This window comes from Poromitra crassiceps (assembly GCF_964638095.1).
Source record: "Poromitra crassiceps genome assembly, contig: HAP1_SCAFFOLD_872, whole genome shotgun sequence".
Classification (NCBI taxonomy): Eukaryota; Metazoa; Chordata; class Actinopteri; order Beryciformes; family Melamphaidae; genus Poromitra; species Poromitra crassiceps.
The window spans coordinates 1-52,500 of NW_028151537.1; the positions used below are offsets into that span (position 1 = coordinate 1).

The 52,500-nt window shown below is 43.7% G+C and overlaps 2 protein-coding genes across 2 annotated transcripts; both read right to left on the reverse strand.

Moving 5' to 3' along the window:
- Nucleotides 1-4,490: 4,490 nt before the first annotated feature.
- On the reverse strand, nt 4,491-18,448 carry LOC310771612 (uncharacterized protein; the record flags this gene model as incomplete). Its single annotated transcript, XM_083664188.1, has 6 exons — nt 4,491-4,566; nt 4,787-4,900; nt 8,554-8,667; nt 15,159-15,279; nt 15,411-15,526; nt 18,339-18,448. Coding segments are annotated over 6 exons (651 nt in total), but the record flags the coding sequence as incomplete, so codon positions are not given.
- A 10,565-nt stretch (nt 18,449-29,013) lies between these two features.
- Nucleotides 29,014-46,926, reverse strand: LOC310771611 (synapse-associated protein 1-like; the record flags this gene model as incomplete). Its single annotated transcript, XM_083664187.1, has 9 exons — nt 29,014-29,144; nt 33,004-33,157; nt 33,248-33,297; nt 33,492-33,643; nt 44,161-44,300; nt 44,791-44,864; nt 45,411-45,477; nt 46,114-46,232; nt 46,725-46,926. 9 exons carry the CDS (start codon nt 46,924-46,926, stop codon nt 29,014-29,016), a joined length of 1,089 nt encoding a protein of 362 aa, XP_083520313.1.
- Nucleotides 46,927-52,500: the final 5,574 nt, after the last annotated feature.

Sequence of the window (52,500 nt, forward strand, 5' to 3'; positions counted from 1 at the left end):
TGCCTCATCTGGACTCAACCTTCTCAGCTCCATCTTCACAAAGGTGATGATGTTCTCCTCAAGCAGCTGGAACAGAATAATATACATATTAAACCTTCATACTAAAATCTGCAGACAAAATTAAATCCATCTTCAGAGACTGAAAGCCTGCACTGATCTAAAGAGTGCAGCATGGAGATTCAACATGATCTCACAAATAATTATGGAATAGAAATGTTGACCCACAGCACAAAGCCTTCTAGTTTCACAACAATGGCTCTAAAATAGTTGAATGTGAATGTCAGTTTTTGCCTCAGTCCACAGCTACTTCCTGGTTACTGAGCCGGCTGTGACCACCGAGTTGCCCCAGTAGAGAGTTGTGGGAGCCTCATCCTCGCCTCATCCTCGCCTTCGCCCTCTAGTGGTCAAACAAACTTTATTTTTGAACAATTGTAAATGTGTTTTGGTGAAAGAAGAACGTCTGGGCTGTGGACCCACGTTACTATGTCACAAGTCTTTGTGAGACTGAGTTGGGAAATTATAATGACCAGAATAGTTTATATGCTACGCCCTGCAGAAAATTACAATCATGACACTCGTCAGATAACTTTCTTAATTTTTAGAAATCAATCTTTCTTTCTTTCTTTCTTAGTACTTATTAGGATTTTGCTTATATTATGGTAGTACTGGAGGTGTACCGTTAGGGGGGGCTGTAGGGAAAGTACTGGACTGACATATTTGGGTCAAAGGTTTCTCTTGTCCATGAAATTACATCATCCTAAGATGAAGGAAGAGCAGCTGATGTTGATGATACTGATTGAGGACGCCGACAGATGAACCACATGGATCAAAAGCAGTCTGGTAGCTGAAGTGAAGCTACTGTTTCTTGAGGACAGTTGGTCATGTGTGGACACACAGACCTGTGAAGCTACTGTTTCTTGAGGACAGTTGGTCATGTGTGGACACACAGACCTGTGAAGCTATGTTTCTTGAGGACAGCTGGTCATGTGTGGACACACAGACCTGTGAAGCTATGTTTCTTGAGGACAGTTGGTCGTGTGTGGACGCACAGACCTGTGAAGCTATGTTTCTTGAGGACAGCTGGTCGTGTGTGGACGCACAGACCTGTGAAGCTATGTTTCTTGAGGACAGCTGGTCGTGTGTGGACGCACAGACCTGTGAAGCTATGTTTCTTGAGGACAGTTGGTCGTGTGTGGACGCACAGACCTGTGAAGCTATGTTTCTTGAGGACAGCTGGTCGTGTGTGGACGCACAGACCTGTGAAGCTATGTTTCTTGAGGACAGCTGGTCGTGTGTGGACGCACAGACCTGTGAAGCTATGTTTCTTGAGGACAGTTGGTCATGTGTGGACGCACAGACCTGTGAATCTATGTTTCTTGAGGACAGCTGGTCGTGTGTGGACGCACAGACCTGTGAAGCTATGTTTCTTGAGGACAGCTGGTCGTGTGTGTACACACAGACCTGTGAAGCTATGTTTCTTGAGGACAGTTGGTCATGTGTGGACGCACAGACCTGTGAAGCTATGTTTCTTGAGGACAGCTGGTCGTGTGTGGACACACAGACCTGTGAAGCTATGTTTCTTGAGGACAGCTGGTCGTGTGTGGACACACAGACCTGTGAAGCTATGTTTCTTGAGGACAGCTGGTCGTGTGTGGACGCACAGACCTGTGAAGCTATGTTTCTTGAGGACAGCTGGTCGTGTGTGGACGCACAGACCTGTGAAGCTATGTTTCTTGAGGACAGCTGGTCGTGTGTGGACACACAGACCTGTGAAGCTACTGTTTCTTGAGGACAGTTGGTCGTCTGTGGATGCACAGACCTGTAGAACTGATGATTAGGACTGTTTGGTAACTAACGTAGCAGAAGCTACGGGATTAGCAAGCAACTCCACGTGACATAATAGAGTTGCACCTTCTCAAACTAATAGGATATTTGATCATCTAGATGCAACACTTATCACATTTGGGGATTGTGGATTTCCTAAGCATCCAGCCTTTGAATGAAGACCAGAACAAGCAACATCCCAAGTGGTCCAACTGAAACCGATGCCATGGAGCTGGGTATCACCAAGCCAATCATGCCCCAGTTCAGAGCGACGCCATGACGGATAGCGCAGAAGATCAAGAAGACCAGTGAATTAATGAACTGTAATCTTTACCCTGCTGCCTAAACAGAGATAACTTGCAAACACATAAGTGAGTAAGTTTCACTCTTACATCAGTACTCTAGAGATAGAGATTTCATCTTACATTAGGGCTAAAGGCTAATGGTAAGGGAGGACATAAGCCTTAGTGATTGGGTTAGGCCAGCAGTTCTCAAAGTTTAGACCGTGCCTCCACTGGGGGGCGCAAGACAACTTGAGAGGAGGCGCGGGCGTGAGTGAGAAAAATCTAAGAAGAAAATGCGCAACCAGAGATGGTAGGATATCAAATCTCTGGCACTACTTGGCCATGCTGCACAATGGCTACGCAGCCTCCACCGCACGAATCGGCCGGGGGCGGAGCTCCTGCAGTCTGGCTGCCTGAGGCGAGTGAGGAGCTGTCAGAGGAGAAGCTCCAGGGAGAAGGAAATCATGATTTCTTTAAATGTGTGTTTCACAAATCCAATCATGGCAGTTCTTTGTATGTTCATCAAGCGCATGTGCCCATGTTTTTGTATCTGTTGGGGAGCTATTTCTGACGACTCTTATGACATTTATGGGGCTGGGAAACTGTCCGCGCTGGCCAGCCTGCAGCACACGATACAGGTTTAATGTGCAGAGAAGCAACATTTACAGGTACACAGATACACTGCACGTAGTCTCTTAAGACCAGGGGTGGGCAATTATTTTTCATGGGGGGCCACATGAGAAACCCAGATTGTTGCCGGGGGCCGAACAAATATTGTCATGCCGTAACCCATGGATGGGTAACTTTGATGATAGAGAGGGCCACAAAATATGTCCTCGCTACCAGGTTTTGCTGAGGGCCAAACGGCACCAGCGCGAAAAATTTGGTGCATTTGAAGCCAGGTTTAGAGGAATAACTCATTTTAAATTAACAGTTGTGATGTCATTATTCAGTCTTAACCACCAATATTTGATCCTTTTCTCACTCACTCCTATGTCACCACCTGCTCTCAGGGCTTGAAATTAACTTTTTTGACCACCTGCCAATGTGGCTGCTAGATTTTAAAGTTACCAGCCAATTCGAATTTCCACTAGCCGAAATGTTTTTCTTGAAATAAACCAGAATATGAGTGGGTTAATTTAAGCATAAGTATCAGTAAGTGTCCCGGGATGATCAAAGCCTGTGTTGAGGGTCACACGAACAAAAATGCAGTCTTGAAGCTAAATAAATCCAAAACCACTGAGTTATTTGAGTTATTTAAATTTCTACTTCAATGTAGCCTTTTAGTCATAAAGATTATTGAAAGATATTCCATATTCCAGACTGAAATGCTATAACAGAAGTGGAATATTGGCGAGAATATTATATGACATGAACATTTGGACACTTATTCAGTGGGTATCTTGCATGTTGCGTTCAGGTGCACTGTGTGTGTGTAAAAAAAAAAAAAAAAATTCCATCGCGGGCCGGATTTTGCCCATGTATACTTAAGACGGTTTGCTCTCGCAATTTTCAAATGCTTCTGACTAAACGTCTGTATTTGGAACTGGGAAAACCTGGTCAAAACGGAAAGGGAAACTCAGGGAAAGTAATGAGCGATGATAGGCTGATATCCTGGATGTTTCGTCTAAAGGCAGGTGATTGGAGAAATCAGAGCGGATGTCCCGCCTCCTCTGCTTGTATTTCTTTAATCACCTGCATCGGTTCAAACTTCCTCCGGTCTGAAGCGTTTTTTCCCCACAACTTCCTTTGACCATGTTCAGTGGGCGTGAATTACAGACTGTCTAAGGTGCATTCACATAATGTAGAAGAGACAGTCTGGCTTGAGAGACTACACTTTAGTTATAATAAAGATGTGTTAAAAAAAAAAAAAATCCTTCAGGGGCAGAGGCAGTTCAAACCTTGCGCAAATTGAACACCTAATAGTCCTTGAGGCAAATTTGTAGAGCACATTCAGGTGAACATGTGGAAAAAAGTTGCCTGAAAATTGGAAAAACAGCATAGGAGTTACAAACGGGTGTGAAGTTACGGCATATTTTGTGTTAGGCCACACACACTTTTTACATTTGCGGCGCCCCCTTTTGGTCAAATTGCGAAATAGCATGTCAGAAATGCCATTCCAAATGACAAATGAGGCTATTACATGCTTACACTATAGACCCCGCCCACTTTCACCAATGATGACAAAACTCCTGAATTTGACTAGGACATCCTCCTTGATATATCTGCCAAGGCATAACTTAGTAACTCCTAACCATAATAACTAGCTGTGATGATACAGTAACATCTGACCTTTTTGTAACAGGTTGATTTCACTTGATGGTGAAGTACAGGGTGTTTTTGTGTGTAGCTGAAGTAAAATGTGTTATTTTATTTTCACACCATAAATATGGAGTCCAGGTCTGTTTGATGCTCCTGGGCAGACTGACCACTGGAAACCTCTGACCTCTCCTCGACTCTGTTGAGAGGACATGATGTATGAGGTCATACATACACACACACACACACACACACACACACACACACACACACACACACACGCGCGCGCGCGCACACACACACACACACACACACACACACACACACACAATGAACTCAACTGGATGTGATGAAGGATCGGACCAATTCTATATCTGATAACTGTGTATCTGTTGTGATCATCAGTTTTAAATAAATACCTCTGATCAGTAGAGTGCTGTCCATCTTTGAAGTTATAAGGGTGAGACATAGACCGGTCACTCTTCATGGACACACAGCTGGGCTCAGGGGAGTCTGCTCTCTGCTGCTGCATCCTGAGAGAAACACATTATGAACATTGTGAAGGTATCTGTGTCTTTATGAAGAAGACAATCAGGATGGGCTCTTCACAGGTTAGTCGGTTCAGGAGAGGCAGGCACACAGACTGCTGGTGGTTCAGCTGGTAGCTAGGCTGCTGCTGGGGCTTGGCCTGGTAACTAGGCTGCTGCTGGGGCTTGGCCTGGTAGCTAGGCTGCTGCTGGGGCTTGGCCTGGTAGCTAGGCTGCTGCTGGGGCTTGGCCTGGTAGCTAGGCTGCTGCTGGGGCTTGGCCTGGTAGCTAGGCTGAAAATCTATGATGCTGAGGAAGCTCTCATCATCTCAGGTAAAGAGCTCCTCAGCCAAGGCTTAACGAACACTTGCCTGCAAGCTGCCTGTCTGGACTCATGACTAGAAGCCCTTCCCTAACCACACCTTTTTTACTTGCCACACCTTTTCAGGAAGAAGCAATTGCGGCGACCAATCAAATGAGTTCGGGGCGGGGTTTTCCCAGCCCATACTAGGAGGAAATGTTGGTCCAGGAACAACCAGTTCGTGCTGCAACAAGTACGTATGATTTGCACCTGTGTGAGACCTGATTAATGAAACAAAGCAGTGTTTGCCTACTATTTCTCTCACTTAATATAACTCCTTCTAATGGAGAATATGTCAGATGAAAAGTTACAAATGGAACTGGTGTTGTCAGACCTCACTATATATATATATATATATATATATATATATATATATATATATATATATATATATATATATATATATAAAAGACCAGACAAGACCTGACAACACAACTATATATATATATATATATATATATATATATATATATATATATATATATAGTTGTGTTGTCAAGTCTTGTCTGGTCTTTTATATATATATAGTTGTGTTGTCAGGTCTTGTCTGGTCTTTTATATATATATATATATATATATATATATATATATATATATATATATATATATATATATATATATATATATATATATATATATAGTTGTGTTGTCAGGTCTTGTCTGGTCTTTTATATATATATATATATATATATATATATATATATATATATATATATATATAGTTGTGTTGTCAGGTCTTGTCTGGTCTTTTATATATATATATATATATATATATATATATATATATATATATATATATATATATATAGTTGTGTTGTCAGGTCTTGTCTGGTCTTTTATATATATATATATATATATATATATATATATATATATATATATAGTTGTGTTGTCAGGTCTTGTCTGGTCTTTTATATATATATATATATATATATATATATATATATATATATATATATATATATATATATATATATAGTTGTGTTGTCAGGTCTTGTCTGGTCTTTTATATATATATATATATATATATATATATATATATATATATATATATATATATATATATATATATATATATATAGTTGTGTTGTCAGGTCTTGTCTGGTCTTTTATATATATATATATATATATATATATATATATATATATATATATATATATATATATATATATATATATATATATATATATAGTTGTGTTGTCAGGTCTTGTCTGGTCTTTTATATATATATATATATATATATATATATATATATATATATAGTTGTGTTGTCAGGTCTTGTCTGGTCTTTTGCTTGTGGAAGAAGAAAGGAAGAGGCGGAGGTGAATAATAAGGAGAAACCACACTAAATGAGTATCCTGCAGCGAGAGGTGATAGACTTTACCAAAGACACGTCATGAAAATATCAGTGTATTGGAATGATCAGATGAGATGAAGTTGGAAAATGAGCAGAGCGTTTAGTGTGTTTCTCTACCCCTGACCAGCCAATCAGAGTGATTTCTCTACCCCTGACCAGCCAATCAGAGTGATTTATCTACCCCTGACCAGCCAATCAGAGTGATTTCTCTACCCCTGACCAGCCAATCAGAGTGATTTCTCTACCCCTGACCAGCCAATCAGAGTGATTTCTCTACCCCTGACCAGCCAATCAGAGTGATTTCTCTACCCCTGACCAGCCAATCAGAGTGATTTCTCTACCCCTGACCAGCCAATCAGAGTGATTTCTCTACCCCTGACCAGCCAATCAGAGTGATTTCTCTACCCCTGACCAGCCAATCAGAGTGATTTCTCTACCCCTGACCAGCCAATCAGAGTGATTTCTCTACCCCTGACCAGCCAATCAGAGTGATTTCTCTACCCCTGACCAGCCAATCAGAGTGATTTCTCTACCCCTGACCAGCCAATCAGAGTGATTTCTCTACCCCTGACCAGCCAATCAGAGTGATTTCTCTACCCCTGACCAGCCAATCAGAGTGATTTCTCTACCCCTGACCAGCCAATCAGAGTGATGTCTCTACCCCTGACCAGCCAATCAGAGTGATTTCTCTACTCCTGACCAGCCAATCAGAGTGATGTATCTACCCCTGACCAGCCAATCAGAGTGATGTCTCTACCCCTGACCAGCCAATCAGAGTGATGTCTCTACCCCTGACCAGCCGATCAGAGTGATTTCTCTACCCTGGCCCTGACCAGCCAATCAGAGTGATGTCTCTACCCCTGACCAGCCAATCAGAGTGATGTCTCTACCCCTGACCAGCCGATCAGAGTGATTTCTCTACCCTGGCCCTGACCAGCCAATCAGAGTGATGTCTCTACCCCTGACCAGCCAATCAGAGTGATGTCTCTACCCCTGACCAGCCAATCAGAGTGAATTCTCTCACCAACGACCACACGCCGATTCAAAATGTTGAATCAGCCAGAAAAGCAGCTGACAAAGCCTACTAGAGCGAATGGTGTGGGACACACCGCAAATACTAGAGCGACAGATGCCCAGACATGGCCGACAACCGACTGTCGGCTTGGTGTGTCTGGGGCGATATTGAATTTCACAATATCGAATACATATACAGTATATGTATGTATATACTGTACACATTAGGGCTGTCAACGTTAACGCGTTAATCGCGTTGCGATTAAGGGCCGTCCATACCGCGTTATTTTCTTTTTTATCGCGTTGATCGCATGCCGCTATTTTGTCCCTTCATCGAACCCGTACTTGTAGTCAAGCCGGTCGCAGCGGTTTCCTGTCTCCTGCCTGTGCAGGCATGGAAGAGAGCGACAGCAATACGCTTCTAAATGGCTCGTTTTACTTAAAAAAAACTCCCAAATGGCACAGTGGACAAGTCAACAGTAGTTTGCACCTTGTGTAAAACGGAATTAAAATATCACCGAAGTACATCGATTTTGAGCTATCACCTAAAAGCTAAGCATACCGGAGCAGCTAGCGGCCAGCTAGCAGCCAGCTAGCTAGCGTGAGACTCATCACTCATTCTTCCTTCAGAGTCTCGGATGCGCGGGTCCTTCTCTTGTTTTCCTGCACCTATATGCCCTGTTATTTTGCACTATGTTGTAACGGAGTTTACAGCACAAGAATTTCACACGTGATACTTGTACTATGGAGTGACAATAAAAATCTTGAATCTTGAATCTTGAACACACACACACACACACACACACACCCACACACAATTAACTCAACTGTGTAAATGCTGCTCTGATTGGATGTGATGAAGGATCAGACCAATTCTACATCTGATAACTGTGTATCTGTTGTGATCGTCAGTTTCAAATAAATACCTCAGATCAGTAGAGTGCTGTCCATCTTTGAAGTTAAAAGGGTGAGACATAGACCGGTCACTCTTCATGGACACACAGCTGGGCTCAGGGGAGTCTGCTCTCTCCTGCTGCATCCTGAGAGAAACACATTATGAACATTGTGAAGGTATCTGTGTCTTTATGAAGAAGACAATCAGGATGGGCTCTTCACAGGTTAGTCGGTTCAGGAGAGGCAGGCACACAGACTGCTGGTGGTTCAGCTGGTAGCTAGGCTGCTGCTGGGGCTTGGCCTGGTAGCTAGGCTGCTGCTGGTGCTTGGCCTGGTAGCTAGGCTGCTGCTGGTGCTTGGCCTGGTAGCTAGGCTGCTGCTGGGGCTTGGCCTGGTAACTAGGCTGCTGCTGGGGCTTGGCCTGGTAGCTAGGCTGCTGCTGGGGCTTGGCCTGGTAGCTAGGCTGAAAATCTATGATGCTGAGGAAGCTCTCATCATCTCAGGTAAAGAGCTCCTCAGCCAAGGCTCAGCGAACACTTGCCTGCAAGCTGCCTGTCTGGACTCATGACTAGAAGCCCTTCCCTAACCACACACATTTTTATAAAACATTAGGTTTAAGCAAGTACAACAATGTGGTTAGGGTTAGGGTTTGGTTATGGTCATGGTTAGATGAGAAACCCTAATCTTAACCACATCTTTTTTACTTGTCACACGTTTTCAGGAAGAAGCAATTGCGGCGACCAATCAAATGAGTTTGGGGCGGGGTTTTCCCGGCCCATACAAGGAGGAAATGTTGGTCCAGGAACAACCAGTTCGTGCTGCAACAAGTACGTACGATTTGCACCTGTGTGAGACCTGATTAATGAAACAAAGCAGTGTTTGCCTACTATTTCTCTCACTTAATATAGCTACTTCTAATGGAGAATATGTCAGATGAAAAGTTACAAATGGAACTGGTGTTGTCAGGTCTTGTCTGGTCTTATATATATATATATATATATATATATATATACATATACATGTATATAGTTGTGTTGTCAGGTCTTGTCTGGTCTTTTACTTGTGGAAGAAGAAAGGAAGAGGCGGAGGTGAATAATAAGGAGAAACCACACTAAATGAGTATCATGCAGTGAGAGTTGATAGACTTTACCAAAGTCACGTCGTGAAAATATCCGCGTATTGGAATGATCAGATGAGATGAAGTTGGAAAATGAGCAGAGCATTTTGTGTGTTTCTCTACCCCTGACCAGCCAATCAGAGTGATTTCTCTACCCCTGACCAGCCAATCAGAGTGATTTCTCTACCCCTGACCAGCCAATCAGAGTGATTTCTCTACCCCTGATCAGCCAACCAGAGTGATTTCTCTACCCCTGACCAGCCAATCAGAGTGATTTCTCTACCCCTGATCAGCCAACCAGAGTGATATCTCTACCCCTGACCAGCCAATCAGAGTGATTTCTCTACCTCTGACCAGCCAATCAGAGTGATTTCTCTACCCCTGATCAGCCAACCAGAGTGATTTCTCTACCCCTGACCAGCCAATCAGAGTGATTTATCTACCCCTGACCAGCCAATCAGAGTGATTTCTCTACCTCTGACCAGCCAATCAGAGTGATTTCTCTACCCCTGACCAGCCAATCAGAGTGATTTCTCTACCCCTGACCAGCCAATCAGAGTGATTTCTCTACCTCTGACCAGCCAATCAGAGTGATTTCTCTACCCCTGATCAGCCAACCAGAGTGATTTCTCTACCCCTGACCAGCCAATCAGAGTGATTTCTCTACCCCTGACCAGCCAATCAGAGTGATTTCTCTACCTCTGACCAGCCAATCAGAGTGATTTCTCTACCCCTGACCAGCCAATCAGAGTGATGTCTCTACCCCTGACCAGAATTGAGGTAAAGCGCAGGTAGGTAAAAGGTAAAACTCCTTATATGAAAAACACACCGGGTGCCTGGATAATAGATAACAATGAAAGAGGAGAGCCGGCACTCACGGTAGGCTAATTTGAAAAAAAAGCCTTTTATTGGGCAGAGAAAAATCGGACGTTTCGGCGTAAAGCCTTTGTCAACCTTGTCCTCTACCCCTGACCAGCCATCTGGATTACCAGGTGCCACTCTTCAACTCGGCCAAGCATAACGTTATAATCCACCGAGCAAATCTAGAAGTGAGTCGCATTATTAACGTTAAACCCAGTCTTCTTCTGTTGAAACACACGACGACGGTGTAAAAATTGTGCTGCTTATTTACATATATATTAGGGCTGTCAGCGTTAACGCGTTAATCGTGCGTTAACGCGCGCCGATCATAACGCGTTTTTTTTTTTTAATCGCGTTAATCGCATGCGGACAAAAGAGGGCTATTTTGTCCCTTCGTCGCCCCGTACTTGTAGTCAAGCCGTTCGGTTTCCTGTCTCCTGTTTGTGCAGGCAGGCATGGAAGAGAACCACAGCAATACGCTTTTAAATGGATCGTTTTACTTCCCAAATGGCACAGTGGATAAGTCAAGAGCCGTAGTTTGCACCTTGTGTAAAACAGAATTAAAATATCACCGAAGTACATTGAGTTTGAGGCGAGCGATCACCTGAAAGTAGCTAGCAGCCAGCTAGCTAGCGCGAGACTCATCACTCATTCTTCCTTCAGAGTCTCGGATGCGCGGGTTCTCTAACCACTGGGAGGTCGGCTCCAATGGCTTCACGCGATATACACGTTATCAATACACAGTTTCCAATACCGAGCCATTATTCACATGGAAGTGCCAAAGTTTTTAGCTCAGCTCAGATACAGCCTTCTTCGGCTGTGTCATTTTGGGTTTCGACTGCTCCACAGCGCCGCCGCCGGAAGTATCGGGGCTGGAGTGTTTACAATTATTGTGCATGTATTTTCTATTCAAGATGCATTTTGTGACCTCCTGTCTACATTGCACTTCTATTGAATTGAAAATAAATCTAAAATTCAAGATCACAAAGTACATTTATTTGCATTAATTTGATTCCCAATCACGACACACTGGTAATAATTATTAATATCTAATTAAAAATGCTTTACAATGCAAAATAATAGCATTTTAAACATGCGATACAAAGACGCGATTAATCGCGATTAATTATAATTAATCGCGCGATTAATCGCGATTAAGAAAATTAATCGTTTGACAGCCCTAATATATATATATATATATACCGTAAATTCCGGACTATAAGCCGCGGCTTTTTTCCCGTTTTTTGGCCCCTGCGGCTTATATAACGGTGCGGCTTATCTATGGATTTTTTCAGAAAAGAAAAAAAAATACAAATAAAATCTCTCTTTTTTAGCACTCTTTCTAACTATAAATCCACTTCTGTTTTAATTTCCTCTCTTGCCCTCTTTTCACCACACCGCGGACACTGTGTGCACTGTAAAAATAAACAACGGTGGTGTTGTGTTATGTTGTTTTGTTGAAATGTTACGGTAATACGGTAAATGGGAGCTTCCTCAAACAGCCATCTCTTTCCCGACAATCCCCTCTGTGCGTGACCACTTACATATGGTAATTACGGTAAGCAAACGGCCACTCGGCCATCAACTCCCTCCCCCGACTACCAGGAGAAAATCACAAACTTCTGCGAATTCACACAAAGGAAGATCAAGGAATATTCACAACAAGACGAGCAGTAGAAGCAACACTCTCACTTACCATGGGGAAGGTACGCAGAAATTCACACGACGCAGCTTTCAAGTTGAAAGCAGTCAATCTCGCATTAAAAGAGGGAAACAGAGCAGCCGCGCGTAACCTGGGCATCGATGAGTCAATGGTGAGGCGTTGGACGGTGCAGCAGGAGGAACTGTCTCAGTGCAAGAAGACCAAAAAGTCCTTCAGAGGTCATAAAAGCATCCACAATCACCAACGGGTTCCAAAACGCTGGACTGCTGCGGGATGAAGAGGATGACGCCGCCACAGCTGGCGCTGAGGGCCGTCAGAGGCTTCAGAGGCTGTTCGATGCCGACAGTGACGAAGAGGAGTTCGTTGGTTTTGAGTGACAATGAAGGAGAGAGGAGAGTGGTTGACGAAGCCACCCTGAACCTGTTCGTTTCCGACACTGAAGATGAGGACTTTGGTGGTTTCAGTACGCAGGAAGAAGAGGAAGACGAGGATTAGTGACTTGACTTCTCTGGTTACAGGTTTGCTGCACATATAGCCTATTGTTGTGTGATTTTGTCTGGGGATTAGTGACCTGACTTTTGTTTTGTTTTGTTGAAATGTTAATAAATGGGAGCTTCCCCAAACAGCCATCTCTTTCCCGACATTCCTCTCTGTGCACGAACCCTTTCATATGGTAATTAAACATCAAAACACCCGCGGCTTATAGACCGGTGCGGCTTATATAAGAAAAAAATAGTCAATTTTGGTCCCGCGGCTTATATACCGGTGCGCCTTATAGTCCGGAATTTACGGTATATATATATATATATACACACACCGGTATATATACACATATAGCCTATATATATACTCTCTCTCTATATATATAGTGGGTAAACTACTCACCTTGGATAGTTTACATGTATGTATTTACCCTACACTGTTTTAGACAGAAACTATGGAGGCATTTTTGCAGCAAAACACCTGAGAACTTGCATGATGTAATTTATACTCAAAGGGCCCTATTCTCCCACAAGCCTTCGGCACTAAAACGGGCCTTAAACGCAAAAAAACATGCCTTGCGCCTGTTTTGGGACGATATCAATATGGCTTTACGCTGCCAAATGCGCTTTAGGCCGAATGGGCGTGGCGCAGTCCCAGAATGGGCCAAAGTGGGCGTGTCGGCCTTAAATCTCGGCGTAATGATATCTTCGCACCTGCCGTAAATTTAGCGCTTTGCGCCTTTGAAAACCAGGCCTATTCAGTGCGCCAGTGCACTTCTGCCTCTCCCCTGTCACCCTTCTCTGTCTCTCTCTGAAACCAGGCCTATTCAGTGCGCCAGTGCTCTTCTGCCTCTTCTCTGTCACCCTTCTCTCTCTCTCTCTGACTCCCTCGCTTAGACAGGCACAACACACTTCCCATATAGGAAAAATAAGTTGTAAATTGTCTGGCCTGTCCCAGCATGCATTGTGCTTCTCCATTTCGCTACTAAATAGCAACCAAATGAGGCGAAATAGATATAAAAGGTTGATCTAAATTAATGTGTAATGGTAACACAACCTGCAATTGTACACATTTCAATATTGGACCAAATGAAACATCGAAATGAATACACCACCCTATGTGAAACATATATGTCCTCCTGGGCCTATATATATCTCTTGTCGTTTTAACGTGATTTAGATAAGTGACAGCGGAACGCGCTGCGGAACGCTTTCTACTGTCATGTGCTATACTGTGATGTCCGCTCCAATAACTTGGCCCTACTTCACATTTAGTTTTACAATAAAAACACATTTATGCAATGACTTTACATAATGTAGGGTATATTTATGTGCATCATTCTACCTGCAGCAGGGGAGAGAAAACGATATCGTTCTGGACAAACTTTCACCAATATAAAATGAATCTCATCATATAGGGATAGGCTATATTTTTCTATCCGATGCATTTAGAACATTCTTTTCACTTTGATCTTGCTATAGTGTAGCGTATTTAAACTGCAGTTATTGGTTTGAGAAGCATAATAATATGGAATAATAGCCTATAATGGAGACAGACAGACTGGATTAAGGGAGGGGGGGGGGGCAGAGCGTTTGGCTTTCATCTGGTTTTGCGGGACCACTGGAATTGGAGCTAAAAAGGCAAGCGTGCGATTCGTTTATTGCAGTTATCCAATGAGCATGATGGTGCATAATTTTACGCTTAAAAGGCGTGGTTGTAATGCTTTAGGCTGCGTGTAGCGCCAGCACGACGATATCAAGTGCGCTGGTCCACGCCCACTGATTTGCGCTGCGCCAGGCGCTCGGCCTAGAAACAGCGCCGATGCAACGATAGGGGCCAAAGAGTATTCACACATCTGTGTCCTAAAGTTTAATTCACTAAAGATTTATTGATCTGCAAGTGACAATCTGAATATGTATGTGGTTTGCGTGGGTGGAGGAGAGGGAGGGGCTACTCCAGAGGGAGGGGCTACTCCGGGCTTTACCTAAACTTGGGGTCGCATGGAATTCAATTGGAGTCCCCTAAAATTTCTAGTAATTGATCGATACAAATAATTATTGTTATAATAATATAAACACCACACACACAATTTAAAACAACTGAAGCTACCCTACGTTTTCACAAAAGTGTCAGCTAAAATAAATGACAGAATGTAAATATACATACCGTTAATTGTGATGATAGAGAAATAACGTGTGACCCCCGTATGAATAGAAAATACTTTCTTCAGTAGGGAGGTGGCCTTTTGAGCGATAGATACATAGATGTATTGCTTATATACATCATATAAATTCTCCACATCAATATGCTGCAGCAACTGAGCTGTAGGCCTGTTAGTGGGCTCGATGTTCACAAGATATAGCCCATATCTGTAGCCTACTTAGCTCTTTTTCAATTTTCATTATTCATTGTTTAATTTGAGTCATTGTTTGTTCAGCATTAATTTGAGCTCACCTCAATACTGTAGGATATCAAATCACATTTCCTCATTGCAGTATAACCAGTCCTCTTACCTTGTGTCTGAAGGTCCAGGTTCATTACTGAAAGCTGGAGGTCTATGTTTAGACCTGTCAGTCTTCATCGACAGACAGCTGGGTACTGGAGACTCTGCTCTCTGGCGGGTGGGGGGGGATGCTGTTGAAAAATGTAAAAGTAGATTTGAAATGTTCGTGGAGGTACTGCAGGGGGTCCGCCAATTTTCATCAAAATAAATGTGGAAATTTTAGAAATGCATTTTAGACAAAAATAATAATATTGAGACTCACAGTCTAGGTTTCCAGGTTCATTACTGAAGTCTGTAAAATCATCTTTAGACCGGTCAGTCTTCATAGACAGACAGCTGGGAACTGGAGACTCTGCTCTCTGCCTGTGGTGCTGACCTCTGCAAACACAAATGTTTGATACATATCATCATTAGCTCTAGTAATTATAATAATTAATTGATTGGATTTATATAGCGCCTTTCTACACACTCAAAGCGCTTCACATATCAGGGGAGGGAGGGGGAGGGAACTCAGCTCATCCACCACCGATGTGTAGCACCCACCTGGGTGATGCACAGCAGCCAGTTTGCGCCAGAACGCTCACCACACATCAGCCTATCACAGTGGAGAGTTGAGGACTGAATGTGCCAATTAAGTAAGGAGGGATGATTAGGTGGCCATGATTGAAGAAAGGCCTGTTTGGGAATTTGGCCAGGGCACCGGGGTTCCACCCCTCAGGGCACCGGGCACCGGGGTTCCACCCCCCAGGGCACCGGGGTTCCACCCCTCAGGGCACCGGGCACCGGGGTTCCACCCCCCAGGGCACCGGGGTTCCACCCCTCAGGGCACCGGGGTTCCACCCCTACTCATGTGAAGAGTGCCGATGGGATCTTTATTGACCACAGAGAGTCAGGACCTCGGTTTAACGTCTCACCCGAAGGACGGTGCTCACTCACAGGACAGAGTCCCTGGTCCCTATCATTGCATCGGCGCTGTTTCTAGGCCGAGCGCCTGGCGCAGCTCAAATCAGTGGGCGTGGACCAGCGCACTTGATATCTTGGTCTTGGCGCTAGACGCAGCCTCAACCATTACAACCACGCCTTTTAAGCGTAAAATTATGCACCGTCAGTTCATTGGATAAGTGCAATAAACGAATCGCATGCTTGCCTTTTAAGCTCCATTCCAGTGGTCCAGCAAAACCAGACGAAACCCAAGCCTCTGATCCCCCCCCCCCCCCCCCACCTCCCTTCATCCCGTCTGTCTCCATATATCGGCTATTATTCCATATTATGATGCTTCTCAAACCAATATAACTGCAGTTGAAATACTGCAAGCATGTAAAAACGCTACACTATAGCAAGATCAAAGTGAAAATAATGTTCTAAACGCATCAGCTAGAAAAATATAGCCTATTAGATTGGTGAAAGTTTGTCCAGAAAGATATCATTTTCTCTCGCCTGCTGCAGGAAGGATGATGCACATAAATAGAGCCTACATTATGTAAAGTCATTGCATAAATGTGTTTTTATTGTAAAACTAAATGTGGAGTAGGGCCAAGTTATTGGAGCGGACATCACAGTATAGCAGATGACAGTAGAAGCTTCCGAAGCGCGTTCCGCTGTTACTTATCTAAATCACGTTAAATCGACAAGGGATATTTATAGCCCCAGTAGGACATATATGTTTCAAATAGGGTGGTGTTTTCATTTCGATGTTTTATTTGGTCCAATATTGAAATGTTCTACAATTGGAGGTTGTCTTACCATTACACATTATTTAGATCCTCCCTTAATATAGGTTTTTGGCTCATTTGGTTGCTATTTAGTAGCGAAATGGAGAAACACAATGCATCTTGGGACATTCACATTGCAGTGAAGTTACAGCTTATTTTTTCTATGGGACTCTGAGCGAGGGAGTCAGAGACAGTCGGTATTGTGCCTGTCAGACTGAGGAGAGAGGGAGAGAGGTGACACAGAGAAGGGTGAAAGAGGAGAGAGCCAGAGGGGAGGGAGAGAGCCAGAGGGGAGCGCTCCGCGCAACTGGCCCACTGAATAGGCCTGCTTTTCAAAGGCGCAAGGCGCTAAATTAACGCCAGGTCGGAAGATAGCAGTACGCCGGTATTTAGCGCCGACACGCCCACTTTGGCCCATTCTGGGACTGCGCCACGCCCATTCGGCCTAAAGCGCATTTGGCAGCCTAAAGCCATATTGATATCGTCCCAAAACAGGCGCAAGGCACGTTTTTTTGCGTTTAAGGCCCGTTTTAGCGCCGAAGGCTTGTGGGAGAATAGGGCCCCCTGTCTCTGCCCTGGGGCATTGGGGAGATTATTCATCAGATCAGAGTATTCATCAGACCATTGGGACCAGAGGGGAAGAGCACCTCCTACTGGTCCTCCAACACCACTTCCAGCACCAGTCTCCCATCCAAGGAGTATCCTAGGCCAGACCTGCTTAGCTTACCAAGGAAGCCAGTAATGTAATGCAGGAGCCACTGGTGCTGAATGTGTGTAAAGACACACAACTTCTTGCAACGTTGCACATTGTCAGTTTTTCTGACATCTGGAGTTTTTGATAACATGGTCTGTTGATAAGTGTCCAGGATGCCAGGTTTTGCATCAGTGGTAACCACGGCAACAAATGAGGAAAGATGGCCCCTCCCATTCAGGTCTCTGCAAACTCTACAAACTCATGTAGTCCCACTGAGCGCGCTCAGTCAACGTCGGGGCCGGGTACGCTTTAGAGCTGAATGCCCTTCTGGGATAAATAAAGTCATCTGAATCTGAAACAAGCTGCTCTCACCCTGTTAGGTAGAAGGACCTAACACCATTTCTACATCACAGGTTAAACTCAATGGTGTTTCATTGTAGTAGACAGAATTTTGCTTTTTTGATTCAATTCGTTTTTTTTATTGAATGATTTTTCTAAGTCCTGCAACAGCATTTCAAAATAGTTTACGCTATCCACTTCTTCTTGATAAAATCTGTGTTTATGGAATGTGATTTTGTAAAATCAGATTGGAATTCGTATGAGATTATGTTTTTCAAAACCTTTAATCTGTTCCAAAATCATTAATTCAAAGTACTTTGGATACAAATAGGAACACATCTATAGTTTGGCTTATTATTATGTTCTACTTTGAGCACATGCATAATTTAGCATGTTCTCATGTTCTCAGGCTATTGTGAAGTTTAGAGTGTAACAGTCATCTTACTTTGTGTCTGAGGGTCCATGTTGATGACTGAAGAGTAGAACCAACTCCTGCACAGACAGAGAGCGGTCAGGAGGCTCTGCTCCAACTTCTTCCTCCACACGACCACTCATCTTCTGAGAGGAGAAAAACGCGCGCGCACGCACGCACACACACACACACACACACACACACACACACACACACACACACACACACACACACACACACACACACACACACACACACACACACACACACACACACACACACACACACACACACACACAGCTCATGAGTAGGGCTGAACAATTTTGTGAAAACATCTAATTGTGATTTTTACCACGTGCACAGAGCATGGTCAAGAGACGGCTCTTTAGGGTGAGTCAGTCAGTCAGTCAGTCAGTCAGTCAGTTAGTCAGTCAGTCAGTCAGTCAGTCAGTCAGTCAGTCAGTTAGTCAGTCAGTCAGTCAGTCAGTCATAATGTTCACAGAAAGAACGTTTATTTCGGGGTCACTTAATGGTGAGATTCCCTCTCGTTTCCCAATGAGGTGGTGTGTTTCAATCGACACTGTGTGAATTACAACGAGCGCACCTAGACACACGCACGCACGCACACACACACACACACACACACACACACACACACTCACACACTCACACACTCACACACTCACACACTCACACACTCACACACTCACACACTCACACACTCACACACTCACACACTCACACACTCACACACTCACACACTCACACACACACACACACACACACTCTCACTCACACAGTACTACCCTGGTAAGTTAGTGTCACCTTATTTTCTTCACACAACATGTCTAATTAAAAACAGTGTATTAACTCTTTGCTCACCAGAGTATTTTTTAAGTTGCCACTGAGTCGCCAGAATTTGTGATCATATTCACTCATCTTTCAAGACCCACAGAATATTTTGTACTATGAATATGCTTCTGTTTTCACACACACAGACACACACACACACACACACACACACACACACACACACACACACACACACACACACACACACACACACACACACACACACACACACACACACACACTAGTGCTGCACGATTAATTGAATCGCAATCGCAATCGCATCACCATATGATTCCCGAGCGCGGCACTGCTGCCGCTCACTGCTCCCCCAGGGGATGGGTGGAATGCGGAGAACAAATTTCACACATTGTGTGGGACTTTACCTTTACACACACAGACTTTTTTATTTTATTTTATATATAATCGCACCCTTTTGCGGTTATGTAATCGCACGTGCTGACATCGCGATTGCGATTGCAATTCAATTAATCGTGCAGCACTAGTGTGTGTGTGTGTGTGTGTGTGTGTGTGTGTGTGTGTGTGAAAACAGAAGCATATTCATAGTACAAAATATTCTGTGGGTCTTGAAAGATGAGTGAATATGATCACAAATTCTGGCGACTCAGTGGCAACTTAAAAAAATACTCTGGCGAGCAAAGAGTTAATACACTGTTTTTAATGAGACATGTTGTTTGAAGAAAATAGGGTGACTAACTTACCAGGGTAGTACTGTGTGTGTGTGTGTGTGTGTGTGTGTGTGTGTGTGTGAGTGTGAGTGTGAGTGTGAGTGTGTGTGTGTGTGTGTGTGTGTGTGTGTGTGTGTGTGTGTGTGTGTGTTTGTGTGAGTGTGAGTGTGAGTGTGTGTGTGTGTGTGTGTGTGTGTGTGTGTGTGTGTGTGTGTGTGTGCGTGCGTGCGTGCGTGTGTGTGTGTGTTTGTGTCTAGGTGCGCTCGTTGTAATTCACACAGTGTCGATTGAAACACACCACCCCATTGGGAAACGAGAGGGAATCTCACCATTAAGTGACCCCGAAATAAACGTTCTTTCCGTGAAATCTTGCAGTCACATCTGTACCGATGGCGCAGCTGCAATGATGGGGAAAATCAAAGGACTGCTTGGGCGTGTGATGACGGTAAACCCCGAAATAAAATGGATGCACTGCGTTATCCACCGGGAAGCTCTAGCAAGCAAGAGGATGAGCCCCGAGTTAAGTGCTGTTATGGATGATGCAGTGAAGGTGATTCATTTCATTCAGTCCAGGCCAATGAACCACAGGCTGTTTCAAACTCTCTGTCAAGACAGCGGGGCAGACCACGACCAGCTCCTGCTTCACACAGACGTCCGCTGGCTGTCTCGTGGAAAGACGCTACTGAGGCTCTATGAGCTCCGAGCGGAGGTGTCTGTTTTCCTCACAGAGCACCTGCATCCCCTTGTGGCGTTATTTGAGGATGACGAGTGGGTTGCCCGTCTGGCATATCTTGCTGATGTGTTCACCAAGCTGAATGACCTCAACCTATCACTTCAATGCAAGGACTCACATATCCTTAACATGTATGACAAAGTGAATGGATTCATAAATAAGGTGAAATTATGGGAGAGGAAATGTGAGGGTGGAGATGTCAGCCGTTTCCCACTGCTTGATGCCCATCTTACCACCACTGATGTTCAGAAGCGTCCTGTGGTGAAAATGGTGACAGCACATCTGTCCAAACTCAACACTGATTTCAACCAGTACTTTGATGACATTGAAGCAAAGTCAGAAAAACTGGACTGGGTGAGGAACCCTCTCACTGTGAGTGAAAGCAGCAGCAGCCTCCCTGCAAGATTGCAGGAAGATCTGGTGGACATGTCCTCTGATCGTGGGCTGAAGATGGCACATGCTGAAAAGTCATTGACAGAGTTTTGGTGTGATGTTGAAAGGGAATATCCTGAGCGGGGGAAATGTGCACTGAATGAACTTTTTGCCTTTTGGATCTACTTATATGTGTGAGGTGACCTTCTCAGCTCTGACCCACATCAAAAACAAGCAGAGGAACAGACTGAATGTGGAGAACAGTCTGGTAACAACAGCTGTTGCCACACTGCCCCCAGAACTATCAAAGCTTATGAAAGACAAACAAGCTCAGGTGTCTCATTAAAGCTGCCAAATGACTGAATCATAAGAGTTTTGTCATTCAAATTATTTGAGTTTAATATTCAGTTGTCTTCATTCTTGGCAGTGTTTTGCTGTGAGGTTGAAAGGGAATATCCTGAACTGGGAAATGTGCACTGGACTTTTGCCTTTTGGATCTAATATGTGTGCTATTTCTGTGTGCTATTTTGGTGTGATGTGCACTGATTTGAACTTTTGCTTTTTGGATCTACTTATCTTATGTGTGATATTTTGCCTGGTAACAGCTGCCCCCAGAACTGTCAAAGCTTATGAAAGACAAACTAGCTCAGGTGTCTTTTTAAAGGTGCCAAATGACTAAATAAAAATAGTTGAAACTGTTACTGTGTGAGTCTGAATATATCTATCTCTATATAGGCTATATATAATATTTTGTTCATTCTCAATAAGTGTATAGCTATTTGTATTAAAGGGGAGTCATTCAAAATGATTTTAATTTAATATTGTTTTAATTTAATAATCAGTTGTGTTGGATAGTAAAAGTTGAATGAGATTAATGGAACAAATTTGGGAGAATCATCAACACGCTGTCAGGGGGTACACTTGGCATGGCAAAACAGCTCAAGGGGTACATGGCACAAAAAAGGTTGGGAACCACTGATCTAACCCCCCAATTCCAACCCTTTGATTGCTGAGTGCCAAGCAGGGAGGCAAATGGGTCCCATTTTTATAGTCTTTGGTATGACTCGGCCGGGGATCGAACTCACAACCCCCCAGTCTCAGGGCAGACACTCAGACCACAAGGCCACTGAGATGGTGTGTGTGTGCGCCTCGTCTAACTAACGTTACACGCGACGCAGCAAATAAACAAACAAACTCTGCCATCACAGTCACACTGGACATCAACACTAGCGGGAGACTTCTCCCACCTCCAAATATACAGCAACTTTATAAGGTTAAACATAAACACCTTACCGAGGGAGAGACAGCACCCACAGCTAACAGCTAATTAAGCTAAGCGAGTAGCCGATCAGAAAATGGAATGGATGGAAACAGCCGTGTGATTAGTGAGAAAGTCAGTAAAAGAAGGAGAGAGCTGCAGGGGATTATGCAGAACTAGTGCACGTTTAAGTGTACAGCAGGTAATGACCCACTGCCATGAAGAATATAGTGACATTAAAGGACGGCTTTCCCGTGGGGAATATTAATTAAATCTCACGCCCCTAAGGTTTTCGAATCCGTTGAAATTTTTGAAATTGGTTCTTCACAGCCAGAGATATCAACCGAAATCCACTCTGTGTGTGTGTGTGTGGGGGGGGGGGGGGGTGGAGGGGAGGGGCGGGTGCAGGGACCCGAAATCCTACATTTCCCACAATGCACTGGGCTCGCGTGGCCTTCGTTTCCACGCCCACCCCTCAGGCATTTGGCTAATATCAAACTCCAGTAGGTGGCGGTAATAAAACATTTAGTAGAACAAGAAAAAATTAAAAAAAGAAATTGCCTCCAAATTGCACCAGATTTGAACGGTAGTATATATGTCGGGAGATGTCTTCATAAAAAAAAATTCATGCATTTTAAGGCATTTTCCGAGGAGTTACGCGCATCTGATGTTGTAACTATTTCATGTAAAAATGTGTAAAAACGGGTACATTGCTTAGCGTTGATTTCGTTACTTCAACGCACCTACTACTAGATGTAAAATTTGACGAGCTTTCCAATGCCGCCAGTCCCGTGTCTGTACGTGCTTCCGTTCCCGAGATATGGTCTCTTTGCAAGGAGCTATGGAAAGCTAACAGCTACCATAGGCTAGGCGGTGGAAAAAGATGGCTGCCTTTTGTTTTTCTTCAAGACCTCTGAAGGGGCGTGGAGGACCTCTAGAGGCGGGACCATGTCGGCACAGGCCCACAAGTAGTGTAGTTCATAGGTGCTCGACTTCCGCAAGGCGGACTTGGGCCAGATGACGCAAAACGCGTCGGTTGGCCCAAAAAATATGTGAGAGATGGTTGATATCTCTGGCAGTGAACAACCAATTTCAAAAATTTCAACGGATTCGAAAACCTTAGGGGCGTGAGATTTAATATATATTCATATTCCCCACGGGAAAGCTGTCCTTTAACCGAGAGCAGAGAAAACACTCGCATTTGCAGAAGCAACCTTCAGGGTCTGCATGAAAAGTCTGCACGTCACTCACCTCTCGCAGCTGCAGAAGCACCCTTCAGGGTCTGCATGTAAATTCTGTGCATAACTCTCTCTCTAAAAAAAGAAAAGTCACGAATGTGGCGTTGACTGTAATCTGTCGCTACAAAAGAAATAAACTGCATGTGTACAGTATTACTCGTATTACTGGGAAGACATGTAACTAACTTTGCAGTCTGAGCCATCTTACACAGCCTATGTGCTGTAACACAGTGCAAATGTCTCAAACAGACTGATATCACATCACAGGATGTTGGGAAGAGTACATTTCTATATACTGTAATTTGTAAAGAATTTATTATAAAAAATATTATGCTGTATTCTCTTATTTTTTTAAAGATAATTTTATTTCAAATTGTTTTATTTTTTTATATATTTTAACACGTTGACTGCCAATGACGAGATATCTCGGCTTACAGAATCCAACCGTTGAGTGCCAAAGACGAGATATCTCGGCTTAAAATTTTTTTTTTTTTTTTTGACGGTGGGACATCGATCAACCCCTTTTACGTCTCCTATACCAATATTGGAGGAAGAGAATGTGTATAATCTATTTTACCGACCAGCTAAGTGGCGACAGTGCTCTCCAGACAGAGAGAAAGCCGAGCAAAAACAGCCGCGGGAGGAAGCCATTCTCAAGGAAATGGCTGGGCGAAAACGCTTTCGATTTCACACACACACACACACACACACACACACACACACACACACACACACGCGCGCGCGCACACACACACACTCGAGTACCTTTGAGCATAAATAAGACCAGAATCGCAAAAGCTTCATCAAAGCTCTCAGCCGACACCCCAAGAAACGAACGAGCCCGTTTTACAGTAATCCAGACTCGCCCGAGAGCGGCCGCGGAGCCAGCAGCAGCAGCACAGACGGAGGGAGGAGTTTGGAGACACACACACACACACACACACACACACACACACACACAAACACAATACAGTATACAGACTTGCCCAAGGGCACCCATAATCACAGGCACGTGAGGTGGTTCTAAAAATCCATTTATCTCAAAACTCTCTGAAAATCTCTGAAACCATGCTGTACTCAACGGCTAATATCTACATAACTACTAACTCTACAAACTAACTCTTTTAGACAGAGAAAGCACACATTCTATTAGTACTTTTGTGAACTTTGTGTTCACAAAGTCCAAGCAGAAAAGAATCCTCGGCTCTTGTAAAATGAGCCAGAATCCTCAAAAAAACCCTCTGGCAGAGGCTAACTACAGTATTGAAAAACGGCTGGCAGTGAATGTGTTAAATTGTAATATATTTCTTGTAGCAATTTTAGTCTGTGATACTGTGAAACCGTGGTATTTTTGTTCAAGGTTATACCGTCAAAAACTCATATCAGCACATCCCTAGATACTGTAACGAATCAGGTATTCATCCAAGGAACCGGAGACATGAAGTTGGTACAGGGCTTTTATTCTTTGGCTTCATACACAGCTCCTAGCGGTAGCTTCGCTGCTAGCTCCACACACGACCACTCTAGCTCTTCACCTAGCTTGACTGACCATGCCTCTCACAGGATGGCAACCTACACACCGTTCCCCCCAGGAACACACCCACACATATCAGTTCCTAGCTAAACACGGAAACACCACATTACACGCCAAAACCCCGGGTCGCTACAATACCATTTGTTTATATCACAATCGCAAATCGCAATATTGTCCACAGTAATCGCAAATCGCACCTTTTCCCCAAATCGTGCAGCACTAACACACACACACACACACACACACACACACACACACACACACACACACACACACACACACACACACACACAAGCTTCATTCGTTATTTCTTTTTTATCAACACTTGATTTCAGTGAAACACTGCTGGCTTATGAGAAATCAGCCCGGTGAACCCGCCCTCAGAGACGAGAGGCGGATGACTCAAACGCAACACAGCAGTCTGCTCTGTAGGCAAGTCGACGCATGTCATCTTAGTTAGTAGCGCCCTCTGTAGGCCTAATATGAAGCAGATTAGTTTCCCACCCATTGAGCTATATTAAATATATATATGTCGATGTTCCCACCCCGCTCTGAAGTCCTGATCTGTCTGCAGAAAGTCAACAAGCCGTTTCTCTCTTTATGAGGAGTCATGTGACTGAAAGACGCTCATCTCGCAGAGTCTCAGACACACAGATTGAATAAAACTGGGTTAATTTAACGGTTTAATAAACTGCGTCATGTCGGTCTTCTGTGAAGTACAGGGCCACCGCCCACATCAACTTCCCTGTTTGTTTTACTGACGCCATTATCTCACTGTTACATCTTTTCTATGAGCGTTACTTTGAGAGAGAGGAAAAGAGGCAGGTGAACGCAGTAAAACACCTGCGATCAGTAACAAACTGACTCAGACACTTTTACAATCAACAGATGTGAACTCAGACAGTGGAAAAAGGTGACAGATATCAGCCAGGGCAGAGACACTAAACCACTCAGAAACCATTCACTTACTTAGCAGCACAAGTGCGAGAAGGTGACTGTCACCTCACCTAAAGGCACGACGGTGACTGTCACCTAAAGGTGACTAGTTTCATCCCTGAATAAAATAATAATAGGAATAATAATGTAGTATTAACACTCACCCTGCGTCTTCTCTCTGCTCTCTCAAAATGGTGTCGGTGTGACTCTGAGTCTGAGTTGAACTGCGACACACTTGACTTCCACTGTCAACAGTTACTTTGCTCCGCCTCAGCCTGTATAGAGAAGTGTCGTGGCAGCAGGGCTGGATGATGATGAGCAAAACGTCGCTCCGAGTGTTTCCGGCTCTGGGCGGAAGACCGTGCTGTGCTCCAGGAACAATTCCGCTCAATTCTTGCGTTCTGTTTAGAAAACATGGGCGACGCGAGTAACGAGAGTTAGCTCAAAACAAACACTTCGTTTGGTATGTCCATGTTTCTTATTTTTTCTCTAACTCGTAGCGACTGACTGCCTGCTGTTGCATTTCTGTGGGGGAACGAAAACACTGGGCGGGTCTTCTTCTGTCTTCCTGCCTCAGTAACTGCCAGGCTCTCTCTCTCTCCCCCTATGCTCTCCCCTCTGAGAGAGCCTGGTGACGCATCAGGGCTGGGAAAGTAACTGATTACATTGTAGATTGTATTTATTGTGGATTTATTCATCCAATTCGCTGTGCACTGTAAATATTGACTCTTTTATTGTTTACTTTATGTTTGATATCTTAAGGTGCAAAATAAATAACACCTAAAAACACTTGGCTCTTAGAAATGACCAGTGAGTGCAGCCAAGAAATAAACAATGTTGGGGGTAACTCACTACAAAAGTAGCATAGCCTATTACATGTAATATATTAGGCTACTTTTAGAAGTAACTCAGTAATATAACTTATTACTTATAGGATTTCAGTAATATTATACCAGTTACATTGTCAAGTAACTCAAGTTACAAATTGAGTTAGTTTTTTTTAAAATCAAAGCACATATTTAAATAAAGATACAATCATTTCCTAATCAAACTGCGTTTTTATGGGGAAAAACCCCCCACTATAGATGACAATAACAAAGGAAAAGAATAAAATTTCCAATTTTGGATTGTTTACACTGACTTGAAGACGGTTTAAATTCTTTTTCTGGGTGGTTCCGGGGCGGCGATGTCATTCTGCTGCTGCTGTTATTTTGGTAAAAGTAATGCAAAAGCACTGTAATAAGTAACGAGTTACTCTACACAGAAAATAATATTGTAAAGTAACTTATTACTTTCAAACCAAAGTAACTAGTAATATGTAGTATATTATATTTTGAAAGTAACTTGCCCAACACTGGAAATAAATGACTGGGTTTCTAAGAAAAAGATTCTCTGTAATCCAAAGATGCAAACATGATTATTATATTATTATATATTATATTATTATTGAGAAACAGATGAGACAAGATTAGCAAAGCTGTTCTTTGTTGTTGTTGTTGTTGGGTTTTTATTTGGGGGGGGGGGGGGGGGGGGGGCTCCAGTCAAATGCAGGAGGAAATTTGTTCAAAACTAATCAAAAAGTAAAATAATCAGTTACATTACTTTTTTGGATTACTGATTAAAACTTTTGACAGGTAACTATTAATTGCATCCGATTACATTTTTAAAATAAACTTCCCAACCCTGGTTACCAATCACAAGTTCCAGAGGCAGCTGCAGGCGGGATTTAGGTGATGACAGCTAGAAGCAAGCAATGATAGACAGATGGTTCATCCAATCACCTGCCAGGGATTCTTTAAACACACACACCCTTTTCCATACAGTTTCCAAAGACGAGCTCCCCATCCCATGGTTCTCTGAACAAACCTTCTGGCATATATACTGTGTATATATATATATATATATATATATACCGTATATGTATATATATATATATATATATATATATACACATACACACATGTCCTATAACTTAATTTCCATCCATACTCCCTGAACTCATTATTTCCACCATGTATGTATCAAGTTGAGCCACAGTCTACTGGTTGCTTTTGTAACAGATTTGAATCTTTATTGAAGGAAAAGATCAAATAGAGAACACATGTACAATACTTCAGCTACAGAGAAACAAGCCGTGTAGCTGAACAAAGACATGCGCACATTTCCAACTTTGTCCAAATGAAATAGAAACATGTGAAAGGAGAATGAAAGGGAAATAGTGTCTGAAGTGCTGCTGTGCAAAGTGCCACAAATCAATCCTCTTTATTGACATAGATTTGACTCTACTGTACTGTAACTATACTACAGACTTTACTGTACAAACCACCTGCAAGCAGCAGCTGAAAGATACTTAACTCAGACGTGGATCTAGGATTTCAAACAGCCCCCCATCAGAAGAAAGTGCCTGGCACTTTGTACTGGAGCGCCCTCTAGCGGCTTTCCGCCTCAGTACATGGCTCTCATGAACGGCAAAGCAAGAAGATATAATCATATCTCAAACTTGTATCAGGTCCCAGGGTCCTTACACATTTTCAATCAAAGAAAATCACATACTTTTTCCTCTGAAGATGTAGGCTGGTGTTCAATATGATTAACGCAGACCTAGATCTAGATCTGGTCTGATGAAGAAATATCAGAATATGTGAGATGATCGGCAGGGTTCCTACATGCTTTCTTTCACATATGGCCGATGTTCTTGACTAGATGTGATGTTGGTGCAGCTATTTGATATAATGCATGCTGACAGTGGCTGACTCATAAGAGCATCCCTCTATCTGAACATTATTCTTCACATCAACACAAGCTGTGTATTCAAAGTGGGTCTAGACCAAGATCAAAACTAGAATTGTGTGTGTATCGGACCTGAACTACAACATTTTCCATACTTTTCCCAGACTTTTGTTTTCAAATCACCAAACTATTCACTTTCCAGACCTGCGTAGGAACCCTGAGTTACAGAAGCATGTATACAAGTGGACAGATGGTAATCATATACATATAGAGGGGCATCATATTTAGTCCCTTTGTGCAGCATGGGTTGCTAGTCGTCCATTGGGGGGGCAGCAAATCAGTGACTGTGCAGAGGAGAGGCAGCGCCCCCTAGCTGCTGTCAGCCTGGAGCATCTTCTCGATCTCTTGGTCCCACTGCTCGTCTCTGTCTGTGGCCTCGCTCACCACCTCGTACTCCTGGAGCTCCTGCTGCAGCTCCTTCTCCCAGTCTGCCGGCTCCTCTGGAGGAGGGAGGAGGGAGGAGGAGGGAGGAGGGAGGAGGGAGGAGGGAGGAGGGAGGAGGGAGGAGGGAGGAGGGGACACACCACAGATGGTTTAGTTAGTCAAATTAGCATGTCAAATGACATCATGACTGACACAACACTGATATATTGACTATGATAAAAAATCTGATATCAAATCAGGCTTGTATATCTTTGATATGATGGATATCATAATAGCCATTGAAAAAACTATGAGGCTATGCAGTAACAAGCTGCTCCAGTGTTTAGCCCACACCAAGACGCAGCCAACTAGCTGCTTATTCTTTATAGACTATATTTATATTTCTGATACCAAGGCACACGCGAATAAAAGACAGGGAAGACTCAATTGCATTACAAAATCAACAAGAGATCTAAATCTAAAAGAGATTTGCTCACAGGTTCAGCAGCATCAAGTCAGCCAGAATAAAACAGAAACGTCCGGTTATAACCGTCAAAATAATGACATTTAAATCAAAGTACTGTCGCTATGTTTTTTGTGTGATCCGAAATCCCCCAAGTACCAAAGAGGACATAAAGAAAACATTTGCAGAGAAACCTGTTGTAAATAAACATACAATGTTGTGCCTCCGAAAAGCCAATTTTAACCCATAGTGAGTTGACTGGTCTGTACACCCAGCAGCATTATGTAGCCTATTGGTTTTAATAAATTAGCGCTTTTATTTTGAAGGTAATATCGCCTCGCTTCCGGTATCGAAGCTCTTGTTTTCAACTTGCGTTCATTGACCAAAAGGGGGCGTGGCAATCACAAAAAGGAGCCTAACTTCTAAACGGATTCACGTAACACGACACTTATGGCTCATTTCCACCACATTTTACAGCCCTGCACAGCTCGTCACCACTCGGCTCTATTGTTTCGACCCGATGGATGTTTTGTTTCCACCGCTGCTGATCTGCCCCCGCCCACAACTGGTCGTCATAGCGACCGCATATCTGTCCTCCGCCTATAGCCGAAGTAGGCTATAACATAACGTTAAAATTAAATCCATACACAGAACCTTTAAACTGTTTATGAAATTCTGGTGCCTCTAAATGACCTACAGTGTACATGGGCAAATGTGACAATCGGCCAGGAGAATGGATATCACTTTGTTGTTAGTCAAACTCAACTCACATGCATGTGCTGAGCGAGGGACGGGGGTTGCGCTACAGAGTGAAGCCTCTATCCCGGCGGCCTCTCACCAGGCAAGACCGCGGCTTCACCAAAGCCACGCCTGCGGCCTAGCGGAGCCGACGCTGCACTCAACTACAAGGGCTTCCTGAGCAGCTGACTTTTTCGCTCTCAAAACAATTGAAACTAGGGGTGCACCGATCGATCGGCACGCAATCTGTATCGGCCGATTTTGACCTCAAATATGTGATCTGCTGCTGCAGATATTTCTTTATTGTCGCCGATCGCATAGCCGATCATGCTGCACGTGAGAAACATGAGGCAGCCCATTTTCATGTCTTCAATGTCCATCGTTTAACTTTAATATTGTGCTCTAACGTTTATATCATTGTGTTGCAAAGCACACGCTTTGCTTTCGTCAGCCGTACTTTCCGTACTATAAGGCGCAGCAGCTAAATTGAATGATTTTTACAAGCCGCACTGGACTAAGCCGCAGGTGTTTTAATGTTTAAAACTGGTCAGGAGGAGGCGTAGCGCCTGCCTGCAACAGAGATCTCCGTGTCTTATCAGCGGAGACCGTTTTGAGTCCGATGAACAAATCAATCAAAAACACTTCACTACGTCCAAGGCTACAAGATTCGTTTCATTCCATTGAATTTGGCAGCGCGGACGAAACATGGGTGGAACGAAACATCCAAATTACATGTTTTGCATCCTCATCGTCGTAACACAGCCAGTTCTCCATCTTTTGAAGCATGATGTTAGATTACAACGAGCTAGTTGTGTGGCTTAGCCTTCCAAAATGTTGCCGTTAAGTTTTTAGAATGTAATACATAGAATTGGGAACGTTACATTCAATTTCATTCAGACTGTGTTTCTGGCTCAATCGCAGACTTTTTTGCCCCGGAGCGAGGGAGGGTGAGAGGAGGGAGGGTGTTTTACAGTAGTGGCTGATAGAGCGTAGTGGCACAGTGCTCCAATCAGGTCGCGAGGCACATTTTTTGCAACATCATCCAATCAGGGTCTCGCTCTCGTAATGTCTGTCTTACTCTCGTTCTGTCTCTCGTACCAAAATCCATAGATTTAGGAGGTCCCCTAGTGGCCGATAGCTGTAAAAATCCATAGATAAGCCACACCGTTATATAAGCCGCATTTTATATGTAAAATGGAAACTGTTCTATAATAGACTGCTATAAACAAAATAAATAAATAAATAAATATATATATATATTTAAGCAATATCACACGAGAGGGAGTGCATTGTTGGCTAATATTGGCACTGCTGTGATTCGGTCGCAGGCACGAGGCCGCAGGCCGAGTGCCGTAGATAATCACAGCAGTGCCAATATTAGACAACAATGCACGACCTCGAGTGTGATATTGCTTTTATACAACAGTTCTATTAAACAAAGCTGATTAAAAAAATGACAAAAAGCTGAGAAAATAGATGATTTCTGTATTTATTCCTCCGCCAACAAAAATAGTCCCCCCAGCTTTCCCTTTGCAGAAAATGTAGCCTAATCAGCCTAATTAACTGCAGGCTGTCTACTCTACTACTGTCTACTCTACAGCTGTGAAGCATTTTGTTGATTAGGGCAGCTGTGAAGCGGAGTGATCTACACACAGTGAAGCGCCAGTGCATTATCATGAAATATAGGCACTCGTAGGATCCCTCTTGTCCAATCAAATTGCTCGGCCGGAACTACCTGTTGTATAAATATATATATATATATATATATCGGTGATCGGTAATCGGTGATCGGTCGATGATCGGTTGGGCAGATATTTCTCATAGGTGATCGGCAATCGGTGATCGGTGGCAAAAAACGTGATCGGTGCACCCCTAATTGAAACCCACCGCCATGTTAAAGCTGAGTAAGGAGATCGATTTTATTTCACCAGAGGCGAAGGCAGCAACACAAAAGACTGATGGAAATAACATAACAGAAGAGAAGGTAAGCCCCACTAAACTGGCATGCAGCATTGCATTGACAGTCATTAGATAGAGTAAACACGATTCTGCCTGACCAATCAGTCGTCTACAATGTTTTCACGTCACCGTATGAACCCGGGTTCACAGCGCTAGAACCTCAACAGAGCAGGGACCAAAAGCAGCACGACTCAACCCCGACTCAACCCGGGCTGTCCACGTTTTTGATCGGTGGAATGAGACAAAAAAGCGAGACGAGCTGCGCGGGGCCGCGTTGATACCAGCGGTGGAAATGGGCCATTAGAAAGGCTGGCGGAGGTATGATGCACTCTACCGAGTGCCGTAGTAGTAGTAGTAGTAGAAGTAGTAGAGTTGTTGTTGTTATTATTATTAATATACATTTAATTATATTTTTGGCCTCAATGCTCTTTCTCAGGCTTTTCCACCCTACCAAATAAAAAAATTGGTGGGAAACAAGAGTGCTTCTGATTTTTGGATTTTTTTGGAATGAAAAATCTGCAACATCGGCACAAAATATCGTCTTTATCAGCAGCTTGAACGCCGATAGATTGACAGTGTTCTTTTAAAGCCGTCTTCTGTTGAGGGAGTGGTTTCCTGGTTCATAGCTTACTTCTTCAGCTTACATGTTGTAACATGAAAAGAAAATCATCAGAAATACCAACACAACAAAACGATATCTGTCTCATTTCCAGCTTAAGAAATGTAACAGACACACAGTTCCCTAAAGGATGAAACAAAAGTGTAAGAAAGCCGACCTTCAGGAGAGGGGCTGTCCTTCTTATCCAGCACCAGCTGCTCCATCTCTTTCTTCAGGTCGTCCTGGTTGATGTTGGCTGAGTCGAACGCGTCGCTCACAAACTCCGACACCCCGGGACTCGAACACATGTCCTCCTCTTCCTCCTGGGCCGGCTGGGACTGAAAACAGAGAGCTTCTTCCTCAGCCACTTGTATACATACTGAGCATACACAACCACCACATCCACAGTATAGCACTCTTACCTTCTGCATGTCACTGATGGAAACAGGTGGGGTTTTTGGTCTGACATTTTCTGCAAAGAAATTATATACATTTTTTTATTTAGTGGCTAGGATATGTGCATGTATGTGTATGTGTGTGTGTGTATATATATATATATATACCGTATGTATGTGTATATATATATACATACACACACACACACATATATATTAAGGTGACATCCTCAGGGGACACTGGCCCCTCTGTCCCCCTCCTCCCTCTAACCTGTTAAGGTGACGTCCTCAGGGGAGACACTGGCCCCTCTGTCCCCCTCCTCCCTCTGCTGCTGCTGGGCTGCCAGCGCCGTCAGCTGGGCCGATTGCTTGATCAGAGACACCCGGTAGAAGTAGTTCCTCCAGAACGCCTCCTCCTTCACACTACAAACAAACACAAACACAGGTGAGTCATCATAATGGACCGGACCAGGGTTACATTGACATAAGGCTCTTTCACACCGGCCTTGAAAGCCGAAAAATGCACGGAAAATAGGATTCGCGCCTCCGATGTGAAAGTTGTGAATGCGCTTTGGTGGACAATTGTTTTACGCCTTTTGTCCCGCGACGGGAGGTAGTAACAGCGCCGGGTTACCTGGCAACCCGCCTCCACTTGAAAGGTTGTTGCAGCGAGCCGGAAAAGGTGGGAATGGTCAGCTCATTCATAAAAAAAATTACAGGGGAAATCACCTCATGTGATCAAGAAAAGTGCAGGAGTGAAAGTAAAAAAAGTAGCCTATACAATCATGACTGCAGGGACGCCAGGAGGAATGCTCTGTGCGGTTAGGCTTCATGCTCAAACGATGTTGACATTAGTAGGTAGGCTACAATTAACGGATATAATAATAAGCTTCAGAGGGCTATAGCTGTCTGTGGCGAGTTGGTCTGACTCAGACCAGGTTATTCCCTCTCGAAATCAGCTCTGTGCATTCCCTTACAAAAACTACTAACGTTATTGGTCATGTGCATTTATAGCCCATACTATTCCCCCGACGAACGTTATGCAGACTGCAGCTGTTTGATATGCGGGCGGTCGTGTATCGTTTCAATTTTAGTAGGACACCATATCGATCTGCCCGCCCACCTTGCGAGTGCGGCGGCGGAGCCCGTTTTGGCGAGTCCGCCCACCATGCGAGTGCACCTATCCTCTCCCAGCTCAGCGGACTAGGAGAAGGAGGGAGGGAAGTATTGTTGTTGAATTCATTCGTTCATCATACAGTAGCCTAGGCTACACTAACCTATGAAAATATTTATTTGGGCTAGGAGGAGCTGGAAAACCCTCCGCTCGCCTTTCAATCCGGGAGCAGGGGATTTCACCTGAAAGTACACCACAGCACGGGAAAGTGGCCGTGCTGCTTGGCTCTGTGTGAAAGCAATTTCAATCATGAGAGACTAGAAGGAAAGTACGATAAACTTTAATGATGAACAAACAACACTTAGATTTGGCGAATGACTCCATGGTATGATGACGCTCCTCTGAGCCAAGAGGAGGACGTCAGTGATTTATAGGATAGAGAACCCCCATAGGGAGTTCTACTGGAGTCATGACATTGGTGGTGTTCAGGGGAGGAGGAGGGGCGAAGCAGCAGCAACGCAGGAACAGCAGCTATATGGGTGAACAAACAGGGTGAGTTACAACTTGCAAGAGTCTTAAATAGAACTTCATTTAGGTGATTGGCAACAGCCGAAGAGAGGGAAAGCGTGGGAGACATTGATTGGACAGGGATAAAGAGGGCGTGCATATTTATGAATGGCTGATGTAACCTGAGGGCGTTGCTGCAGGGGAGAGAGAGATGAATGGAAAGGAACCATGGATTAGTGAATGGGATGGATAAACAATCATTGACTAGTGAAGTAGTCTTCATTATTGAAAACAGTCTAAGACATCATTTCAATCATGAGAGACTAGAAGGAAAGTACGATAAACTTTAATGATGAACAAACAACACTTAGATTTGGCGAATGACTCCATGGTATGATGACGCTCCTCTGAGCCAAGAGGAGGACGTCAGTGATTTATAGGATAGAGAACCCCAAAAGGAATATAAAGAAAATGGGACAAATGAGATGCCTGGAGGGGATCATGGAGCTCGCCAAATTCAAGCAAATACATGAAAGAATATTAAGCCTAAAAGGGCCAGGTTAGATTAATTGAAAAAATGATGTTTGTCAATGGGGATACATGAGGGGAATACCTACATGCAATCATGCATACCTGCATACATGTATCTGTGACTTATCCCGGCTTGACCAACAGCCATCCGAATGCACTTCAATTCGTTCACGCTGTGACTTATAACGGGCTTGACCGACAGCCAACCGAAAGCACTTTACATTCATACTGAGACTTATTCTGGGCTCGACTTCGGCCTCCGGTTGCACTTTACATTTACATTCATAATGTGACTTATAACGGGCTTGACCTGCCAACCGAAAGCACTGTATATTCATACTGTGACTTATAACGGGCTTGACCAACAGCCAACCGAACGCACTTTACATTCATACTGTGACTTATAACGGGCTTGACCTGCCAACCGAAAGCACTGTATATTCATACTGTGACTTATAACGGGCTTGACCAACAGCCAACCGAACGCACTTTGTATTCATACTGTGACTTATCCCGGGCTTGACCTCAGCCATCTGACAGTACTTTATATTCATATTGTGACTTATCCCGGGCCTGACCTCTGCCAAACGGTAGCACAATAGCAAAACAAGGTAAATGGGTAATGGGGCATGACATTGCAAAGGGACTGAGAGTGAACCACCACCAAGATATGCATTAATGACTTACCTCCAATTAGGGAAGGAGTGATTCATACTGTGACTTATAACGGGCTTGACCAACGCCAACCGAAAGCACTTTACATTCATACTGAGACTTATCCCAGGCTTGACCTCAGCCATCTGACTGTACTTTATATTCATATTGTGACTTATCCCGGGATTGACCTCAGCCATCCGGTAGCACAATAGCGAACAGGGTGAATGGGGTAATGGGGCATGACATTGCAAAGGGATTGAGCGTGAACACCACCAAAGATATGCAAGAATGACTTACCGATTGACGGTCAAGGGGTAAAACGACATTTTGGAGGACCTCCCGTTTCTGTGGGACATTGATTATAGTAATTCAATGAATGGAGAGACTTGGGTCAATAGTGAATCTGCTTGAACAGGTCAGATATACACTGGTAGATGAAGGCCAGTAAGATATGGGATATGAACTGATATTCCATACAGATAAGAGAAATAAACCCCAAAAAGAAAACTAATTTAAACATGAACCTGAGACTTACGCAGATATATACTGCCATCTATGAACCATGACAAAGAAATATAGAATTGCATAAAAATATATATATATATATATATATATATTATAAAAATACCTGTAAATGAAAATTACGAAACTTAACAAAGGCATATAGAAAAATAAAGAATTGAAACAGTTCCTAGTAATAATAATAATGATCAAATTAAATAATGATAATAATAATGACCCAGCAGAATAATAGTTATGTTCAAACTGAACAAAACAACCCTGACAATGGCTAGGGTGCTGGAAGCAGGGCAAAGAGAGAAACAAAAATTATATATATATATATATATCAAAATCAAAATCAAAATACATAGTATATAAATCATTATATCGACATGATTTATGAGCTTTAGTGAGCAATGGTTAATGGCAATAATCCGATATATTTGGGCTTAGCCAGCAATGGTTGGCAATGACTGGAGAATTTAAAACTTGAGATAGCCAGCAATGGCAAGGGAGGGGGCAGGACCTGCTTGCAATGAATGGGTTTTAGCCAGCAATGGCTATGGCAAGGGGACCGACAGCATCGGCTTGCAGTAAATGGGCGAAGGATCAGGATCAGTTTGATCTTAAGACAAAAAGATCAGGACAGCGCTCTCAATTACTTTAAAATTGACACAGGTTTGCGATTTGCACCAAACACCCTCTTCATCGAGTTTGGCAGTTCCTCAAGCAATGACCATGATAATTATAGTATAGATGAACACACCTGGCTGGCACCCGGGTCTAACCTGGGTAGGGGAGCCATAATGTAAAGCCGCCTACCATAAGATCTAAGACATGGAACAATTGTAATAGATGATTCACAAAAATAAAAACAAAAATGCAACTGAAAATAAAATAAACAAGAAATAACCCATAGGAATGAGGGTCCCAGGGAGTGTATCCCGACGCCTCCTTCTGAAGGATTCTGTCACAGTGGTTTTGAATTCATCTTGATTGCAATGTTTGATTTTTTGCTTAGAACGAGGATACTTGATTTCGGATTAGTCATAGTCAACAACAATGACTATGATTTCAGCTTAAACAGTGACGAATAATTTGATTCCCAGTTTAGCCACCAACAATGGCTATATGATTTCCATCTTAGCCCACCAACTAAACTGTCGGATTTAGCCAAACCATGATACTTGATTTCGGATTAGTCAACAACAATGACTATGATTTCAGCTTAAACAGTGACGAATAATTTGATTCCCAGTTTAGCCACCAACAATGGCTATATGATTTCCATCTTAGCCCACCAACTATGACTGTCGGATTTAGCCAAATCATGACATTACAATGATGACAATGATTTTTTGAGCTTAGCCAGCAATGCTGTATGGTCCGGACTGGAGTGACCGCATTGATCAGATGATGAGTTGATGAGCTGAAACAATGATCTGATGCCTTGACTGGATCACTAGCAGGAGAGACAGCCAAGATTACCCAGTGCAATGAACCTTCATAAAGCAAGGAAAATATACCTGAACAAGTAGGCAGAAATCAAATGCACAACACGGACAGCACAGTGGATAAGTGGTGAGCCGTGCCGCCTCACGACAAAAGGTCCAGGGTTCGACCTCCGGTCCATTTTTTTTTTTTTTTTTTTTGGGGCTGTTGGGGCTTTGGACAGCAATAGATAGAAGGTCAGCAAAGACCTGTATTTAAGGTCAGTACTGAGTTGACCCAGATCAGCAACGACCTGCATTAGCAGGGCTTTGAACGGCAGTGGATAAAAGGTCAAATGACCTGCATGAGCATAGCCAGCAATGGTTTAAAGGAATGGCAGTGGATAATCAACAACGACTTTGAATTCAGCTGATTGGTCACTTGATTTTCAGTTAGACAACACAATGACTTGATTTTGGCATAGTCAACATCGACAAACTGACTGAATACAGCTTAAATCAGAAGCTTTTTTAAGATTTCCAGCTTAGCCAAACCATGACTGGTGATGAGAACAATGATGATTTTGGGCTTAGCCAGCAATGCTGTATGGGTCAGCAGTCATCACATGATGAGATTGATGAGCTGAAAATAAACAATGACACATGGACAGGACAGGATAGCTAGCTGGAGAGGCAGACAGAATTGATAATAGCTTCAACACTTTCAGCCCTTTCAGGGACAATTATTTCAAAAATAACAAGCCGATAATTCATGGGAATGCAAGCCTTATTAGTAGCTATTTGAATGAAAAAGATACGGTGATGGCCGGTGATGATGTCATCAGGTAACGACCATCTTTTTCCCCCAACAAACGCCCGTTTGCTACTACGGACTGCTCATAGCCCTGCTGGTGCAGCTGAGGCCAGACCATGGGGAAGTCTGGGCAGATTCACGGTGATTGACGCGACCCGGCCTGGAGAAGCACTGATGCTTAAGTGCCATAGCATCTCGGGCACTCTGGACACACCGAAAGATCCATGGGGCAAACGGTTCATTCTGGCGGCAACCCTATAGAGCTGAAATGTAATGCTTAATGCATGAGATATAAAGAAACTGGTTAATAAACAAATAAAAGAAATACAATGGTTTCACCGCCTTGCAAATGCACCATAGACTGCTAGTTGCAACTCGCAGTGATATATGTTGGCCAACATATAACGATGGGATTGGCAGCCTCTTGTTACATGACTAGCATGACACTATTAATTATTTTAGCTTTGGTATTATTTATGGTTAAAACAAACGCCAAAGGCATTTTACTTTGAAATTCGTTAAGAACAGGAAGTGGTGTGTTAAGACTGGGTAGCTTGACACTGGGCTACTTGTCTGACTTAGGTCTGAAGGTTTATACAGTAAACACTCTTTCTAAAATGATGCTCAGACATGCTCCATGAGCCAAGGGTGTTTTGAATAACCCATTGCATGATTTTTTACCGCATATCACATGATCTCAACAACATGAAGTCAATTGTGAATTAAATGTACAATGTGCGGTGATGACTGTTGTGTTCAGTAGTGTTGTATTACATTACGCCACAAGGCGGTGCTGTGGGCCAAGGCCCTTAAGAAAGACTTGGAAAGGAGAGTAGAAGAAGTGAGTACGTTACGACTGGATGTTCAGCCATGTTGCGGAGCGCGAGGCAGCTCTTATTAAAATCCTTAGCATACTAAAAAAAAAAAAAAAAAAAAAAAAATACAATCATCAAGCCTGATACAGAGCACTTACAGGCCATTACAGAGGCCCCTGCTCCCACAGATGCTGCTACTCTCCGCTCCTTCTTAGGTATGATATCTTGGTACGCAAAATTCATACCTGACTGTGCTACAGTAGTAGAGCCTCTCCGTGCCTGCCTGCGTGAAGAAGAACTTCGTGAAGAAGGATTTGAATGGACTGATGAGGCTCAGCAGTGCTTCCTTACTGTGAAACAGCTGCTGCTGGACAGCCCTGCACTCGCCTTATATAACAAGGACTTTCCAACCATCATCTCGACAGACGCATCTGATTACGGTCTGGGTGCTGTCTTCACTCAGCTGCATCCAGATCACACAGAACGCGTAGTGGCGTTTGCATCTCGGTCACTGACGCAAACCGAGAGAAAATATTCAACAGTTGAAAAAGAGGCTCTTGCGTGTGTCTGGGCAGTGGAGAAATGGAGGACATACTTGTGGGGCCGGAGGTTTACACTGCGTACCGATCATCAGGCCCTTACAACACTCCTCTCTACAAAAGGAATGGATCGTGCAGGAATGCGCATTGCACGCTGGTCTGTACGCCTCCTCTGTTTCACTTATGATGTCGTGTACCGTGCTGGATCACAGAATCACACAGCCGACTGTCTCTCACGCTTACCGCTACCTGCTGCTTCCCCTCTCACCGAGGACACAGAACCTGAGCTAGTGGCTTTGCTGTCAACGGCCCCTGTCTCAGTGACTGCCGGTGAGTTTGAAGATGCTTCCTCCTCCTGCCCTGAGCTTGCTTCTCTGCGTGAGCAAATACAAAAAAAATGGCCGCCTTCTATAAAGGCTGTGAAGCCAGTGCTGCAGCCTTACTTCAAAATAAGACATGAACTGAGTGTACAGGATGACTTGGTCTTTCGGGGATCACGCTTGGTTGTGCCTGTCTCTCTGCGCTGCACCCTCATTGCACTAGCGCACGAAGGTCATCAGGGCGTGGTGCGAACAAAACAGCGCTTGCGTGAGCTGTATTGGTTCCCTGCCATGGATGCACTCGTACGCTCTGAAATATCCACATGCTCACTGTGTCAAAGCTCAGACAAGTCAGCAAAGGTCTTTGAGGCACCACTGCAACCTGTACCTCTGCCTGAGGCCCCCTGGATTAAGCTGGGCCTGGACATTGTCGGACCATTTGAATCTGCGACCTGGGACTGCAAGTATGCTATCACTCTCACTGATTACTACTCAAAGTGGCCCGAAGTAGCTTTTGCATCATCTGTCACTACAGAAACAGTGCTTGGAATTCTCAGCACTGTTTTCGCCCGCTATGGTAACCCAGAGTCCCTGGTCACTGACAATGGACCACAATTTACTGCTGCTACATTCTCCTCATTCCTCAAGGACAGAGGGATCGCTCTTATCCACTCCTCTGTGTACCACCCATCTGCCAACGGAGCAATAGAAAGGTTCAACAGAGTCTTCAAAGGCTGCATCCAGGCTGCCATCCTCCAAAACAAGCCATGGAAAGCTGCAACGTCTGATTTTCTTCAGGCATATCGTGCTACACCGCACGCCATGACTGGTGCATCGCCATTCGAACTGCTGCACGGCCGCAAGATGAGAACAAAGCTCAATGTTCTCTCTCCTCCTACTGGGAGGGCACATGATGATGAGGTGCGTGGCAGGGTGACTCTTCGTCAATCTCGCATGAAAGAGTACTGTGATGCACGGCGGGGCGCTCGCACTCCTTCCTTCAGAGAGGGGGACAGAGTGCGCGTGCGGAAACCAGTGCATGTGTTAAAGGGACATCAGAAATTCTCTGCACCCATCAAGATCAGAAAGCAAGTGGGTCCTAGCACCTACATTCTGGATGACGGGAAAACATGGCATGCTTCCCACTTGGCCTCAGTACCCAGTGGATTTTCCAACTCTCCAGTTCAGCCAAGGAATGGTGCTAGGAGACCAGTGGAGCCTGAAAACCGTCCTACCAGAGCACACAAGCCACCAGATTGGCTCAAGGACTATGAGACTTAAAGGATCAGGGACAGTGACACAAGATGTCTGTTTGGACTGTGATTTCCTTGTTGAAAAAAAAAAAAAAGAAAAAGAAAAGAAAAAATAACAATCGTAAAGTGAATGAGTGATTCTATGTAAGCATGTAACAGATGTTCTACTGTGATCTTTTGTGAATTGAACACTCAGAATTGATTTAAGTTGAAAATAGTATACAGTCTATTGTGACAAGGTTGTACAGTTATTGGGAAACATAACACATTTGTTTTGGTTAAATCTTATATTGTTATTGCCTCAAGTGCTGAGACCGTAAAGAAAGAATGTTACAGACAATAGATTTAGTTGGTGCATAATACATTTGATTTTTGTTATTTAATAGAGTGCCACTAAAGTAAGAATAATTCTTAAGTAATGGGGGGATGTTGTGTTCAGTAGTGTTGTATTACATTACGCCACAAGGCGGTGCTGTGGGCCAAGGCCCTTAAGAAAGACTTGGAAAGGAGAGTAGAAGAAGTGAGTACGTTACGACTGGATGTTCAGCCATGTTGCGGAGCGCGAGGCAGCTCTTATTAAAATCCTTAGCATACTACTGGATTCTGATTCTTTCTACATTGCAACATTACAATGACGTCATCGTCATCAGGCAGCGACATGACATCTTTCAACTCGCACAAACTCCCGTTTATTTACGGTTTAAGTAAAGACTTAACTGCCCGGTGATAGCAGGATCCGCGCCTGTAGTACAATTGACCACAGGCGAAGTGGAATGGGACGGCCTGGTGCTGCCTGCTTGCCTGGAGAAGCCTGGGGACGCGATGATCATGGTGCGGAAGCCATGCTTGGACGCCTGAACACCCGTCCGATGAAGAATAGTGAGCCTCCATGCATTGCTGCTTGCTGAACAAAAATGTTTGGTCACTGATTGACAGTCTGAAGTCTGTTGTTGACTTGAGACGGACTCCTGGCTGGAGGGAAATGGCCGCTTTGCTTGAGCCGATTTACTCCATGAATGGAGAGATATTCCTTAGCAAGGAAAAGATTGACGACGAGCAAAACGAGCAAAACATGAGGGACAGCGAAGCAGCAGCAACGCAGGAACAGCAGCTATATGGGTGAACAAACAGGGTGAGTTACAACTTGCAAGAGTCTTAAATAGAACTTCATTTAGGTGATTGGCAACAGCCGAAGAGAGGGAAAGCGTGGGAGACATTGATTGGACAGGGATAAAGAGGGCGTGCATATTTATGAATGGCTGATGTAACCTGAGGGCGTTGCTGCAGGGGAGAGAGAGATGAATGGAAAGGAACCATGGATTAGTGAATGGGATGGATAAACAATCATTGACTAGTGAAGTAGTCTTCATTATTGAAAACAGTCTAAGACATCATTTCTGTGGCGAGGGTGCGGGCTTTGCGGGACTCCTAAACGGCAATTTTTGCACGATCTGTGTGTGAAAGAGCCTATAGAAACCAAAATAACTGAGCTCTAAATAAGAGTCAGATCTCGTCCAATCACTGTCGTCCACATCTGATACCATGGTTATAATGATTTTTATTGATCACATATTAATTGTAGAATTGATCAATACTACATTACATCTATGGGGTTTTGAAAGGTGCCATACTGTAAAAATAAAGCTTTAGGGTACTTACGTCCTAAACTGAGTGAGGTATTTTGATAAAGTTCTGGACTAATATGCATAAATGTTGTATTATTACTGTTGTTTGTATTATCATTCTTGATTATTGTAATATGAATGCTATTATTATACTTTAAGTTTTAGTATTTTTTCCCATGGTCTAAAATATGCTTAACAGACTTAAAATATGCGGAACATACTTGCACTTGGAATTTTAGTGCTTTAGTCATGGCATCATATTACATGGAAGCTATTGAAAGAAATCATGAATTTTCCATAAAAATTCATGATTGAGAATCACTCAAATCAAATATAATGAGGTGTGTCTTATTTGTCCAGTCTAGTAATAATCTGGTATTGATTTAGAGGCAGTCGGTCACATTGCATGGGAGCTATTGGAAAAGAAATCATGAATTTTCCATTCAAATGTTTATAAAAAAAAAAGATTACCCATAACAATTAATTTCATTACACACAACAAAATCAATGACTTTTCCAAAACGTTCAATGATTTTACAAATATCATGACTTTTCCAGGCCTGGAAAACAAAATATTGAAATTCCATGACTTTTCCAGTTTTCCAGGTATTGCATGACTGTGGGAACTCTGCGACATTAATTAGACCACACACGCGCACACATACACACACACACATACACACACACACACACACACACACACACACACACACACACACACACACACACACACACACGTACACACACACACACACACACACACACACACACACACACGTACACACACACACACACACACACACACACACACACACACACACACGGCCTACTGACTGTTTGGGGACCAGGTCGAAGCGCATGCGGTTGAGCAGCTGGTCTTCTTGTAGCATGACGGTGGCCAGAGGGTACATCTCCTCCATGACGAAGCAGAAGTGCACGCCGGCCGGGGGGTCGCGCAGGAAGTTCCTCTTGTCCTACAGGAAGACACATCACCAGCGCCTTGCTTTTTACTAAGGATGCACCATATATCAGGAATATAAATCAATCAATCAATCAATCAATCAATCAATCAATCAATAAATATAAATATATATATATAAATATTAATAATAATAATATCGGTATCGGCATCAGTCAAGAGAGTTGGAAAATATCGGACATGAATCATTTGAAATAAAATGTTGACTTTAAATGATCTGATTATAATCTAATGTGATTGACAAGATTCTGCCTATAAAAGCTCCAGCAGGACCGTGTGCGGCAGCTTAAGACTAATGTGTTTTAGACACAAGGTGGCGCTTCATGGACCAGATGTTTTTTAACTGCAGACTGATAGGATCAGGTGTGAAACAGACCACAGAGAGCGATTATCGGCCAATCAGAGATGAGCTTTCAACAAAGCCGTGTTATAAGTGACATGAGAGAACACATGCTGACATCGTGTAGGATCTGTACGTGACTCACGGCAGACAGAGCCAGGATCTGCTGCTGGATGGTCTCTTCCTCGTTGTAGCCGACCCAGGGTGGCACCGCTGCATCTGGGCACAAACGCCAGCACAGGCAGCTTCACTCATCACACATTAGGGCAGGGGGTTCCCAACCTTTTTTGGCTTGTGACCTCACTTTGATGTCACAAAAATCCGGGGGCCCCAGACATTCAAATTTCGGTACAACATCGGTAATATTATCAGTGACATCGTCAATGTCGATGTCACTGATGATATGTAAAGGTGAAAAAATAAAATAAAATAAAACGCTCAAAATGAAGGCTAAATTTTGGCAGAGGATTTTTTTTCAAAGGGGTCCCTTGACCTCTCACCTCAAGATATGAACATGGGTTTAATGGGTACCCACGAGTCTCCCCTATACAGAAAATGTAGCATTTTTTACAGCCTAAATAGCTTTAATAGATTGTTGAGTATTTTAGACACTAATTAGACCCACGGCACTGGAACACCTAAACGGATTGGAAGTTGGAAACCTTAATCAATGTCTTGCTTGCACCTGTTTTACTTCCTGCCTTTTAGGCACAAAATGGGTGAATTGGGTGGGATGTGAAATAGGCGAATTGCTGTGCATCCCACCTGATCTCTTGGCCTTATTTTCCTGGACAAACTTCTGCTGTTCCTTTTGGAAGTCTCTGAGGAAAGTCTGGAAGCAGACAAACGCACAGGTCAGCACACAGACAGACACATACTCAAAGAAGGAAGGGACCTATATTGTATCAATGAGGTAAAAATTGAATCAATAAATAGACCAGAGGTTTTCAAAGTGGGAGGCGGGCCTCCCCAGGGAGTCTCCAGACAGTTTCAGGGGAGGCTTAGTGAATGGCAGCGAAGAAAATATCTCAAAAGGAGATCACATAGAACCTAAACCTAAACCTAGAATAGTCTAAATTTGTGTGATTTGGTTAAAGAAATAGTTAAGATCAGTAGTTTTGGGAATTTTACAGTTTTCCCCACTTTCCCAGAGTCAGAAACAAATAATTCCTTCAGGCAGACCTTATGACAGGCATTTTTATGTATTGGTGTCGTCTGAAGTATGTCAAACAGGCTACAGCAATATCAGGCTATCTTGGCTCAATTAATTATCGAGTGTCTGTAGGGGGGGTGGCTTTCTCTGAGGGGAGGCCCACAGTCTCAGACTTTGGAAACCACTACAATAGACTACATTTATCAAGGTACACCATCAGCGTGTCCCATTTGCCTCATGAAGAATATTATGTGAATATGAGGACAATACAAATTGTTGATGATGTCGCCGTGCAAGAAGCAGAGAGCAGCGTGCCTTGTCTATGATGCCGTCGATGTTTCCCTCCTCCACGCTCTTCTTGATGGTCTGAGCGGTCCCTGCCACAGACTCTGATATCTTCTTGGTGGCATTGGAGGCAAAACTGAAGATGTAGTCTTCAAAGAGAGGAGAGAGAGGACGGGATTAGGGCTTCATGAGACTTGACTTGATGCATGAAGAGAAAACTTGAGACTTGACTTTTTGTTCTGGTGACTTGCTACTCGACTCTGACTTGTGCAGTACTTTGATGAAAAGGTTTCTTGTGTGTAGCAGACCTGTCATCAAAACATTGCTACAGCGACACAGGAGGAGCACGCAGAACAGAATGCAGTTTATTTAAATGGACCTATGGTTGTGTAATGTAGCTCAGTAGCACTACTAACACTGTCATGGTTGTTGGTTTGATTCCCACTGGGGCCACCCATACTCACAAGAGTCACAACATACTGTAATGCACTTATACCATATTTGCTTCCACCAAATTACATTATCTTCATGCATATAAGGTTACACCTGGCATTTTTATGGAGGACAGCAAGGCTGACTAACTGATGACGAGTTCCACATCTAAAAGAGAGATGATTAAGAAGCACGTAGGGTAGTCTTACCGCCCAGTCCTCTCCCCGGCTGCTCGGAGTTCTCCTGGCGGGCTGCTGGCTCATCTTCCTGGGCTGCTTGCTGTTTGTTTACCTCGTTCTGTGCCTGGACCACCTTCTCTTCTCGCTCCTCGGCTAAGTTGTCCGTGTCATCACGCTTCTTTGGGTACACTGGGTTCTCCAAGCCCAGCCACGACCCAAAACCTTTCAACATTCCAACCTAGCTGCTGTCAGCCTGGAGCATCTTCTCGATCTCTTGGTCCCACTGCTCGTCTCTGTCTGTGGCCTCGCTCACTACCTCGTACTCCTGGAGCTCCTGCTGCAGCTCCTTCTCCCAGTCTGCCGGCTCCTCTGGAGGAGGGAGGAGGGAGGAGGAGGGAGGAGGGAGGAGGGAGGAGGGAGGAGGGAGGAGGGAGGAGGGAGGAGGGGACACACCACAGAGGTGGTAAGATGCCTTTAGTTAGCCAAATTAGCATGTCAAATGACATCATGACTGACTCAACACTGATATATTGACTATGATTAAAAATCTGATATCAAATCAGGCTTTTATATCTTTGATATGATGGATATCATTCGGTTTGTTTGATGACATATTTATTGCTCTACACTGGTTGTCTATGGGAAGCACTTAACCTGCTGACACATCACCACATTATGGTCCATATTTATCAAGCATCTCAGAGTAGGAGTAGCGATCTAGGATCAGTTATGTCCCTTAGCTCATAACCAATGAGATGAGCAAATTGATCTAGGATCAGTTATGTCCCTTAGCTCATAACCAATGAGATGAGCATATTGATCTAGGATCAGTTATGTCCCTTAGCTCATAACCAATGAGATGAGCATATTGATCTAGGATCAGTTATGTCCCTTAGCTCATAACCAATGAGATGAGCAGATTGATCGAGGATCAGTTATGTCCCTTAGCTCATAACCAATGAGATGAGCAGATTGATCTAGGATCAGTTATGTCCCTTAGCTCATAACCAATGAGATGAGCATATTGATCTAGGATCAGTTATGTCCCTTAGCTCATAACCAATGAGATGAGCATATTGATCGGGTAGACGTCATCCTGTTGAGGATGAAGAAAAAACAGGTCACCTACCTATAGAGAGCCAAAGTGAACGTCACTTCCTGCTTCAGCGCTGTACCAGAGAAGTGAGTCACTTTGCCTCTCTATACACTTTGCCAGCCACTGCTCATCGTCCTCATTCCTCATCACGGGCCTGGGCCCTGCACCCCGCGCACGTGTTCTGACCCGTCTGTCCTCAGCCAGCTCTGCCGCGCGCTTTCCGCTTCACAGCTGTGCCCACAGTGTTCTAAGCAGACCAGATGGCATCCAGCAGATGATAGAACACTCATCCCTAAGAGACTTGAGACTTGACTTAGACTTGTGACCAAAAGACTTGAGACTTGACTTAGACTTGTGACCAAAAGACTTGAGACTTGACTTGGACTTGCAAAAAATAACTTGTGAGCATCTCTGTTTTGTTGTCATCACGTGTGTGTGGTGTGTATGTGTGTGTGTGTGTGTGCGGGAGTGTGTGTGTGTATGTGTGTGTGTGCGGGAGTGTGTGTGTGTGTGTGTGTGCATGTGTGTGTAGAGTCATGGCATACATACCTGATCTTTCTTTACTCTTTGCAGACAGTCTCCCAGTTGGATTTTCTCCTCTTCTAGCACCGTAACGTTATTCAACTCACTACCTCAGCTTCTATGAGCTGAGCGGTAGATCTTAGATCAGGCCCCCAAAAAAACAAGCCGACTCGACCCGAGCCCGTTCTGTCTCTGGGCCCGTCCCGTCCCATTGACTGCAAGTATGGGCACGAGCCCAACCCCAACCTGAAATTGTCTTCGTAAGTTGGCTGCTTATCTCAACTATAACCCTGATGTCTGTTCAGTCTTATGAATACATAAAGGTTTGAAGGTTACAATGTTATAACATTCTGATCTTATCACACCAAATATGACCCCAATTATATCAATATCTGACCACGAGCCCGGCCGGGGCCCGAGGTATAGAAGGGATATTCAGACCCGGCACATGGACCCGGTCGGGCCGGACTCGGGTTCTGGCAGAGCCTCTCACCTCTAATGAGTGGACTAGCTTCCCTGCACCATACCGGCCCCCGTATCCAAGGTTCATCCTATTTCCTGGAACAGCAAACAACGTTTTCATTGGATGAGAAGCTGACGGGATGTGTGGTGGGTTGAGCTGTCCCCTGTTAGTGCTGCCACGCCCCCCTCATCATCTCCCATCCAGAACAGGTGAGGCACCTCCCCCTCTTGCTAGTTGACAGCCTCTTTAAAAGGGAGCCGTGCATGGCTGTTAGTTAGGCTTGTACTCGCTCTTTCCCGACACCGCTGTGACGGTTGAGACAGAGTCATGCCAGAATAAGGAGCAGAGCTAGCTGGAGGGAGCATTAGCTCCTTCATACCACGGTACAGCACTATTTGGTTGGTAGCTCGTAGGCTCCAGCAACGAGGAGCATGACGACGGGGGTTTCCCGGTGGCTTTCTGCAGGGTCCAGTTTGGCCTAGTACTGCTGTATTGGAAGTTCTTCTCCGTGCGCTTGTACAGCACCACCTGGTTCGGTCGGTCTCTGTAGCTCGTAGGCTCCAAGGAATGAGGGAGCCTGACGTTTGGGTGGCCTTCCTCATGGCCTAGCTCTGCTGCATTTCATAGGAGGAGCTCTGTTGCCACTGCTGTTTTTGTCCTATAGTTTCTTGTCCTTTTTGTCTTTCATTTTGTTGATTTTGTTATTTTGTTGATTTCATTTTGTAAACAGATTGATTGTTTCTAGAGGGCTCTAGCATTTTAAAGATTCCTTATTGCCAGTTACAGTACGTCAGGTGGCTAGTTCCGCAGGTGGTTGGTCACTGGGTGGAGGCCTATACCTGGGTTTCTATTAGGGATGGTCCGATCCGATACTCAGTATCGGAGCCGATCCGGCCAAAATCACTGGATCGGATATCTGAGGGGGAAAAGAGGTAGAATCCGATCCGATCCATTAGCCTAAACTATCATGTAAAATGCCGTCCGTCACGGGGAAGAGAGATACGAACGCGTCAACGCGAGCAGCACAGCAGCAGCATGACCGAGTGCACTTTAATATGATGGAGTAGGCTATTTAGGTGTTGGAAACGGGTTGTTTCCAACGCTTAAATAGCCTAAACGGGTTGTTTGTTTGATTCGCTGAATCAAACAAACAACCAGACAGCAATAGGGAGAGGAGAGAGATCCACTCCAACAAGCTAAGGTGAGAAACAAAAACACAACACACAACACACCACAATATCACCATCAATATGTTACCATTCCCATCAAGAGGTGAAGTCACATCTACGCACTTTCTGGCAGATGAACGCTCGGCAAAGTAAATCCTAATGAACACTCACACCAATAAGTTGCCTCAGCAGCGATCATAAAGTCCTCTCCTCCTGCGAGTGCCGATGTGTTAGTCCTTCATTATAATTCATCCCAAAAGTCGCATGTTCCTTCAAAATGCCAAATAAAACTAGATTAGCACGTGTGTCCCTGTTTACAAACACCTTGATGCGTAAATTCCCCTCCACCGTGTTCCACGCAAGTAAGGGAGACCAGGGACTGACTGTGTGTGTGTGTGTGTGTGTGTGTGTGTGTGTGAGACAGAGAGAGAGAGAGGGAGAGCGAGAAGGCTTAAAAAGAAGCAGCATTAGTGCATTACTGAGTATATGTTCTGGGCCTTTCATTTAGGGAATAAATATTGGTCCACAGATTGAACATGCTGTTTAGATGGCTGGGTTAAGCAAAGTGCATTGGTAAATTTATTATTATCAGCTTGTATAAGCGAGGGAAAAAGATCGGATCGGATTGATATCGGTATCGGCAGATACTCAAGGTTGTGGTATCGGTATCGGATTGGATATGGAAAAAGTGGTATCGTGCCATCCCTAGTTTCTATAGTGCATGATAAAGTTTGCTGTGCCATCTTAACCTCTCTTGTATTTAGGCATCGTGAGTTTGAACTTGCTTCTCCTGCATGCTAGTTTGTGTTCTAACCCGTCCTTTCTTGCAGTGTATGGTAACGATTGTTCCAAGTATTAGTCGGTTTCCCAAGTGCACTTTGGTTCTTTGCCTCCACATTGTGCATTAAAATCACTTAAGTCACACCTAGGAGTTGATTATTCCTGACTTATTTCTTATGGTAAATAAAGCTAAATGAACTGACATGGGCCAGAACACATGAAATGAATCCCTTCTATGACGGGACATGATGTTCTGATCCATTACATTTCCTATCTGCTTCTTTAATGAATCACAGCACCAGGGACGGATTGAAGGAAGCTGAGAGCAGAGAGAAAATGAGTCTGCTGCCACTCAGATGATAGAAGTGGACAGTAGGACAAGAGATGAGTCAGTGTTTCTTCATATCATCTTTGCTGTTCAGATAAGAATTGTTTTGTTATCTCCATTCCTGAACATCATAAGAAACATGACTTGTGTAGCCTACTGATAATATTTATTTAATGTGTATTGTCTTGAATCTGCTGTGTTCAACTTCAGAGTGGTGCAGAGAGAGGGAGGGGGAGAGACAGAGACAGAAAGAGAGAGAGAGAGAGAGAGAGAGAGGGAGGGAGGGGGAGAGACAGAGAGAGAGACAGAAAGAGAGAGAGAGAGAGAGAGCATGATGATGCCAACAGGGCAGGGAGAGCTGACAACTTCAGAGTAGGGGGGCAGAGAGAGAGGGAGAGACAGAGACACAGAGAGAGAGAAAGCATGATTTTGAACGAAAAATACAGACTTGGTGGGCAAACGCCTTAAGACAGAATAATGACATCACAACAGTCTAATGCTAATAACTGATTGTTTATTTAAAAGTTTCCCCATTAGCTGCTGACAAGACGACCGCTAGTCTTCCTGGGGTCCAAACACATTACATGTTACATGACAAACCATAGTCAAATGCAAGCAATAGTGAATGACGTAAAAATTACAAGCAATACTAAAATTCAATAGCACAAAAGAAAATCAGAGAATACAGAATAAAAAGTTATACAAATCAAGACAGATAATACAATGTTGGACTCCATATGTGTCGATATTCTTTCTAGTCACTTGTAGTTGACTGATCATATTTCTTTCATGTTCACTCTGGTGTATTCAGAGCAAAGAGGAGAGAGAGAGAGAGAGAGAGAGAGAGAGAGAGAGAGAGAGAGAGAGAGAGAGAGAGGAGAGAGAGAGAGAGAGAGAGAGAGAGAGAGAGAGAGGATGATGCAGGGATAGATCTTATTCCAGTAGAAGTGGCTCATTTTCCATAACAGCACACATCTCTAAATAAAGTCAGTGTTTACCCTCATATCAAGTGGGAGATTACTGAGCTACAGAAACTGATTTAGAGCTTTTAAAATTAGGGCTGTGACTAACGATTATTTTCATTATCGATTAATCTGTTGATTATTTTCTCGATTAATCAATTAGTTGTTTGGTTATATAAATGGTGAAAAAGAGGGATCAGTTTCCATAAAGCCCAAGATGACATCTTCAATGTCTTATTTTGTCCACAACACAAATATATTCCTTTACTGTCATAGAGGAGTAAAGAAACTAGAAAATATTTACATTTAAGAAGCTGGAATCAGAGAATTCTGAGTTTTTTGTATTACTAAAAACGATGAATCATTATCAAAATAGTTGTCGATTGATTTTCCGACGATCGACTAATCGATTAATCGTTGCAGCTCTATTTAAAATGACCCCCCAAAGTCTTTGAATAATGTCTTGATATATCTAGATATGTCTCA